The sequence below is a fragment of the Musca vetustissima genome, unplaced genomic scaffold, assembly GCF_032173495.1.
Source record: "Musca vetustissima isolate MV318-11 ecotype Yass unplaced genomic scaffold, APGP_CSIRO_Mvet_v1 utg7742, whole genome shotgun sequence".
Classification (NCBI taxonomy): domain Eukaryota; kingdom Metazoa; phylum Arthropoda; class Insecta; order Diptera; family Muscidae; genus Musca; species Musca vetustissima.
The window spans coordinates 5,776-77,864 of NW_026881582.1; the positions used below are offsets into that span (position 1 = coordinate 5,776).

The following is a 72,089-nucleotide window of genomic DNA, read 5'->3' on the forward strand; positions in this document are numbered from 1 at the left end:
TTTTAATCTCTTTAATGGAAGTAAGAAATATTTCAGAAAATAGTGCTTATGTGTATGAAGAGTGCAAACTATATTACAACAAATTTGCAGTATTCACGATTCCATATGAAATATTTTTTGTATTACCTTTCTGCATACGAAGTAGCGAGCACTTTGCTAGTAAATATATAAAATTAAAAAAAAATATTATTTAAAAGGGAGGGATTGAAACTACTCAAACTTCTTAAATATTAACATTAATTGGGCAATATAAATTTAATGTGAGGAGTCGGAACTTCTTAGTTGCGAATAATTATGTTGCGAATAATAAAATATTTAAAAAAAATAATAAAATTATCGTTAGAATTTACGAAATTACTAAAAAATAATAGAAACAATCTAAAAACGTATACAGTTAAAAATCGATTAATATTTTGATTCCTATGTGTGCAAAAGTGCGAATCATTATAATTATACTCGGCCCGGCCCCGGGGTTTTTTTTATCACATATTTAGATTTAGCAAAAGGTGATTTTTGTAAAATTGTAATTATACCCGGCCCGGCCCCCGGGTTTCTTGTATCGCATATTCAGCTTTAGCAAAAGTTGATTTTTGTAGAATTTTAATTTTACCCGGCCCGGCACCAGGGTTTCTTGTATCGCTTATTCAAATTTAGCAAAAGGTGCCTATTGTAAACCGGACCGGCATCAGAGTTTCTTCTTAATATTCAGATCTAGCAAAATGTGTTTTTGTAAAATTTTATTAATACCCGGTCCGGTCCCGGGTTCAGCAAATGTTGATTTATATAAACATTTAATTAAAATGGCACAAGGGTTTCTTCTATCGCATATTTAGATTTAGCAAAATGTGCTTTACGTAAAATTTTAATTATACCCGGCCCGGCCCCCAGAATACAGAACGAGTTAATAAAACTAATTGGAGACTACATCCATAATAAACACAGTAATCAGTTTAGGTTTGAATTCAACATTTTTGGGAGTTCAAGGATATGACGGCGCGTCTTACATGCCAGGCAATTATATTGGACCATTATTAAATCAAAATTGACTTCTGCGGTATACTTTCATTATTCTTAAATTCAAAAGGGTCTGCTACTTTATGTATATTATTTCTAGAAGCAAATAAAACATTCAAATGATTACATTCATATTGTGAAACACGATAGATTGAGCAGCACGATTGCGTACAGATATAGAAGAAATTGTGAAATCGTTGGAAGAAATAGGGGAAAATGGTAAGATTTAATTGGATGGATTTATTTCTAAGAAGTAGAAGTTTCAGGTCAAATGTAATGAGTTCGAACTATGAATATATTATAGAATTACATAATTTGTACCATGTTTGAACGCTTCAATTAAGCGGAGTTCGGTTAACTGAAAATATTTTCAGATATCAGAAGTTCTCATAAGCGAGACACTTTTCAATTTTAGAAATTTCAATAATCCAAATTTTTCGAGTTTTACGAATATAAGCTGTGTTCCCAAACCTGCAATATAGTACTATATTGTACTAGTTTTGCAATTTTTGCTAGAAAAGCGTTTCCTTACGTCGAAAAGTAGGAAAAATTTAAGAGAGTTAAAACCAAAATGACGTTCTCTTCTCCTATTTTCTGCAAGACCAATTTGGCCTAGCACGAAATAGTAAATGTAGTAAATTATGAATTTGACATTTGATTGCCAGAGATATACAGTCCGAAATAAAGCATATGAAAGTTAGCGCTTCAACAAAAAGGACACACGGACTGACGCACACACATTTGCTTGAAAAAAAAATAAGAAATTTAAAAATGGACAGATTTTTTATTATCTTTTGAAGGATAGCGAAGATGAATTGCTGGCTTGGGTTGGGTACTAACCAATGTGTGTACATTGGTCCAAAATATTTTGGGCTTAAGTCAAGTTTAGGGGCTCTACTTGGATCGCTTTGACATTTTTACAGTAAGTAGTCCTCGGTGAACTGATTACAGTGATATATATTTTATAGGGACAAATGCATACTTCCCGCGATATGGGCCTTGAAAGTTCGGAGAGTATGTTGTTTTAGTCAGCCGTATCATTTTAAAGGTTATGGTTTGTGCTATATAACTAGATGAAGAATATATTACATAACCATGTATGCGCCTGTCCATATGTGAAAGTCTTATTCTTAAGTTCTCTTAAAATGTACCCGATATAACCTTTTAATGATACCCATATTGCCTTGGTGGCAATAGAAAAAGGGTTGTTTTAAAGAAAATATGTTCCAAAATTTCAAGGCCAATATCTCGGGAAGTATGCATTTTCCCACATGAAATTTATATATCTGTGATCCGCACAAGGAAGGCTACTTACGGTAATCATTTCAAAATGATCCGAGTGGAGCCCCTAAACTTGACTTGTTCCATATCTTGTTGTTCAAGTTTGCTAAAACATTCCAATCAAAATATCTACCAATTTCAATAGCATTAACATTATGGGAGTGTCCAGCCATGTAAGCCTTTCCGGACTCGGAGTCGTCGGAAACTCCACTTCCAAATATTTGATAATGTTTTCCTCTAAATTATACAAATAAAAAAATAAACAATGAATAGTGATATTATCAAAATCACGCAATGGACGCCGTTTAAGGGAACCCCCCCCATTCTCGATTTTTTATTTTTAAGATTTTAAATGGGCTGGTAAATGAATACCAATGCTTGTTAAGGTTTGTAACTTTGCACATATATATTTGAAGATTTAAAAAGGAAGAAAAATAATTTACAAAAAATTTTTGTTGTTGTTTTGTTGTTGTTTTTTGTGATCAAAGAAAAGTCCTTATTTTTGATGGCGGGCATGATAACTCCTCACTGGAACATCGGAATCCGAAAATTCCAACGGTGTTAGAAAGAGTACATGTCTGGCTCTCGTATGAACTAGGATTATTGACTTCGCTCTAAAATTAACAAAATGGCGGATCTTTGAAAAAAAATTTTTGGAAAATCGCCGATTTTTTACCAAAAACCAAGTTAAAAAATAAGGAAGATCTTCACCGATTGGCTTTATCCTAGTTCATACGATAGGTGTACACTCACAGAGAAACGTGTAAAAATTTGAAATCGATTGGGTTATTAGTTTTTGAGTTATCGTGCCCGCCATTCGCAAAAAAATGTTTAGAGAAAAACGCGTTTAAAGTTTGAGAAGCTCTTCAGCCGTCACTTGATGCTGACACAATAAATCGGCTATATCTTCAAGAGTTCTTGAGATTTTTACTTGAAATTTTGCAGGGACATTCTTAAATTAGTGTAGATTGGAATTAAGTCAACAAAAATTTTGACCCCGAGAATGGGGGGGGGGGGTCCCCTTAATTTCTTTTTTTGTCCTTAACAAATGAAAATTTTGATTTTGACGTTTCTTTATGTTTTAACTATTTTTCGCTCCTTTACTTTTTGTGCAAATCTTGTATGTGAGAGTAATTTTTGATAGTTCGCTCTTTTACTAGCTTTACTATCAAAAAGTACGGGAACGAACCTATAGATAGAAATTAAAACTGGTTGACATGTTTATTTCTTATGTGATTTTTATTAGGAACTATCTTTTGATGCGTATTACAAAAAGTGCGGCTTGTAACGAAGTCCATCGTCTGACTGTTGCAATGCTAAGATCTATTTTAAATATTATCTCGTCAGTAATATATTATAATATTTATGATACATCTTAGATGGATTGATTTCAAAAACGGAAAATATCGAACAATGTCTTTGAAAATGTTTCATATACTATCCGATTTTAAGCCTATTTAACACCTGACTTGGCTGTAATATGCAATATGGGGTTGTGAATGAGTTGACACACACGTTCCATAATAATAAATAATTGCAGAAAAATATTTGTTATGGTGGGTTGTGCCTCCTGTAATTAAATGATTTCAAAGTGATTTCAAAGGAAATCGCAATATTTGACTGCAGAAGTTTTTTCAGTTATCCGATATTTTCAGTTATGCGGAGTTTCACATATCCGGAGTAAATTGTGGGCCACTAACCTAAAATGAAATGGCGCAGGAAATCTATTTCAGTTATCCGATATTTTTCAGTTAAGCGGATTTGACTGTATTTACAACAAGCAGATTTCTGGAAAATAAAAAAATTGTTAAAATATTACGAAAATTACAAAATTGTGATGTTTAGATATCATACAATTTTATGAAAAATATCTGGAAGTGAATCTGTGGATAACGAAAGATGTCCGACCATCTAATCTATTTAATGCGATTGTAGTATGTGACGAAAATCGATTTCCAAACATAAATATATTGTTACAAATTTTAACCCTTTGTGGCCTACTGTTCATATTCTATTTAGGATAGTTACGTTAAATCTGTGCACAGAAAATAGTTCTATTGTCACGTGGATTTGGCTGCGGATTTATGGTTAAGAGGAGAATAAAAGACCTCGTCTCCAGATTCAATCCAGTGAATCAAAATCGGGAAATCAAATTGACCATGTTGTGATAGCCAAGGTTCGCACCTGTCTTAATATAGCAGCAAAGGTGCGATCTAATGTAACACGGTAACTCGACGTCGAAAAGCTGCAAAAACAATAGATAGCAGAGGCCTACTCCGCTCAACTTGACGAAAGCACTTATTGTCCCGATAATAGTATAGAATCACAGTGGCAAAGAATTGCCCACTCCGTACAAACTGCAGCAAAAGCAACACTTTGGTACCAAAACCCACCATCAAGAAACCCATGGTACGATCAGGAGTGTCGTAATGGTACTGATGTGAAAAACGCAGCGTATAGGGAAACCCTGCAGACAGCAGCAACACGTAATGCGCTGGAAAATTATCGGGAGAAAAGGAGAGAGGAGAAACGTATTTTCAGAAAAAAGAAGAAAGAGCAAACCGAGATGTACAGGAGTCAGAATGAAGTCCGAAAATTTTACCAACGAATAAAACACCATATCGAAGGCTTTGGTGCAGACACATCCTCCTGTAGAGATGAAGAAAGTAACCTGGTGACAGATACAGACAGCGTGCTGAGGATCTGGAAGGAGCATTTTCTGGTATCAAATAGTAGCGGTGAAGAGGATACCCCAGAACCAATAATAGATGACGGTATAAAGTGTTTACCACCTAGACAAGATGAAGTCAGAATAGCAATCAATCGGCTGAAGAATAATAAAGCAGCAGGTTCCGATGGGTTACAAGCCGAACCATTCAAGACTGGTGGTCAGATGCTGGTCAGGAGCATGCACCTGTTCAATTTGGCTAGAAGAATGCATGCCCAATGATTGGAACCACAGCATCCTGTGTCCCGTGCACAAAAAAGGAGACAAGACGATATGTGCCAACTATCCCATCGCATATAAAGTGCTATCCAGTGTGCTGTGTGAACGACTAAAGCCAATGGTCAATTAGCGAAATTAGCTTGAAAATGTTCATTAAAATCTTGAAATGTTCAGAATAAGGCTGCATATTATTTCTTCCGTAAAAATAAGTCTTCTACATGTCTGATACTACTTATCCCTTATAAAGTAGTATTTTGTGCAAGTTGGTCAAACAAAACAACAACAACCAAAAATGTACCAATGCTTCAACTGTTTCAAGTTCAAACACGCTTGTCCGATGTAAAGTTGTTGACGTCAAGAATAGTTGACCTTCCGGCAATTAAATAAAAAATGTTGTTTCACCAAAAGTGTCGACCATTTTAAAATTCCAAATTAGTAATGGAGTGTTGCATTGTCGCCGCTGGTGGCCAAAACTGGATGCATGCAACATGCCACACTTGTTTAGAATAGTAGAGCCAAATGTAGACACATATTCAACGCTAACTAACTAACTCTTTAACATCTCAAGGTACATGATTGATACATATGTGTTTCAATTAAGATTTTCTCATAATAGTAATGAAAGTCCAAAGGAACACTTTAGAGATTTCTTTCGTCTATGTAAATCCCCATCTTTATACTTTTATGTCCTTGAATGTGACGAATATATATGTCAAAATATACGATGTCTAAGACACAACGAATAATGGGAAGACATCTGCGAGAATGAATTAAATTAATTTCCAGCTTATTACTTGACCCAGAGAATTGCGTTCATTTTTATTTAACCCTTTATGGCTCAATGTTGTCCACAGGCAACAAAATGTTCTAGAGCTTATATTTAATACGCGGCAAGTAAATATATATTTTTTGGATTACATATGTTATGAGCTGATTCAATACATAGATGAGTGCAAAAATATATACAGTACCAAATTGTGTGTGCAGTCCAAAATATTTAAATCGCTTCGTATTCGAAAGGTACGAATTGTACCCTCTAAATTGTTGTTGAGTCTTGTAAAAAAGAACCTAAAGAATAATTAAAGAATAATTTTCGTCGATATTGGATTTGCTTTTGTTGATATTGGACTTTTACTTTTCGGAAAGAAAAGCGGCTACATGCTTGCGTATCTCCCGAATGCAAGGATTTAGCGACGTCAAATTTTGCTTATATCCTATTTAGGGTAGTTACATTAAATTTGTGCACAGAAACTAGTTCTATTGGCACGGGTAAAAATTCGGCCATAGAGGGTTAATTTCAATATTTCATCTCCTCTAATTTCTAAAATTGGCAAAATATAAATTTTGTTCTTTACTTCCATTATTCTATGTTGCTACATTTCCTAAAGAGACATGCCCTCACATTCCTCATCTCCATCGGAGACGAACTTGCTTTAAATCATCCTTATTACTTTATATATGCCGTGGCAATATTTTGGCCAAAAACTCACGCATATGCATTGATGTGTGAGCTGATGCGTTATTATGGTGCAAAATCCATGGTTGTTTTTCCACAATTTTGTGCGTTTCTGCAAAGTTTGTTTCGCCCAAATGGCGCATAACTTCAATATAGTATTTCTTATTAACCATACGACCTTGTGGCAAAAATTCATGATGGCCCATTACATTGCAGGCGAAGAAAATCGGGCACAAAAACTTCACATTTGACCAAAATTGACGTGAATTTTTCGCTGGCATTTTCATTGGGAGATTGGGATTCGATAGAACAGGTTACTTTAAAAATGTAATTAGTTGGTACCTGCCCAACCTTGTAATAATTAGACCATAACAGAAAAAATACGAAAATCGAACTCATTAAATGTGAAAATTACGGTTAATTTTCATCAGATCACGTAGTCGTCATAGAACGATATACCAAGAGTGAGGTTATAAATAATAATCATATTTTGGTTCAAAAATATTATACAATTTGAAGAATGTATTTAAACAATTTAAAATTTCGCTTGGTTTGAAACTTCTTCACTTAAATTGATTTTTTTTTTTGGAAAACGATGAAAATAACTTTGATCAGAATCTAGGTTAGATGTGAGAACACAAAAACATTACGACAAACATGAATGCAATCGCGAATTTCGTATTTAGAAATGACAAATATTTCGGTTGCATTTTTTCACCCAATTTGTAGTGGACATACTTATGGATGTTTGATGTGCATATGTATGTACATGCTTAGTCGCTTAGTACAGATCGATAGATAAATGTACTTTTTTGGGAAAGATAGCATGCCGTCGATCATCCCAACCGACTGACTAGCCGGCCGGCATATTAGCTTGTATGGATGGATGACAGTGCTATCGCTCAAATTGAACGAAATGACATTCCAAAGGTGTAAGACAAATCGAAATCGTTCTGTATAAAAACGAAACATTTGTTGGGGACAACAAGCACTCATCTGCCACAGTTCGACGTTGGAAAGGCAAAGCATCGCAGCAGTTTTAGAATACGTGAATTGAGTTGTCACTGAGGATTCAAGGAACTGGAGTCTGAGTTTATCGAAAGGCTCTTCGAATTTGAGAAGTAAATATGAAGCAATTTTCAATCCTGTGCCTCTTGATTTTGGCATCGGCCAATATCGGTCTGGCGACCCATGTGAACATATCGATTTCCCAGCAAAATGCAAAGAGTTCAGTTCGTTCCGCAGCTTCAACAATTGTTGCGGATAACTCGAAGCTGATGTCAGATTCCAGAGATGTGTTTGAAAGCGATGGACGAAGTGCCCGAATTCAAAACGAAAACAAGGGTGAACAGAAAACATACTTTGCCAACCATCGAACCGAGGCCTCTGAAATTAGCTCTCCCAACCACCGTAATTACATACAGTCGGGACATTTTGTTGCCGAGCCAGAATTTCAATTAAAGTCCATGTACCAATCCAGTCCTATTGAATACCAGCGCAATGCTCAATTCCGAAGGATGGATGAACAGCAAAAACAGAACGTTGAGTTCGAGCGTTACATTCAGAACTTTCACAGTGGACCGACGGTAGAAACGGTGAGTTTTGGACCAAGTGTTCGACAATCCGATTTAATCGAGTAAACAATATCAATTATTTGTATAGGTATATGAATCTGCAGATGCAATGCCTTCATCGCATGCCATCGCTTCACGTGTGAATAACGAGGGAGCTGCAATACAGCGCAGTGGAAAACTTGTCCAATTCGAACGTCAAGTAGCACTACCGGCCCCAGTAACGGAAACAGAAAATCAACAGCAATCGCAACAAAGTACACAGCATCCCTCGTCGCCCGCCACCTCATCCGGCTCAGTCACATCTAGTGCTCCAAATTCTGCTGCTCCCAGTGTATCCGTAAGCACTGCAGGTGGATCTAGCCTAAATATTAATATTAACCAACGACCAGCCTCTGTCGGAAGTGACGGCCTAAATTTTGATCAAACGAATAGTTACAACAAACCGAATTACAATGACCCCAATACCTTCAAATACCACAGCGATAGCTCTTCAGATAGTCATTTTCATAACCAATACCCTCCTACAGTACAGGAACCACAAGGTGGCTATGGAGGTTATTACCAACCATCAGGTCACCATGTGAGTGGCGGTCAAGAGTCAACGCAATTCTATGGCGGCAACAATGGCTATGACCATCCACAGATCGGAGGTCAGGGTTATCTGCCACCGGAAGCAATCAACAATCAGCGACCCGTTGTCACCAAAACCATTCAAATTGCCCAGCCGGCCATCAAAACGAAGAAATATGAAGTACGTCACCCGGCCATCCAGAAGGAGTTCTACGACATTGAAGAACGCGTGGTGATCAAACCGGCCGGCACAGTAGTAGTCGAATTGGAAAGGCCTGTTGCAAAGATCCCAAAAGGCGAATCGATTTTACCCCTTGGACATCCTCATCCTGCAGTGGCCAATGCATACATGAATAATGGAAACACACCTTCCTTTAGCAACATCCTTTACAGCGCTGCTGGTTCTTCAAACCAAGGCAATCAGGGCAGCAACCAGTACTCCCACGGTTACAATTCAAAGCAACCAGTTGAACGATCTAACATCGCTGGTTCCACCATTGCTTCATCAATCACATCGACTCCATCGTTTGACCAGGGAAGCAAAGCTATGGCTGTCGAAGCCAATCTGAACAAGCAGTACAATGGCGAGAACCATTACTCGGCAACACCTGCTCCCGTGAAAGTCGACCCTAAAATACGCAACAGAGAAGTAATTGTTGTCACCGATGGACAAGGAAACCAACGCCAGGTGTCATCCGACCAATTCCCCTATTCCCAAGCGAGATCAGGATATAATTTACGTTCCTATTCCAACCAAAATGTAGCCCCACAACGGACGAACATTCAGTCGAGTTCGTCCAATCGCGAACCTTATAACTTCGATGCTGAATATGTTAATGTCGGTGCTAATGGAAATATCGCCCGAGATGCCAAGCCTGCCCGCTTGGAAGAAGCCCCCATTCGAATGGAGCCGGTAATAAAGCACGGACACAGCATAGCATTGCCCGCTAGTCAACATAAAATATATCTGACGCAAAAGTATGCCGTGCCGCAATCCCAATATGTCGAGGAAAATGCTCATGTGCAAGAAGTGTCACCGCACCACATACTTAACCGCAAAGGACCGGTTGTTGTCTATGCCACTAGCAAACACATACCTGAGGTATCATTTAGACAAAGTGGATCGGCGGATTATCATTCTCACGCATTGACTGCCAATTACCGTCCTTCAAGTGGTGTGGCTGAGAAAACCATCGGCAGTAGCCGTTTGGAAATTAGTGCTCCGTATGCTCAAATGCGATACAATCCCGATGACCGTAGTCCTACTCAAAATTTAGACAACGACCGTGAGAATCGTAAATTTGGAAGGCTAATTGTGGAAGATAAAAGCGCCAAAGAAGCGAGCTCAAGCTTCGACAACAAGGGTAGCATGAATACGACCCGTATGGATGAACCACAAACCCACATTGAGATTAATATTCCGGAAAGCTCGCAGATGTCTAACAAGCCCATTACCGTTAGCTCCACCATTAGACCCATGATGTCTGACGACGGACAAGCGACGCACAATGCAAAATTAGAAATTTCCGTTACAAACAATGGTGAACCTAAAAAAGAGGGAACACAACAGGCCACCACGGACAGTTCTAAAGAAATGCGCGATAGGGAATTCGTGACGAGCTCTCAGGACACTGTTGATTGTGAAAAAAGAACAAAAATGGATGACAAATTCATGCGCCTCGTTGAGGCTCCCAGCGATTCGCACGAGTCATCTGATGCTGCTTCATCCTCCTCAACACATCAAACAGCTAACGTAGACGTAACCAATAAAGGATCATCGGGTCATGTAATTTCGTCTGGCAACTCTGGTCATGCTGTAACACCAGGATCTCGAGTAATTGCTGCAACGCCTGCGCCTAGAGATACTGCCGCAGGCAGTGAAAGTTTCCACAAACGGCGAATCGTTGTTAACCACCCATTCCAAACAGTTCGTGAGGTAGTTGAACATGAACCCTACACCAATTACCACGAAGTCCAAGTCAGCGAGCCCGCTTCACCGGCTCTGTACCATTCGGCTGCATACTTCCGCAGCCACGGTGCTTTGCGTCAAGCTCCGACCGAGGAACGTCACATGGGAACATCGACATTCTATCATAAATAAGCTATTATTCGTTTTATGGCATATGAAAAAAATTGCGTCTAATGGGCCAGCCTTGACTTTATACGATTAACGTGTATATACGAATTAACGCATATCTCACGCATGTCCTGCAACTATTCATGGTGGTGGTTGGGTACGTTTAGGTTAAAATATATTTTTGAATTTTGTCGCAATAAAGGCAACAAATGAAAAGCTGTGCATTTATTGGCATGAAGTATTAAGGTACAAGTATGACGGAACAGGTTATATACGTCGATTCTTGGTATTGGTCTACGAAATTGTCATATGCCTCTCTGAGCATTGATTTCGTGAGTTTTTCACATATATAGATATATAAAATGAAATCAAAGTCGGTTCGATTTGAAGGACAATTGACATGTGCCAATCGGTATGCTGCAGTACTTCGCCAGTCCAAATGATTATATCGGAAACAATATTTATGGAGACTATATCTAAATCTGCTATCGACCAATTTTTTGTTAGATTGTGAAATCTGACGAACATGTATATGGGAGCTATATCTAAAACTAAACCGATCAATAAAATAGGGTTTATCTTTGAGCCAAATAAAAAGAGTGGACTGATATTCACCATTTTGGAACTTTATTCATATAAAGTTGGCCCATATAAAGTGTGAGTAAATTGAAAACTTAAAACACATTTTCTGAAAAATCGACGTGAAAATCCTTAACCTGAGGAGATAAAAATATGTCAGCAGACATTGTATATAAAGGTGCGTTTAGCACAATAATTACAACAAAGTTTGGTCCTATTATTTGTGAATGAATATATCTGAAACCCTGGACATGTGCATTAGAAGTAATTACTTTGTTATGGATGAAACAAATATTTCATGGTATTCCCTCCTGGATTTAGTTATAGATCCGTTCCTGAACCTAAAAGAATCTACTAATTTTACAAGTTTTGCAACTTTTTCCTGAACCCACATAACTGGTAAAATATGGAATCAAATTTAAGATAGCACAAAACAAAATGGCTTTCTCTTTGTAAACTTTTTACTCGAGAAATTTGGCCGAGTAAAAATGGTAAACAGCAGGCCTATTCTGTAACTTTTTAACAACATTGATTATTTACAACAATTTCGTTTGTTTGTTTTGTTGTTTTTACAATAACAAAAGAAAATTAAACAATATCGAATTTTGTTAAAAGTTACAGAATAGGCCTACAAGAATGCCTACTTCTGATTGGCTGTTATGTTGACTTTGAAGTATTGCCATCTAATTTTGGCATATTTACTGGATTTCCGTTTCCGAACTTTTCAAATTATTTTGTACTCTGAGAGCGATTTTGAAATGTTCCCTTTTACTAGCTTTACTATTAAAAAAGTACTGGAACAGACCATATGTGTTGAAAAAATGTTAAATAAACACAACAACTTATTGTGAATATTTATTTTATATTTGGCAGAAGAAGCCACCACATACATAGTTGCGTTATACACCTCAAGCTGCCCTACTTTGTATTATTGTACCATGCATACACCTTGGGTCGTACCATGCACTATGGGCCAGGCCAGGATTCCATTTTTTGGCCATAATTATGAAATAAATAAAAAACACATTAAGGGTTTTCGAAGACGTTGATTACGATTCTGCAAGAAAAACGTAAAAATGTAATGGGGTGGATCGAAAACGGCAGTTAATTTATATAAAACTTGAATTATTGCAATTATTTTTGAGAAAGTTTTGTAGAGCTATGACCACTAATTATAAATGTGTAACAAGATTTTGAAAATAAAAAAGAATCAAATATAAGAAAAAAATTAAATATTTCACTTCTTGGCAGTAATTAAAATAAATATAGCATGAAATCGTATTTTTATGTATTATGGTCTTAAAACTATGCCATACCTTACATAAATTTGAATTATAGCCAATTTGTTTAAAAAACGTGCTCGAAATCCCCAAACTACCAAATAATGGTGGGTCTGTTTATGTGTTATATGGGGACTACCCCAAATAGTTTAATTTGTTTATTAAATTTGTTAAGGCAATTTTTATACTATCGACAATAAATCTTAAGTTTATGAATATATATATATATGGGCAATATTGCCAATTTTTTAATATTCCATTTTCAAAAAATCAGCTTTTTTGTTTTTGTGGCACATCAATGATTTTTAGTACACATATAGAGAAAAATGTTCTGACTCCGAAACCGTTCGCGATCAAATTTTTGGTTGATGCGCGAAGAGTTATCGAGGTTTTAATTTTGGGCATAAGAAAAAAATCTTAAAATTACGTCGTTTATTATATTGACCAAAAACGTTGATATATATCTTCCTCCGTAAATTAAGAATATGAATATATTATAATAATCGCGTTAAAGTTGCACATCTTCGCGAAATATGAGAAAAAGAAACCAGTAAGGAAAGTAGTAAAGTCGGACGGGGCCGACTATATGATACCCTTCACCACTATGGGTATATTAAACAGGACTATTAACATGAAATTGGATGAAATATAATATGTTATATTTATCTAAATGTGAATCTACCTAGATCTGTCCATAAAGAATGTAAATCGACTTCAAACAAATATAAATAGGTCATCCGTTGGGCTATGCCTGTACTTCTAGAAAACGCAACTACGTAATTCTATGCTCAATTTTGTATGTTGTGCAAAATTTGATGTCAATCTGACTAACATGAGGAGTTTGATGCCCAATTTACTTGAAATCGGGCGAAAATATATATGGAAGCTCTATCCAAATATTAAGCGATTTCAAACACACTTGTCACAGGTGCGTAAATTACTTAAAATCAATCTATAAGGCAGACATCACTCTAGGCTCAATTCAGTACGTTATGCCAAATTTCGTGCAAATCGAAGGTTATATAGGGACTATTTACATGAAATCGGACGAAACTATATATGGGAGCTATATCTAAATCTGGACCGATTTTCACTAAACTTGGCAGGCATCATTCTAGGCTCAATTCAGTACGTTATGCCAAATTTCGTGCAAATCGAATGATATATAGGGACTTTGGGGCACCATTTACATGAAATCGGTCAAAACTATATATGGGAGCTATATCTAAATCTGGACCGATTTTCTTGAAACTTGGCAGACATCACTCTAGGCTTAATTCAGTACGTTATGCCAAATTTTGTGCAAATCGAAGGATATATAGGGACTTTGGGGCACCATTTACATGAAATCGGACGAAACTATATATGGGAGCTATATCTAAATCTGGACCGATTTTCACGAAATTTGGCAGGCATCATTCTAGACCTAAATGATTAGGCTGTACCAAATTTCGTGCAAATAGAAGGATATATAGGGACCGTTTACATTAAATCGGTTAAATATATATATGGGAGCTATATCTAAATCTGAACCGATTTTTCCCAATTTCAATAGGGTTCGTCCTTGGGCCGAATAAGTGACCTATGCCAAATTTCATTCAAATCGGATCATAAATGCGACCTGTACTTTGTTCACAAAAATACATGAACAGACAGACAGACGGACGGACGGACATGCATAAATCGACTTAAAAAGTGATTCTATGCATATTCTCAAAAGGAACCATGTGTCTATCTCGTTTCCTTTTGCTGTTACAAACATATGCACAAATACATAATACCCTGTACCACAGTGTGGTGAAGGGTATAAAAAAATATAGGAGATTACATCAATAGTTTCATTATATTAATGACATATACACACCTAAAAATTAATTTAAAAATATCTACATAATCTATACACCATGATGAATCAAATGATATCAAAATCACACAAGTCCGTGTAGCGGTTTGTAAATCACAGCGACAACAAAACAAGATATTGTGGAAAAATATTTGTTTTTGGTTCGAAAAAATAATCGCCCATGTGCTGCATTTCGAGTTTGCTCGAATGTGAAACATTTTCCCAAATTCCGAATTCCCAAAAAAAAAAAAATATTGGGAATATAATTCGAGCACATATAGCCTTGTGGATTGAAAACGAAATGAGGTCGTACGTGTTTTTCTAAGCACGTACAAGTTAAAAAAGAACGCTGAAGTAATATTTAACGTGTTTTTACAATATTTATTTAAAAAATAAAGTATTTACATCAGTTTTTACAGTAAAATTAAAGAAAATAAAAAAGGGCTCCTTTTATCAAAAACATTTTTGAGATCAATTTGGCAACTCAACCACCATATGATCAAAATAAAAATAGAATCTATAAAAAATCTACTTTTAAGATTTCCAATAATCCTTTTAATAAAGTTTCTTGCAGATGTGTGCCCTTTATTATATCGATGTTGACAAGATCCATGCTCCACTTGTTTATAGGGCGTCATCAAAAATGTTTCTAAAGCATAACCACTGTCTCCTAGAAGCCAACTATTTTGCATACCATTTCCTCTTTTGTTAATGCTGCCTAGCTGCACTCATATGCCAAATAAAAGCATCATGGCTGGATCCAGGTCTTCAGCTGTCCACAGCTTGCACACACTTTGTCTTCCAGGACTTCCATTACTCTCCACAATATTTTACACATTATTGTGCGATCAACACTCATATTTGAATTATTTGCCACTACCCTCTGAAACCCACCAACAGCCAGAAATCTTTGCTGCTAAATGCAGGCTTTCGGGAATGGTACCCTTGTGTATGAAGGGACCAACTTCTCTCAAAATATCCATAAATGCTTATTTTAACACGTTCCAGTATCATTAGACTTTTTCTGGTAGAAACCAGGGCAATTAATAAGCCAGCAGGCATATTTTTTCTTAATTTTGTTGTTAAACAAATTGCAAATTCCAATGAAACATATGTTTTTTTATTGAACACATTTCGTAACATATTGAACACAGCTATGCTTTCGAGCCGCACTAATTTGTCCTAATTTTTCCGTTCAGTGTATGAAAACAAAAAGGAATGAATGACAATTTTGAAAATATTTTTGTTTTCAAATGTTTATATTTTTTATCATTGTGTGTGTGAGAGTTTTGACACACACCGACAGCCCATGGGACACCTGGTATAAGTATACACCTTGTGGATTATATCAAGACCCTTCCGATAAATCTTGGGGTTCTATAAATAGGAATAAATCTTAAAATAAAATAATATTAGGAAATATGCATTTTAAATTGCGTCTAAATCGCGTACTTCTCAAAATCATTTGATGCGCATGCGGTTTCCAGGAAGTACTGAAGTTTATCTTCCAATCCATATATATTTTGCGAAAATTCATTTGAAGGCTAAGATGTGCCACACGTTGCATTGAAGTACCCAAAAAATCGTAAAACGCGAATAATTTCCGAAAACTCCATATGCCATTAACGCGCATCCGATTTCGGTGTGTACTCTAAAAAAATACATCGATCTATACCGATTTCAATGTGGTCCATTAAGAACCATGGATGTGCCAGCTAACACTATTTTTGAGATAAATTGGTTACATCTCTCTTTCGGCTGAAGTTTTTAAAGTTCTCTTTTCGAAAAAGATCAAAATCCGTATAAGGTCATTTATTGAAGCGGAAATGTTCCACAGAAAACGCAAATAAATCCGCGATATTTTCAAAAACATTTTTTGCCAAATTTAGTGTTTTTGGAAGACCAGTTCCCGCAGTTCTAGTAGATGGATTTTCACGAAGAAGATTTTATATCATCCGAAACGTAAAAAACCTTATTGATCGCGGGTACTCATATCATTCAGTTGACAGATCTAAAAATTTGGCCCGAAAAATAGGTTTTTTAGAAATTTGATCGCACAAAATTCGCACCTTCGGATGAGTATTACTCTGAAGCTGTGCATACTACATACACAAAATACATATCAAATAACGCAGATCATATAATCGATTTTTATAAATTCCTGTTTGCGTATTAAAGCTAGAAGTAATATTAAAAAAACACTCAAAATCGAGCTTCAAAATGTCAGCATCATTTAAAGGTAGATGCATTTAAAATTTTGAAAAATGATACATAAGGGGCGCAGTCCCCATTTTGTTGGCTTCTAGTTTTACTTTGACACGAAGACCGTGAAATGAGTGGCTTAATCACAAATCGATAGAGAACATATAAAAACTGTTTTTACACATTTTTTACATTAAAGTAGACACAGCTTCCACCAAAATAAAGTTTGGAGGCCAATATCATGAACAGTTTGCAACAACAGATCTATTAACCCAAAACTATTCACTTTTTTCATATACTTAAGTAATTCCCGAGTTATAAAGGGGTGAACCTCCGCTTCGGCTATGTTAAAAAATTGACAATATTGCCCATATATATATATATATAGATTATTTGAACACATGTTAAATTCTTATATTAAACATCTTGAAGGGCACAGCCTTAAACTAAATTAATACGACTTAACAATATTTCTAAAACAAATTAAGATGTGTAACAACATACTTATATTTGGAAACAATCGCATCAAGTGGATTAGAAGGCCGGGGATATTTTGCTCTTTTGAAATCTTTTTTATGACATTGTATGATTGCTCTAAAATCTTTATATAAAAATTTCAAAAATCTTGATGGCAATACATTTCATAATGTTTTAACAACTTTTTTATTTTCCAGAAATTAGTTTGCCATATTTACAATTAGTTCGTCAAAGTATGGGGCAAATAATGTACTTCTATAAAAAATTCGGAGTTCGTATTCATTACATTTGACCTGTACTTTTACGTACCAACCCTTCTTGGAACTGAAACTTCTGCCCCAAATTTGTCGGCAATAATTTTTGGTTCCACGTATATTTTTTGGAACTCCTCGTCACTATTTTGTCGTATAGCATTTAGCTACTAAAAGATATACTTTGAAAATGTAGGATGCACTCAAGTAAGAGCCTGAATAGAGGTATAATTCCATATGCTAATATTAACTACAAAATACATAATTGGTCCTGTACTGTAGGAATCTCCTATTTTTACTATGATAACAAATTTTCCTTTATGATATCCATGGCATAATTTTACAAGGTAGTCTCATGCAGTCATATGTTTATAATTTTTCATAAATTTGCCTTTGAAAGTATTCAACTTCCAGAGTTTAAATAAAAATATCTTCCATCGAAATGTACGCATATTATGTGTTCAGTGGCAAAAATTGTTAAATAATTTATATTTATAATGAATTATTTAGAAGAATTAGAAAATTCAAAATTTGAAGCAAGGAATTTTTGCGTGTCTAAACAACAATGACATTTTTAAAGAAATTGAGGAGAACATTTGTCATGAAATTTTACTCGTGTGACTACTGACTAATTATGCAGAATTGCAGGAACAGACCAAATATGTGTATAAGTGTTGATATACGATTTACACTACAGCTGTATGTATTAAGAATGGTTTGATCCATGATACAATTATAAAAGGTAACAGCAGAACCCAGCTTGAGTTTAACGTAATACTAGTGTCAATATGAATATGACAAATTACGTTTTTTAAAAATACAGAACTGGAAAATTGTTCTATATTAAATGTCCTCCGTATTCAATTTACTCCATCTGCCTGCTGGGAAAGTTTGAGGTAGCAAATTTTTCTTCATGGAATAACTCACAAGTCCCAGCATTTTTATATGTGTTACACATATAAATGGCAATGGCTCAATTATACGAACGATGTGGAAGCGATAGAAATATAAATTAGATAGATTTTCATTCATGCTTTTCAATTTAATTTTGAGGATTCGAAAATATTACATTTTCAAAATAAATATAATTTGTTTGTTTACATTTTTCTGTCAAATTACGTTGACACTAGTATAACTTACAACAGCAAATTTCCATGTGCTGTTATACGGCATTTAAACTCCTACTACTACTTTATGACGATTTATTTGACATATATGCAAAGGAAATGGCAATTGAAACCCACTGGGTTAACGAAATCCGGTTAAATGTAAACGTACTGTTACATTATAACTTTTTACCGGGTTAACCTGCTTTATGGGATTTATTTGGCATATATTCAAAGGAATTGAAAACTTAAACCCACTGGGTTAACCAAATCCGGTTAAATGTAAACTACCGTTTACCTTCTATTATTATACCATGGGTTTGATCCATGGTACAATAAAACAAGGTAGGGCAGCTTGAAGTGAATAACAAAAAAACAACTATGCACGTGTGGCCTCTTCTGCCAAAAAATAAAATAAATATACGCAACAAGTGTTTGTGTTTATTTCACATTTTTTCAACACAAAACTAAAAACGCGAAAAATGAATGAAAGATTATGATTTCTTCCCACAATCCAGTAGGGAATACCATAAAATGTTGGTTCATCCATAACAAAGTAATTACTTCCAGACGAACGTGTTAAAAACTTTATTTTTATTTAATTAAACTTGAATATATTTCAATTTATTTTGAATTTATTTGACATTGTATTCAAAACAATACACACACATACACAAAATATGTATTTTGATTTGATGGAACAAGCCACCTTGAGAAAAAATTGTAATCAGTTGGTAGCGTTGCCCTACCTTGTAATAATTATACCATGGTTTGATCTAACATCCATTAATTATATATTAGAAACAAATCCAAATTAAATATAATAAATAATAATAATAAAATTCTAAATCAGGGTACAACATCCTAGTTGTTTAAACTAATATTAAAACGATATAAAGTGTGTTTACGTATACAAACACATTTCTATCAACTGATTGACATCTTTTTTCAAGGTGACCTATTCTATCAAATCAAACTACATATTTCGTGTATGTGTAACAACGTTACCTAAAATCCGACGGGGCGTACAAAAATATTCAACTTCCCCACTTTTGCAAAATTCATTCCAAATTTCCAGAATATTTTGTTTTTGTTTGCAACGAAAGAAAAAAAATAAAAATACGTTCTGTCAAAGTTGAAATTGTTCAACTTGAAATTTTGTACGTTCGACGTATTTTGGTAACAGTCATATAAATACATGTCTTCTACTTTTGTGGTGAAAAACGTCGAACGAACTAGTTGAATTTTAGGTAAGGCTGTAAGTATTTCGAATACCATGTCGAATAAATCAAGGTGTATTTAATAAGGTGTAAGTGACAATCATATGGTTTCAAACTTTTTTCTTTATTGTTTCAATATTACATTTCGATTTCAAAAATGGTCTTTAGACTTTTTTAATAATAAAAATACACGAAAGCTACATTCGTAGAGGGGACGATTGCTCCACATATTTTATGTTATGTGTGGAAATCTGTCCAGAAACCCCAGCTACTCATAAAATCGAGGAGATTATGTTAGCCTATATTGGAATCGGCCCCTTGGTGCTTGTCACAATTCTCGGCGGAGGTTAAATACGCCTATGGAAAGATTTTATACGGTCAACACAATTTCCATGATTTAGTCTTTGGCCGGGGATTTATGTCCTTCAATTTTCTTTAAGAAGGCAAGATTTGAAGCAACTCCATAGAAAAAATAGATTGTAATCCACAATATAAACAACATCACAAGGAGCCATGGGCTAATTGTGGGAAACTTGAAATTAATCGCGACCAGGTCTTAAACTTTATTTTTCACTGACCTAAAACGCCAATAACCCAAGAATACACAAATTCATTAATTATTCCTCAAAGAATAGTTCTTGACAAAAATATATTAATAATTGTTTTTGTTTATTTTTGCCAAAAACTTATTGTCAGCATGACAATTTAATTTCTATAACAACAATGTTGTTTTTGTAAAATATTTGTTGTTGTATCTGATGCATACACCTTATTAAATACACCTTGGAATAAATTAAAATAAAGTTGAAATTTAATTGTTTTTTTATATGACAGAAGAAACCACTACCCAGTTGTTACTTTATGCCCAAAAGTGGCACACAAAATAGATTATTGACTTCATTTATTGATTGAAAAAGCTATCTAATTCTGTAATAGCAAAAAATTGTCAAACAAAACAAAAAAAGGAATTGTCATTTTCTTCAGAACTTTTGTAATTTTCAGAATTGTGAAAGCAAAAATTTTCTTTTAAGCATATATAAGTCATATATATCCACGATATACAAGATGAAGTGCCGTTGAATTAAAAGTCTCGGAATCTTAAAAAAAACTTATGACAAATCTTGGGTAAGTTTTGTTATTGCAACACAATATATATATATATATATATATACGTAATATTTCAACATTATTATCTTACAGATTTTCAATAGATGTCACTCCAGAAGCATCCTACAGATTGAGAAAATAATTAAAAGTTTTGAATAGGTAAACATTCTTCAAAAAGACCCATATCTTTATTTATATTTTGTAATTTTCAGTTTCAGATGCTTCAATATTTCGTGATGAGAACGGATGTCAAAAGCGGTGAAGAAACAAAAAAATGCAAATGTCAATATGGCGGCGTAAATTTTCTGATAAAATTAGGCAAAACATAAACTATGGATATAAATTATGAAATAAATAAGAAATACATTTCCCGTATAACATTTATATTTTCAATTTTCCAAACTGTTATAATAGCCAATTTGCTATATATTTGTAACTAGGAATAATACTTAACGATGGTATCTAGCCAAATGACTGGTTACTGCAGGCAGGGGACAATTGACTTCCCCAATGACATACCCATGTTAAATTCACCAGTCTAGGGCATGATGTGGTAACTAGTGGTAGTTACAGGTAATTAGTAAAATAACTAGTTTATAACCAGTTACTCGAACTACTGGGTACCTACAGAGTTGTTTTTTTATTCTTCTATAAATTTATGGATTTTTTGAAACTTTGCACTAAAGTTCCTTAAAAAGAACGAAATAGTATCACCGTTATACCAAGTACGAGATGAACAAACTGACTGATAAGAGCAGCTCAGTACACACTTCGACTAAACAACGAAAAGTATAAATATTTATATTTCAAACAGTAACTTTATTCCACTTATAATCCTACCATTGTGTGTGTGTCTTTTCTATTTCTTTACATGGAAAATTATACAACGATAACAAAAAAAAAACAACAATATGAACTAATTAACTAAACGATAAATATTCGGATATCTCTATCTACGCATAATCCAGCCAGCATTTTTGAATATCTTGAAAACCATTTCTCGGGGAATTTTCTCTGCTTCACGATTGACCACCGGCATCTCTTTGTCTGTAAACCAAGACTCTTTGGCCAGTGCGGCAGCAATGTGTGGGTTATTGTAGAAACGGTCGCTCTTCTTCAGTTCCGGAGGCAATTGAGCTTCGCGATATGCATTGTCCACTACAGACGGGTGAGCATACTGTTGTGTACCGGTTGATAGAGTGTGATATTGGGCCAATCTAGCCGGTTGAGCATAAAAGAACTGAGCACTGCATAGTGTTGCCGAAAATAAAAGTGTCAACACAATTAAAGGCGACATTTTTCGGAGAATCTACAACAAAAATACATAAATTAGTAAAATGAGTTAACTTGTAAATAGTAAAACTGGAAAAATAAATCCTTTATCAATTTACGGCATTTTATTTTATGACATTCATTTCATTTTCCAAGATGATAGGCATTTTGAGCTCTAATATTCAAAATATATCCTGAAATAACCCTGTGTTTACAAACGACAGAACAGTCGAAGGCACTTGAGTTCATGCATTAATTGTCAAAAAATAAAAACTGTCTTTAAAACGTCGCACAGTGGGTGAAAAGCAAATCTAGCGGTGAAAAATTAATATCTTAAAAACGAATATATGTAAACAGTTGGAAATTGCTCATGTGCATAGGTATTATCCTATTGAATATAACTGATATAGGTCCACGTTTTAATATAGCCCCCTATAACTCCACATCGGATTTAAAGTAATAATATGTTTTTTACCATTTTTATACCCTTCACCACACTGTGGTATGGTTGTTACAGGCGAAAGGAAACGAGTTAGACACATGGTTCCTTTTGAGAATATGCATAGAATCACTTTCTGAGTCGATTTACGCATGTTCGTCTGTCCGTCCAGATATTTTTTTGAACAAAGTACAGGTCGCATTTATGATCCGATTTGGATCAAATTTGGCATAGGTCACTTATTTGGCCCAAGGACGAACCCTATTGAAATTTGGGAAAATCAGTTCAGATTTAGATATAGCTCCCATATATATTTTCGTCCGATTTAATGTAAATGGTGCACCAAAGTCTCTATATATATTTTTCGATTTGCACGAAATTTGGCACAGCGTAATAAATTAGGCCTAGAATAATGTGTGTTAAGTTTTCTGAATATCGGTTCAGATTTAGATATAGCTTTCATATATATTTTCGTCCGATTTAATGTAAATGGTGCACCAAAGTCTCTATATATATTTTTCGATTTGCACGAAATTTGGCACAGCGTAATAAATTAGGTATAGAATGATGTGTGTAAAGTTTCCTGAATATCGGTTCAGATTTAGATATAGCTCCCATATATATTTTCGTTCGATTTAATGTAAATGATGCAAAAAGTCCCTATATATTTTTCGAATTGCACGAAATTTGGCACAGCGTAATGAATTAGGTCTAGAATGAATGTTAAGTTTCGTGAAAATCGTGAAAATAGATATAGCTCCCATATATATTTTCGTCCGATTTAAGGTAAATGGTGTACCAAGTCTCTTAATATCTTTCGGTTTGCACGAAATTTGGCACAGCGTAAAAAACAACAGGCAAGGCTGACATACAAGTTGGAACTTATACAAAATTGTATTAATGGGAAAAACATGGCATTATTATACATGGTAGTCTCATGGAATGGAAAAAACATGGCATAATTATACGTGGTAGCCTCATGCAGTCACATGTTTCCAATTTTTTCATAAATTTGCCTTTGACAGTATTAAGCTTTCAAAATTTAAAGGAAATTATCTTCCTTTGAAATGTACGTGTAGTATGTGTTCAGTGGCAACAATTGATAAATAATTTATATTTATATACATTTGGAAGTTTCCTGCCTCTAAAAGTTATAAATAAAGGATGTAACACCCATGGTTAAATCTTGAGAGCAATGTTCAGCTTTAGAAAATATATCTTGTTAAATTTATTGAAATATGCCAATCGGCATACATAAACACAAGGTGTATTTAATAAGGTATATGCATCAGATACAACAACAAATAGTTTACAAAAACAACATTGTTGTTAGAGAAATTAAATTGTGATGTTGACAATTAGTTTTTGTCAAAAATAAATAAAAACAAATATTTATTTGTTTTCGTATTTTGTCAACAAATAATCTATGAGGAATTGAAATCTTTTGTTTTTTGGAACATTTACAACATCCTGCCCGTGGCTTCTATATATTTATTTAATTATGGCTTCCAAATCAGCCATTTTCAGTGGAACAGTTATGTGTCATAAATCGCCGCTCAAAGACCACAAAATAATGAAGATTGTGTTACGTAGCCAGTATACCAATATTGTCATAAGCGTATGTCAAATTCTCGCGACGAAGTACGGCTATCCACAAATGCTTTTCAATATAAATTAACATATAGAGATCCACTACAGAATCTTTTCTTAATTGCAAAGATTTTGTGCCTAACTATGAGTTAGGCTGGACATCCGTCGAAGATTTTACAAATACCAATGGGCAGATTCCAATATACAATTTCCTCGGTTTTGATGGTGGTTGAGGATTTATACCCTAAACGTATGGACTTATTTAAACACGAGCTACTCAAATTGTGATATTTTCATGCAAATTGTGTTATTTTCGTGAGAAAGCACTAGTGACATTATAGAGGCCCATATTTCAGAATGTGCGATACCAAACACCAATGGACAGATACCCTTGCAAATTTTAAAGGTCCATATTTCAGAGGCCTATAATCAGGAACCCAATGTAAAATACATGTTTTCGTCATTTGAGACTTGTAACATTTTCTGTTCCTATAAATGTATTTTTTGTTGTTGAGCATAATTTAAATTTACAGGAAATGAAACGTCGAAGAAAAATTTTTGACAATTTATTTCATAAACAATAAAGAAAAAAGTTTAAAACTATATGATTGTAATAGCCTAGACAGACGACAGCCTTAATTTGCATTAACAGCCTTAATTCAAAAATGTATCATTTTTATGTGTTGTTAATGCACAAAATCAAACTGAATTTAATTTAAATTTTAAGGAAATGAAACGTTTCGAAAATAAAAATTAAAAATAAAGGCAAAATTCAAAATTTCTTCAAATTTGGCGCTGTTTTATATTCATTATAGCTGTTAGTTTTCCTTCCTGCCATGTATCAATTTTAAAAAATTTGTAAAGAAACAATTTTATTTTCAAAAATCAGAAACTCTCGTCTGTCAGGGGTAAATTTTAATTCAAATTAAGAACTTTTTAATGCAAATTAACGCCTTGCACAAAACATTTATGAAATTTATTTTTCATGTTATTTAAAAATGATAGATGAGTTCCAAATTAAAAAGGGCTGCCATCTGTAATTATCCCATGGGAAAAATAATATATAATAATTGAGAGGGCATTTTTTACAATTTTTAGTGCATCAAGAAAGCTTACCATTATTTTTATAAGTATCACCTCTCAATTCCCTAATAAAAATAATATATGAACTGTTTTCAGCCATTTTTACTATATCAATGTACCATTATAATGGTTAACAACAATAAAAGTATATATTGCTTTCTATTTTTGAGACTTAAAATATATTTACATATATATATATTTATTTTTGGACTTTCCCCCCGCTAGATTTGAATTTCGCAGACTGTGCATCGGCGCCCAGACAAAAAGAAAAATAATCCTGAAATAATGAATAAAAATATTTTGTTTTTGCAAAATATTCAGGTTTAATCCCAGTTTATTGTTTGTTGGAAAAGTATGACATTGTCAGCCAAGGGGTAAGGCAGGGAAGACTATAGTTTCGAATCTCGCCGCTGATCCTCATCAAATTATAGCTTCTTTACAAAAATCCTTTTGTACCCAACCACCTCATTGAGAAATTCGTTGGTCTATATATATATATATATATTATGTATTCATTTGGTATGATAAAATTCCATATTTCACTCAAGTATCCTCCAGTTTTTTTGGGTTCATTTCTTAATCGCATTTTTATTATAGTCCACGTATTTTCAATTGGATTTATCTGTCTGTATTGACATCATAGGTCTTTATTAAAACCAATTTATCTATATACAAGTCAATTGAACCCGTACAGAGAGACCACAGGTGTGTACATAGACCAGTTGGTCTGTAAATAGATACCACAGATATCATGGGGTACGATCCATTAGTGGTTATGGTAGTATATTTATAATAATAATTATAAATTTTAAGGTTTATAGTAAAATACAGGCCATAAGTTACATGACAATATTTTGCTTCAATTATTTTTTTTCCATGTAAAAATTACACCTTTATCACTAAAACCGCCGTGCAAAATAATTCTGTTAAAAACCGAAAATGAAAGTAGGCAAAGATGTACTTAAATATAACATCAAATTGATGTGCTAATTATAAAAATCCGATTTTCCGATAAAAGAATGCTTTCACATTACCATCTTAAGCTTGTTTCTATAGTTTTTGCGGCACTGTATATTCTTGATCAGCGAAAAATTCTATGTCGATATCGCCATGTGCGTCTGTCTGTTTTAATCGCTCGGGATACAAGTCCCTGAGCTGAATCTCTTTTACTGCATATTCGTACGCTCGTTGTTTTTTGCATTGCTTGCTATTGACGTCTCTGTTGCATTGATTCGCTTGTTTTTTATATCTCTACCATAATGTGGAGTACAGGGGAATGGGGGCACATTTCAACAGCGGTTATAAAATCTCGGTTTAAAATTTGTCCGACACGGATTTTTTACTGTTTCAGCCACATTTCCCAACCCAAATGTATGTAATTTGTAACATGGTTATAGAGGAAATATTAGCCAAATTTGTCATAAAAATGGCTGAAATTTAATCGGATGTATTAGCCACACTTTCCAAAATCATTTGCTGTGGTGTAGATCCATATGAAGTTGGAAGGACTCGAACCTAATGCAATACGTTGCGTACTAAAGTGCCCACCTTGTCACTTTTATAGGGTTTGTTGAACGTTTGTATTACCCAAATACGTAAGGACCTTATTTACATGCGTGTCAATTGAAAACGGCGAAAATGGATGAAAGCATTTCATTAATTAATACATTTTGGGACCAATTTAAAATAAGTTCATTGAAAATTTTATTTGATACAATGACCCTAATATTGCACTATTTGGTTTAAATTGTCAAATCCTGTGAAAATCCGGTAAAAAGTTCTAATGTAAATGCCGTTTAATTCATTTTTAAAAACATAATTTGTCATATTCATATTGACACGAGTAATAAGTTTGAATCAAATCAGCTGTTGTTTGCAATTATATGGTCTGTCTCCGCACTCAAAGAATCTACTAGATTTTACTATTTCCTTCGAAAGGAAAATTCGTTACCGTAATAAAAAGTAGTAGATTCCTGCAGTTCAGCAAAATACCAATAATTGATTTTTATGATTTGGTAGAAGCAATTGTTCTAAGTTTACCGTCATCTATCACCTTTCCAAATGAGTAATCACCGAAAGGAGAAACACATTTGTATGTGTCAACTAAACATTGAAATCAATCCAATAAATTAACAAATATGTATCGGTACCCCATCTCAACGTTAGTCATTTATGTTATCATTCATAAAAGTTGACAAAAGTTTTTGTTGTGTTGATTTAAAAAAGATTTGGAATTTTTACATGTTTATAAATGCATAATTTAAACAATTATGATATTTGCTGTTACTTAATGTTACAATTTAAGGACTATAGCTGATATATCCTCATATTTCTCACAGGCAACTATTTCTTAATTTGATTATTTGATAAAGGACAATTGTCGTTCTCATTTCACACTTATTCTTAAATATTTTGAAAATATTTTATTTTTAAAAATTATGTCATTCATTATGTTTCTTGTCCCTAAAATTCTCAATTATAATAAAAACACTATTTCACACTTTGATTATTGTATAAAGGACAGTGGTTGTTTTCATTTCACACTTAGTCGTAAATAATTTGAAATTCTTTTAGCGCGTAGTTATGCGAATAGTTTTAGGTTTAATGTTCAAGGTCGAGCACAAGATATCATTTTATTGTCTTTGGTTTAGCTTTTTTCTCGCTTTTGTTTTGATCAACAGTCATACACAGTGTTCATATACAATACATAATACGTATGTATGTAATTGTTTTGTCACTTGTCGTATACAGATTTTTAATTAAATATCGCATTGCACAAAAAAGGTGTCATAGCTGATTTGGATTAGTTTCAGATGGAATGCCGTAAGTGTGGGCAACTTCGATCGGTTTGTCGGACACACCCACAACAACGGCTACCCAGACTTACTTTATTTTGGTTCGTTTATGAAAGGCTTTGTTTATTATTTTTTGGCTAATCTTTTGTTGTTTTGTTTCTGTTGTTGGTGCTTTGACTCGATCTAAGCTCAGTCGATTTAAACGATGCAATTGGTGCTAAAACGAAAACTGAAATTAGAACTGCTCCGTTTCGATCTTTTATGTTGAAATCATTGAATGCCACAAATTTGTACTGAACAATTTACGTACAATGTTAGTAACACACACACTGACTCACCTGTACATATCGGAGTATGTACGTGCATGCATACATTCGTTCGTCTGTACGAATAATAGGCTTTCGTCTATTATATTCGTTTGTGGAGCAAACAAAAAAATATGCTGAGCAAAAACCTTAAAGCAACGGACAGCATAGACAACAATGACTTCAAAAAAAAAAAAAATATTCTCTCAAATCTTCTGGTTTTTCTGGATAAAATGCTCAGAGATTAAAAACATACATAGAACAAGTGTTATATAAGGGGATTATGGTAGCACAGTACCTTTGGTGGTAATTATGGTATTTTAATTTCCCATCGTATTTTTAGAATAATCACGAGATTTGAATTAAAATTAAAAATAAAAATTTGATTCTTTATATCCCAAAAGTTCAAAGTAGACTTTTGTTGTAGCGATGCATAATAATTAATTGAAAGTGGTTTAAGGGGACTTTCCCAATCTCGATTTTAAATTTTCAAGATTTTCATAGGGATGGTATACCAGCAAACCTGGTATACCATGAATACCAATGCATCTTAAGATTTGTAACTTTACACATATATAATTAAAGTTTTAAAAGAGAAGAAAAGTAATTTGCAAAATTTGGTTATTGTTGTTGTTTTTGGTGATTAAAGAAAAGTCCTTATAACTCCGTGATAACTCCTCACTGGAACATTGGAATCATTATTGACTTCGCTCAAAAATTATCAAAATGGCGAAGCTTTGAAAATTTTTTTTGGAAATTCCCATATTTTTTACCACAAACTAAGTTAAAAAATAAGAAAGTTCTTCACCGATTGGCTTTATCCTAGTGCATACGATAGTTTAGATTATTAGTTTTTGAGTTATCGTGCCCGCCATTCGTAAAAAACTGTTTCGAGAAAAACGCGTTTAAAGTTTGAGAAGCAAGAGTTCTTGAGATTTTCACTTGAAATTTTGTAGGGACATTCTTAATTTAGTGTAGATTCGAATTAAATAAAAAAAAAATTGACAACGAGATTGGGGGCCCCCTCATCTCCATTTGATGTTCTGATACAAAACTTACAAAACATATTACGTTTTATATTCTATCATGTTTAAGGGAACAAATCCACAAACAAAATAACCAATATTTTTGAAACAAATCCAAGATAAATTCTTAAATATCTCAATATAAAAAATGGACTTAAACCACTTTAAAAATAAACGACTCAAATAAAGGTCATACGAAGTACAATAAAAATATGACACAACGTTGTTAGGCAATGCTTACATAGTATTATATTTTGGTGGAGTTCTGTTGGACTAGTCCAAAATTAATTACTGCTAAACTGTGCTAAAACTATTGCGCCGATTACTGTTGTTTCGTTGTTTAGCGTTTTTTGATTATTTCCATATATACATAAATACGTATATATTGTATGTATTTACAGTGGTTATCACAATTCAAATATTTAAAAATTATTTAAAAAAATAATAATAATAAATAATAAAATAACAACTGACAGTCATGTAAGAGCATTCAAAAATCAATACCAATATGAATAAAAAATATGGGATATAGGGTAAGTGCTCCTAATACCTGTATGTACCATCTGTTGCATATAAAAATAACTAAAAAATCCTATAACCAAATATGAAAAATTCCTTGTGTAAAATTTCATCGAGCTAAGTACATTTATTCAGTCAAAATTTTGCATTTTGTCAATGAGGGTTTTCCACACTAGCGATAATTCATGTTTCTTAAGAAAAAATTAGTGGACATGCCGATTTTAAAAGACTTGTAACTATAAGGTTGGTGCATATGAAATGTCGGATTCTCTTTACATGCGGACGTTTGTCTCCTTGTTATCGTTATACTTTTGTCTTTGGCATAACCTCATTCATAGTCGTATTGTCCATTGCCAAAGACTCATTTCAGCAAAATAGGTTTTCTCGAAGTTCTTCCCTTTGAAGGTCTTTTCTTTTGAGTTTATTTTTTGTTTTTTATTTTAGCGTTTGGAGAGAATACGGTTAACGATTGGAAAGTGCAGCTTTGGTTCGAAAATTTTCAGACTTACGATTTTTCGCTGCAAAATGAGCCGCGACGAAGGCCCAAAACGTCTGTGAAGAATGATGACCTGAAGGCTCTGGAAGCGGATCCAGCCGTATCCACGAGGGGACATGCAATCAGGATGAAAGTACTGCCAGTACATTGACGAGATACACGATAATTTAAAAATTTTACGCCCATATTTTTAAAACAGACATCTACGCTTTAAAATCTCGTTGAGAGAAGTGTATCGAAGCGAATGGAGCAGTTTTATACAATCACTTGAAATCCGACATTTCACACGCACCAACCTAATATATTAAAATTATATATTTTTCAAAAGCATCTTTTTCGTAATTGTAAAGAACATGCAGGAGAACACTTCAGAATATAAAACAAATAAAAAATATTTGTAAAAAATAATACTTTATGAGGATTAATTTTACAAATGGACAATGGAATTGACACTTGAAACCCACTGGGTTAACTAAATCCCGTACAATGCAAAGGTACTAAAGGTCTATTAGGAACAAACATTTTTAAGGGTTTTCTATAGTCGGCATATGGGTGAATAATAAGCACCTTTTCGATCATTTTGGCAGAAAATTGGAAAACGATTTAAATACGTGCTCTAAATACCAATTAAATTATAAAAAGTCAGTTTTGAGTGGTTTTCATAATAGGTTTTAATTTTAAATTCTTTTAGCCTCTGAAATGCGTAATTTAGTCATGCCGAGAATTGGATAACAGGTTCCCAAAGTCGCCACCATGTTTTATAATTGTAATATTTTAATAAATAAAATTATTTTATGATTGCAAAATAGTCAGGCTGAATCCCAGTTTGTTGTTTTTATAAAAAAAAACAGTAATTTATTAGAGGGGAATGTATGGCATTGTCCGCCGAGGGGTAAGGCAGGGAAGATTATAGTTTCGGATCTCGCCACTGATCCTCATCAGTTCCCTTAGTTTTTTGTTGGGATATTCTCCCCGGAAGCTATTTATTGCTTCTTTACGACACATAGCAGTGGGAAATGTATTGTAGCTGTATGCAAATGCCTTGTTGACCACGAAGTCAGGCACCAACGAAACGAACTTCTCATCGAGATCGTATCGCTGGTAACGTAAGAACTTCGAATTGTCACAAGAAACATTTGGATATGAAAGGTTTTTTGTAATGAAGCAATAAATAGCTTCTGGGAAGAAATTCCCGAAATACTCGCCTGGGTCTCATTTCGAGGTGTTGCACACGGAATGACACATTTAATAAACACTCTACCTTATGTTGGGGGTGGAAATAAATTTACTAGCAATGTAAAAAAATTAAAAATAACTTTTAATGTGTCTCATACTCGAACAATTACACCATAACAGTCTTCATCATTTGCTGCGATATCCACTGTGCATATTGAGATATTCTATTCCCCATGTGTGTATGTGTTTTTTCTTTTTGGATGTAAATATTTATGTTTTTGTTTTGATTCAAATTGAAATAACTAAACATGTTTTCTTTGTTGTTCTCCTCCCTCCATCGTATCTTTTGTTTTTATTCTTGATTTCTTGATCGCTATTGATTTTATTCTTATTAGTCTATTCTCAATGTTAGACGACAAAACAACAATAAAATAGTTTAACAGGTATTGTAGATCAATACACTAAGCCATACCGACATGTGTGTGAGAATGTTTGCAATTACAATGGTATCAGAGAGCGAGAAATGGCGGTCCGCGTCCGCGTATTGCGTTTAATTTGCAACATTCGATATGCTGATTTTGAACGTCGGGAGATCGTCATAATTGATGCCTATACTACAATTGCAGGAAGCAGTGTTCTTTTAATTCAAGTTAGTTCCTAAATTTTGATCTGTATTGTAGAGTATATGATATATGTGAATCTTTTTTCTCCTGGAATATCCATGACTTGCTTATTTTAAGTTGTAGACAAATTCCATTTTGTTTATGACACACATGCTTATTAGGTATCTGCGTTTACAAAATGTTCTAAATCGTGACTGCTCAACGCGATCGCATACATGTATGTATACATGTGCGTATTTATGTGTAAATAATTATCTGTTTTATTAATCGTGGTAATATTATCTTAAATAGTTTGCTTTACAAAGGTAAGATACTCCACGGAAGTGTTCTGCTTAGCCTCGACAGCGAATGAAATGCCATAACGAATATGCGTTTAAAAATCTTACCCTACAATGAATATTATATTATATTACCTGAGTTTGTGCGACTCATAATAATGACGGTACATTAAGCATTATAAATTATTAAAGATAAATTATAATATAAGTGGAGTTAACAGATTTTGTTATATATACATATGTACATTGGATGGATGCTTGTTGCCAGTCGACCATCAAAATCTGCTGTAACAGGCTTTATGAGCAAGTTAAAAATGTTTTTGTTTTTTGTACTAATTAATTTATAACACAGTGCTACAAATATACAGTAATCAGAACATAGTAATGTAATGTCATCAGAACATAGCCTCCAAAATAATATTCATCTGATTAATGCATGTCGCCAGCCCATTTTCCAAAAATACTACTGTGTAAAAGATCGAGCGTTAACATCATGGAACAGGGAAAATAACTTTTTTTTCAATAAACTATAAATACAAATATATCCTCACAACGATACATTTTCTATATGTTCTCAACATAAACAATTGTATCCAATTTTTATTGTAGCACTGTGTAGTACATTTGTTCTCGGCCACACTGCCAATATAACTTAAAATGTTCTATAAAAGGTTATGTGTTATGTGAGGCAACAATAAACAAAATTGTATCATACAAAAAATATTTTTTCTAAATTATTTTTTTTTTCAATTTAATACTAACATAGGTTGATAGGGTATTGTAGCTAAATGATTGACAACACATTTTTTATTTTGAAATTGAAAAATTCACAAATTCGAAAGTGAATTTGTTATTAATTAAATAGCACACCTTTTATTGCCGTAAGGTTTAGCCGGAGGAGTAGACCTTCAGCCACAATATACATACATACTGTTTAGGTGTAATGACCCCACAAATTACCAAAATGTATTAGTGTTAGAGAGGCATGATTACGAATTGATTGAACATTCGAATAATATAAATATTACAGTTTATTTCCGCATCTATACCGAATTAATGGAATTGTTATAATGATCGACAATTAAATTCGTATGGAATGGAAAGGTGTAATGGATGTATGTATAGGCGCCCAGTTCCGGAACTTTAAATAATATTATTGCTCAAATACCACCTATATTAAAATTAGATATATTCTTTTTATATTATACGTCAATCACATATTCAGTTTGTAATCTCATAATTAATCCTATAATTCATGGCCTATTTAGTCTTCTTTACTGTCAAGTTTTTTATTCGCGAAAACTCGAGCAGAATAAAAATACAAAATACTTTCGTTGAAGTAAAAATATTTTTTATACGTATAAACATAAATTTTGGCAGCTATCGAAGACTTCAGCTGGTCTTATTTTCATCTATCGATCGATCGATCTTTATTTGAGGTCGGTCAAGTTAGAAGTTGGGCAATGGGGTTTCAGTCAAATGACCTGAAGTTAGATATTGTTGGAGAAGGCACATATTCCTTCCGCTGGAAATATTCGAAACTTCAGGTTGTAATGCTTAGATATAGACCGCATATCACGGTACACTTGAATTTTCGACATTTTGAGCAATATGGATATGTTTCCCACCAGTCCTGATTGTTATTTGATATTTTGATTATACTTAGGTAGAAAATCTCACTGCCGATAATAAACAATACCTGTGTATGTTTACTCGATATTTGGTAACAATTGTTACCAAATGTTACTGGATGTTGTCTGTTTACTCCAAAGTCCCGTAAAAGAGAGTCCAGAATGAGAGACTCAGTTTGAGAGTTCTAGCTGAGAACTTACTGAATGTTACTGGGTCAATTTCATTTAGTACGATTTATCCAGATCAGTTCGATGTATTTCAAACAGCCGTTAATTTTAAGTTTTGACTAAAGTAGAATAAAATGTTTTATTTTATGAATTCTTTTCTTTCATAATTCCAAAAAGTATAAAAAACAAGCTTTTTAACTGGAACTGGAAGTTGCCAGTTTACTTTTCTCAGTATTATTGCAAAAGAGAATAAAACGGCTTACACTCAGAAATAGAACTGCCTGAGTCAATGTTACTGGAAAAGTAAGTAGACACGTGGTCTGTTCCAGTACTTTTTAAATAGTAAAGCTAGTAAAAGGGAAACATTTCAAAATCAAATGACAACACTTCAAAATCAACATAACAGCGAATCAGAAGTAGGCATTCCTGTTTAACATTTTTACTCGGCCTCTCTTAAATTTAATTCAATGTTTTACCAGTTTTGTGGGTTCAGGAACGGTTTTCGAGTAAAAAGTTGCAAAATTAGTACATTCTTTTAGGTTCTGGAACGGAAATATGATTAATAATAGTCCATGATAAAATAGAGTTCATATGTGACGATATCCCAAAATTTCAGCAATGCTGGATTTTTAGAAATATTTCCATCACTAGTCCGCCTATATTTCCTCAATTGATGATTAATCGATGCCAATTATTGAACTATTATCTGTTGTACATGTCATAGTGGGCATACGCATATGCACATATTCGTATTGTACAGTCTATGCATACACACACACATGTCATATTGAGAATATTCAATGCAAAACGATTATTTATCTATCAAACGATACAATTATTTGAATATTTTAAAAATGAAGCCGTTTTATTGCTCATTCATTGCCGCTTATTTCTGTTCGGATACAATGAACTATTTGTCGACCTTGCACAATTCAATTGCACAGTGGCATTTCGAATACCAATGACATTGCTTCCATGTTACAAAAGACGTTTAAACTAAGTGTGTAGTTCTAGATCCAGTAATGTGTTATGTGCCTAGGTTACGACGAATTACAACTTCTTGGGTTAGCGATTATAGTTGTTTATAAACTAATCTCGATATATCAATGAAGTAGTTAGAGTTAAGTTTAGTTTCCGCTCAGTTACCAAAATCAAAGTCAAGCAATAAATGTGCTTATTTGCCGTTAACGTATTTACGCTGCGCGGGTGTATTGGAGAATCAAGCAACAATCGCACATTTGATATATGAAAAACGATCACCATTGTCGATTGCACATCTGCTGCATATTAAACACCACCTCTGATGTACATACACATTTATGTGCGTGTGAATGCAACTCGCCGTTACCGTGATAACTTATTTGGATTCCGTTGATCGATCGCATCTGACGTAAACTCGTTTAATGATGACGAAAAACATCTGGAGACACGAAAAAACAACACGTAATGAACAGAAGATACTCAGAATGTACTAAAAATCACAAAAGAGATAATCTTTTAGTCCCTACATAGCTTCACGTAAGAACTGTATCATACGTTAGATTTACGAAATCCACTCGATTTTAAATGGCAATTCCATAGCGACCCCATCTAATACTGATTACAGTAATATATGTATAAATGTACATCAGGGTTATGACTTTTTGACTTTTTTTCTCTATAAACGACTAAAATAAAACAGCATTTACATTAGAACTTTTTACCGGGTTAATCTATTCTATGTAAACGTACTATATGGTTTATTCAATTTAATTATGAAGACATATGGTATGTTCCCGTACTGCAAGAATCTACTAGTTTTTACTCCGATAACACTTTTTCCTTTATGACATCGAAGAAAATAGTAACATCGGGTAGATTCTTGCAGTACGGGAACAGACCAATAGAAACCGCAAAGACTCGACAAAATGCATTTTGACAAAATAGTTTATGAAAAAAATATGTGGGGGGTATCAGGCATAACCAGTGTTGCCAAAACTTTGCTGATAAAAATGCTAGATTTTGTTTAAAAAAGTGCTAAAAATTTTATAAGGGAAATAGTAGAATTGACTGTATTTTGAAATTTTTGATTCACATTAGGTAAAAATGTCCATACCAAAAATTATTAATGTGGGTCTACGTTTCGGTGTAGGTCCTAGAGAACGAATTTTGGGTACGTCGGACACGTTTTTCCATCAAATGGACTATAATTTGAAACTTTTGAATTAATGGTGAATCAAATTTCCCCATATAATTTCCATATAATACCAGTTATTGGGGGTTTGGAGCATGGCATATATGCAGAAAACTGTCAAGGAGGAGGTTAGCACATAGTCCTCATATTAAAGTACTGTTCTATCTTCTTTACTTTGAAGATTTTAGTCGCGTTCTCTGGGTCCACTTTTAAGGTTTAGAACCCTTCCCCGCCAAATTGTCTGTATTTTAAAAATATGTTTGCCGAACTTTTTCGATTTAGGTCCATCTTTTGACATAACCCCATTATAAAGTGGAACGCGACCCATTTTCGGTTCTCTCTATAATTTGGCATTCCGGATTCAGGGTAAAAAAACTCATTTCCAGAAAGTTTCCGATTTAGGTTCATGATTTCTACATCACACCCATACAAAGGTCCAATTAATCTGGCTTTTCATATAACAAAATAAACAACCTACTATCAAGTGATGCTATAGTAACCATATGATGTACCCGACAATTTTTTGAGAAAATTTTAATACACTTCACATGGTGAGGGTATAAAAAGTTTTGACCGGCCGAACTTGAAGATTTTTTAATTGTCTGACACTTTTTAACATTGGAAAATCCAACTCATAGCGTGAAACATAAGGGAAATTTAATGCGTCAATTTAATCGAAATAATATCCAAAATTTTAACCAATTCCAGAAAAAAATAAAAGTGCTAAAAAAGTGGTAGGTGCTAGATCACTATCTTTTTGGTGCTAAACGAGTTTGAAAAGTGCTAAATCTGGCACAAAAGTGCTAAATCTAGCACAAAAGTGCTAAATCTAGCACTAAAAGTGCTAAATTGGCAACACTGGGCATAACAGAGGCATGTTAAGAATAAAAACGCCAGTACGCGAAAAAATGTGTATAAAATCAAAGGTAAGCACTCAAATAAAATCAGAGGTCTGCACTCAAATAAAATCAGAGGTCTGCACTCAAAATGTTTTCATTTTATAAGTTTACGACATAGCACTAAAAACGTTAAATATTGTTAGCTCTGTGGTTTTGATATCATAACAACAAAGTCTACTAAGGTCACCCAAAGTCTACTAAGGTCACGCAAAATCTCCTTTGAAATTATGTCTCATTTTTTTTTTTTCAATCATACACATTCCCAAAACGAGAAGAGCATTGAGAAAAATTTCACGAAAAGTCACATAACTTATGGACAAAATGAGGCATTAGCCCTAGAAATCGAAGAACAGTTTTCGTTTTTATTCAAAATTCAGTGTGGGCATCTTATTTGAATCGATTGTTTTTCTTTGTATGGAACACTGAAACTTTTTCCTAATTCAATTTCATTGTCTCTAAAGCTTTTGGTTATTATATTATTATTTATTATTATATACAGTATGTCGAGAATCAGTTACACATTGACTAAATAACAATTTGTATTAATAATAAACATAAATATTTCTTTATGAACGTAATCCTATTTACATGTTTATATTTGTATTAACCCTTTCAGTGTCAAATAAAATTTTTTTCGGAATAAAAATCTAAAATTTTGTACTTAAAATCATATAAAGGCATAGAGTTTAGAAAAAAAGGCAATTTTCATTTTAACCCTCGGACAGTTTCGTCTGTTTTTCAGCAAAACAAAAACATCAATGTTAACGGTACATAGGATAACCGAAAAATCGCAAAGAAAGAGAGAATTTTTAAATGTCGAATATATTCGACAAAAACACTGAAAGGGTTAAGAGACAAAATGCAAAAGAAATAGCAAATTCAGTTTTAACAAGTAAAATATAACAAAAACAAAAAAATATTCAATTTCATCTTTTCGCATGAAGTAAATAATCATGGCATAATTATACAAGGCAGACATATGATTAAATTTTTACTTTTGGCAACAATCAGTTTTTAAAATTTAAATGAAAATATCCTTCTTCGAAATCTATATACATTATGCCATGGTTGTGTAAAGAGTTATTTGACACTGGTATAACTGAGCCATATTTCTTTTTGTCATACAGGAAAATGTTCTATCGCAGTAAAAACTTGTATATTCTTGCAGTACGGAACAGGCCATTAAATAAAACATTCATTATCAGAAATCCTATAGAAAACGTTTTTAGATATATATACATACATATATATATATATACAATTTTTACACACGCAGACTTAGGGCTGAAGTGTCTGTCTGGCTGGTAAATGCCTGTCAAGCTGGTTGTTGACCACGATAACTCTCGAAAAGAGTTGCCGATTTAATCCACACTTTGCACATCAGAATATTTCTTCCAATCCTAAATGTCATACTATTCCTTCTAGTACCGTTTTGACTACGGTTTGGGAATTCTCGATTTTTTTTCATTCCCGGGATATCGGGAATAGTAATGATATTATATTAATTAAATAATTAAAATTATAAAAAAATGACGTTCTATGTCATTGTACAATAACACTTAAAAAGAAATAATGAAGAAATCATTTTTAAATAAAAGTATTTTAGTATTTTTTTGGCAAAACATTGTATTAAGAATTATTTGTACACATTAACAAACATATGAAGAATTTTTGATTTGTGCATTCAATAGGTTGCTTGATATACTGTTTCTTTTGTTGATGTCAAAATGTGCAGCAATTGAAAATATTTTCCCATATTTTATGGACTTTTACTTACTTTATATACAACTTATTTCTTTAAAAAAACTACTGTGACAAGATTTTGTTCTTCTGAAACCCTAAATATCTTCTGTATACACCTTTGCATCTTTTTTGGCACATCCGTTAGTTTAGATATAAATTTTAAGTCACGTCGATCACTTATTTCTTTTTGTAATATCTGTGGAATTGAATGGTCGATGGAAGTTTGTTGATCTTACAATGTTTTCAAGACAGCATCAACAATAATTTAAATGTATGGCATGATTCCAGCAAAATAACCCTTCAATAGGACATTCAGAATAAATTTTCTCATGACGTTCGCCCTATCTGAAACAGTTGCTACAACGTGAGTTTCAAAACATCTATTCTGTCTATTATATAAATCGGTTTTAAAATGAGCATCTTCCACTTATACACACACATTAAAATCTCCCTTGTTGTTGTATTATTCTATATATTCTGTTTATGACTTAAGCATTGAAATTTTTACTTCGGTATTAATATTTATTTAGAAATACAATTTCCCGTTTTCCCGGGAAATACTATCGGGAATATCGATGTCAAAAAATCGGAAAATACCGGAAATACCCGGGACGGGAATTCCCGACCCCAAACCCTAGTTTGACCCAAACTTTGCATAACCAAATTTTTTTACTAAAACTATGTCGTGTTCAAAGGTCCCATAAAGGTCAATATTTTGACTAAATGTCTAAAAAAATTTTTAAATGCTTTTGTGCATGATTTTTTTATAGAATCACTCAATCATTAAAATTTAATCTAATCTTACATAAAAAAAATGTGGCTAACACATTCATACACACCTCCCAATATTCGCTGTCTGCTGGCCAAAACCTTCCAAGTTCCAAGCTTATTGTATGGTTGTGAGCTGTTTGCCACTTGTGATTCGCTCTGTCGTCACAAATTGAATGTCGCATATAATAGCATAACACGATACGTATATGGCCTAAGTGACAGACAAAATGTCGCACAGTATTCTAAATCCTTTATGGAGTAAATTTCGACTCACTTCTTTAAATCAAATCTCTACAATTTCTTCATAGAACTATTGTCAAACAAAACCCAACGTATTTGTTCGAAAAAATTACATTTGCAAGATCACATAGGGGAAGGAAAATTATACACTTTCGTCGGAAGAGCTTGGTTTCTGAGAAACAATATTACATTTGCACGATACGCGATTGGAATGCTCTACCATCTGATTTGCAATTCAAGTAATTTAAAAAACGGCTTGTACAACATTTTTCATAATTGAAAACGTTAAGTTTGATCATACAATGAATTTATTATATATATATATATATATACATTATTTTTCGGTTAATTGACCCTAAGGTTAATTGGTTTCCACGCTTAAGGGGACCCCCCATTCTCGGGGTCAAAATTTTTTTTGATTTAATTCGAATCTACACTAATTCAAGAATGTCCCTACAAAATTTTAAGTGAAAAACGGCTAAAGGGCTTCTCAAACTTTAAATGCGTTTTTCTCTTTTGCGAATGGGGGGCACGATAACTCAAAGACTAATAACCCAATCGATTCCAAATTTTTACACGTTTCTCTGTGAGTGTATAACTATCGTATGAACTAGGATAAAGCCAATCGGTGAAGATCTTCCTTATTTTTAACTAAGTTTTTGGTCAAAAATCGGCGATTTTCCAAAAATATTTTTTCAAAGGTCCGTCATTTTGTTAATTTTTGAGCGAAGTCAATAATCCTAGTTCATACGAGAGCCAGACATGTACTCTTTCTAACACCGTTGGAATTTTCGGATTCCGATGTTCCAGTGAGGAGTTATCATGCCCGCCATCAAAAATAAGGACCTTTCTTTAATTACAAAAAACAATAACAAAAATTTTTTGCAAATTATTTTTCTTCTCTTTTAAATCTTCAAATATATGTGCAAAGTTACAAACCTAAACAAGCATTGGTATTGATTTACCATTGGTTCAAAATTCATGTCATCAAAAATAAATTTCCTTTTACTTTTCACCGGTTAATTGCATAATAATAATTGAAAAATAATCTGCCATTTTTTTACATACATATTTTACATAATTTGTGAAGAAGACTAGGTGGGACCTCTACTAATTCAAAACATATGTTTATTGCTAAGGAAAAACTGCGAGAAAGCGTAATTTGTATTTGACATTGATTTTTTTTTAAATCATTAGTAGTTCCAATTATACGTGATTACTGTAATTGAATAAACTATTCAATTAAGCGGGTTCGGATAATTGGTTCCTCGGTTAATTGAACAAAAATTTGTGCAAATTTTGATGTGCAATTAACCGAAAAATACTGTATATTCTTTTCCGTAATGTATCCATTCTTTTACCACTTTTATAATTATCTAAGATACTTATTATTAAAAACCTATGGACATGTGATTATATTTATAATCCTGTACTGCCAATTATAAGACTTTTGTCTTGTTGTACAGGAAAAACATCAATTAAATATATAAATAAAATAAATAAAACTCATCAAAGTAGGAAAAAAGTCGTAGCCTTAATGTACATACATTGTACATATGCAGTCAATTTCAATAAGTAAGCCAAGTGCAATTCACATAAGTATGTATATATGTAACTGACAACGTATTAGTGTATGTAGGTTGGCTGGTTTTCTTGTTCGAATCATGTTCGAACGTCCCGAACACGTTCGTATATAACTGTGAAATTCGCTCGTGGTTGACGATGAGTCAATTGTTTGCACATGTGTAACACATACACTCACTAACACTTGCTCACACATTACTTGAAGTGACTTCCAAGGATAAGTTTAGTATTTCAAGTGCAACGTCTCAGTCACTTTTATCGCCACCACAAATATTAGACGTAGACACAAACGTCATCATAGTCGCATAAGATACGCAACTGAAATGTATGTGGGGGCGCTGTCCAAATGGCTACAATTTGTATGACAGCCACCCTACATATCGTACAAATAAAGATAATTACTGTATATAGTATTATATGCTCATTTACTGAGGTGTGAACAATTTGAAAAATGCATTACTGAATTAAGCATGAAAAAATTGAAATTGAATTGAAAAAAATGCGACTTTATTATTTACATTTAAGAGGTCGGCTAATCAGCTCATAATTGCATGTATGATTGTACCAGGCATATAGCGTAAATTTCAGCCAACTAAGAACAACACCATCAAATGTGTATGTTCTCATAAATGCACTTCTAAGTGGAAACAGAAAACTTTTCGATGCCTATGCTGTTCTGTTTTGTGTGTGTGCTGCTGTTTTTTATTATTTCGGCTTTGTTTTTGCGTATGCATGTGAGACATTTGCACTGCCATACTAGTATTCTAGATATCGCTCATTTTTAGTTGTCTATTGGCTTTGGTAAAAGCAAAATGTGTTCATAGTTTTCGCAGTGGGAATTTCTTCTTGGCGCTTCACGTTTCGTGTGGCTAAGTAACAACAAGCCGCAATAAACATACATACGTCACTGACTCACAATAAGAAAATTGTTGTAATTGTTATTAAAATAAAAGAGTGCACTATCGATTTTACTTTCGATTCGAACAGACAGACTCTACCCCACCTACATGCATATGATGCAATTTAAGTGTGCGAGTGTGTATGTGTGGAAAACACTAAAAAATAGAACAATAACAATGTAATGCGTTTATTTACCCCTGAAAACTGTGCAATTCGAATTGCCCCAAAAGTGAATGTGAATTTATTTGTATCGAGATACCAATACGAACGGATCTGAGGTTTATGTTCCAGACACAGCGAAAGTGCGACAACAGTTGAAGTGAATGTTTTGTTTGTATTCGTGTAACGGTTAACTTTTCCAAATGTAAGGTTATGCGAAGGCTAACAGCTGTTCGAAATCAAGTTCAACAACAATGGCCTGCGAAAATGAATACGAGGAAAATGTCGACAATCTCCGAAAGCTATTCAAAGCGAATAACATTGTGTCCTTCAACATACAACACATCAAGTGCAGTGCCGGCAGTAGTTCCGGTGACAATTACATGTCAGTTGTGAAACGCATTCAAATCCGAGGTCATCGTAACAGCAATAATTACAAAGGTATTCGTAACTACCTTTTGATATACTAACCTAGAGAAATATTGTTGTTGTCAACATAATATTTACATAGCAATGAAAAATATTTCGGATATAATTACTCTTCATGAAATCGTTCTATTGGTTAAACAGACAAATCTGTTCGTGTTGAAAACCCAAAGCGATATAATCGGACTATTTGGTATCCTACACAAAATCAATCTATTGATTTTTACATTCAGTAGTTAACCCAGATAACCTCAGAGATATTTTATTTAAAATCAAACATTTAATTTGAAAACCTAAATATCTTATTGAGAATTAACTATAAACAATATTAAATATTTTATTTAGAATTAGTTAATAAAAAAATATGGTTTTAGCATGAAGCTACCAGTGTTTAGATTAGATGACCAGAATTTGAAAATGAAAATAGATGACATCAATAATAAAATACATTATTTACTTGGATTTAACATTTGTTACAGAAAAATATATGTATGTACGCTTGCAATAAATAATAATACAAATATATGTATACTGATATATTCACGAACCTGCAAGAATCTTGAACTAATCGAAATAGTTTTTCGAAAAACTTTACCACTCTTTTATAATTTATATTAAAACATACATAAGGCTTAATTTAATTATTAAATTATGTAAGTAGTTAGAAAGTAACGAAATTTAAAAATTTATTGCAATGTTTGGTCTGTTCCAGTCCTTTTTTATGTAAATCTAGTAAAAGGGAAACATTTAAAAATTGCTCTCAGAGTAGAAAATTCGATTAATATAAGATTCTTGTAGGCTCCGAAACCAACCAATAGTGTCACGAAACTGAAAATCTAAATGTCTCCTATGGAACAACCACGTAGTCATAATGTTGACTATAAGAAAATTTCTAAACATTATTAGAGTTCAATAAGCACAAGACATCTTCTATACGACTTCACTAAAATAAATATTGACCATGACAGATTATTGAAATAAATGACATATAGAAGACATATATTTTATAGAAGACAGCCTGTTAAAATAGATGATTGGCCTCTTAGTTTAGAAGAATATATAAGAATAACATATAGGAGAGAGGGGGCACCTTTGAACAGCGCTCATAAAATCTTGGTTTAAATTTTTTTCTGACCCGCTACCACATTTTGTATATGGCAATCTTCATTCGTGAAACAAATTTTTTGCATTCCAATAAACATAACTAATGTAATTTCTTTCATATATATTTATTACAAAAAAGTTATTATACATTTCCGTAAAATGCCACGGGTGGGGCACCTTTGAACATGCCCATAAAATTCGAGTAAAAAGCGGAGTTTTTAACTTTTGTAAAGATGCTTTCACCTTACGATAATATGGAATACCAAATTATAATCACTTCGGTGGGACAATGCAACTAAAAGCTTCAAAATATCGCGGAATAAATGAGGAATATTTGTAAACATGTGCTTATATTGAATATATTCTGTGAATATGTTTTTCAGTCTCCAAGAACCCATAATGCCAAAGTACAGCAATTTTGTTAAGAAAATGCGGCTTAAACAGTAAATATCAGTTCGTCTTCGGACGGCTCACAAGAAAGACGCATTAAAAGAGTTAATCACGCCTACGGGCTTAAAAAATTACAAAATGGCGCTGTGTTACGTTAACTTGCCACGAGTTTTATCGAACTAAACGAAAAATATAAGATCTCGCTCATACAGTGTATGGTCCTATACATTATATTCTAATAGAAAGTGGACTAGCTGGAGGAGGATCCTCCTCCAGTTTTTAAAGAGGTAAAGTTCAATATGCCGTAAATGGACAGGAACCGTTATATGGGAGCTAGATCAAAATATGGGCCGTCATTTTTAATTTTCGGTAGGAAGATTTGACACCCAATAAGAATCCCATGGCATAATTATACCAGGTAGTATCATGCAGTCATATGTTTCCAATTTGTTCATAAATTTGCCTTTGACAGTATTCAGCTTTCAAAATTTAAATGAAAATATCTTCTTTCGAAATGTACGCATATCATGTGTTCAGTGGCAAAAATTGCCAAATCATTTATATTTGAAGTTCCCCGCCTCTAAAACTTATAAATATAAGATGTAACAACCATTGTTAAATCTTGAGAGCAATGATCAGCTTTAAAAAATATATTTGGTTTAATTTATTGAAAATATTCCAATCGACATACATACATACAATTTTATGGAATTTATTTTTCATATTATTTAAAATTGATAGTCATGATTTAGATTAGGCGAGTTTACTTGCGGCAAGTCTTTGTTTGTAGGAGAGAGGGGCAAGGGGAATAGAAATGAAAAAAAATTGCTTGTACTGACAATTTTCTGGCAATTCATTTTGTGTATTTCGTATTTGTTGACATTTTATATATATTTAAATGTGAAAAAGCAACAAATAGAAAAATATTTTGGAAACCGAATTGCCTTGTATAGACGCATGAAGCAAGTTCAAAATAGAACGACAAGAATTGCCGCAAGTAAACTCGCCCAATCTAAATCAAGACATAGATGAGTTCCAAATTAAAAAGGGTTGCCATCATAAACTAGACTTCTTAAAGTAATTTTGGTATTTATTATTTTGCTATACAAAGCGAAACAAAATTTGTTAAGCTTATAGCCTAGACAGACGACAGCCTTAATTTGTATTAACAGCCTTAATTCAAATTAACTTGTACATTATCCTCATTTTATGTGTTGTTAATGCACAAAATCAAACTGAATTTATACTGAATTAGGCAATTTCAATATGGCAATGCTGTCGAAAATTAATTGTTTCTTGTCAAATTTATTTATATTTATGAAAATAAAAAAAGAAATGAAGGCAAATTTCAACCATTTTTTTAAATTGGGAGCTGTTTTGCTAAGATTATCGTTGCTATTTCTCCTTTATGTCATGTATCTATTTCCTAAAGATGTAATCCCGAAAAATATCGAAACAAATGTAAAAAATGTTCATCCTACACACAGACAAACAATTGTTTTGAAGCAAAAAACTGTTTCGTAAATGCAGAAACTCTCGTCTGTCAGGGGTAAATATTAATTCAAATTAAATCTTGCATTTTCTGTTTTCTAAATATATAATAATAGCTCCCGACTTTTATATTGGTATCAATTGTATTGATACATACAGTGCTTAAACGGCATCTACATTACAACTTTTCTTCAGGGTTAACAGCGTTTTTGACGATGTTGTGGATTTAATCCACTGGATTTACTAAACCCAGTACAATGTAAATGTTCTATTAATGTTTATTTTCAATTTCAGATCCTGACTTCATGTCTGTAATTATAAAGCGACAAATACCTAGCTTATCGCGACGTCAGCTTTATCGCTGTGATGAAGCATTCTGTAATGAAATTATGGCTTACAATCATGTGATACCACTTCTGGATCGATATATGTCTGAAAGTGTATTTCCGAAATGTTTCTATGCTGGACACGACGATGTCGGCGAAATAATAGTTTTAGAGGATCTGAAGGAAATCGGTTATCGTATGCAAAATCGACTGACCGGATTGGATTTGAATTTTTGCGAATTAGTCATGAAGGTAAGGTGAGTAGTTGCACTGATGCTCGAAGTTATTGTCTGTTCTTCTTTTTTAATTTTAGCAATTGGCAAAGTTTCACGCGGCTTCGATAGCAGCGCAACGATTAGACAATGCAATGTTTCGTGATAAGTGCAAACAGGTATGCGAGATCGTGTATTGTAAGGAAGCTGAAGAATTCTACAAGAATATATTGGAGACATCCATACAGGAGTCGCTGAATAGTTTGCGATCATCGAATGTGGATGGTTGTCTGACAGAGCCTATCCGATTAATTGAAAAGCTTCAGTACAAGCTCTTCACCAAAATTCAGAGCTACATTACAAATCCTTCGGAACACATGAGCGTAATGTGTCATGGCGATCTGTGGATGAATAACATAATGTTTACAACGACAAACTCTTCAAGAGGTTTAAACGATAGTAGTATAGCTGGCGATGTAAACAGTCGACATAACGCTGAAAATCCAATACCTTGTAAAGTTAAATTTTTCGACCTGCAAGCCATGCGATACGCATCGCCGGTATTCGACATATTACATTTCATTTATACCAGCACAAAGCGAGACTTGAGAGATATGCACACGAAACATTTACTCGAAACATATTCGTTGGCATTGTCGTCGAACCTCGGAGAACAATTCACAGAACCCAGCCCCGACCTCGATTCACTTCGTGATATCTATTCACTGCCAAATATTACCAACGAATACTACAAGCATGTGCTGTATGGATTGGCAATTTGCATGTGGATACTGCCAGCAGTTACCTTTGACCCTGACAATATACCAAATCTAGATGCGATCAGTGAAATGAATAGCAGCGCCAAGGAAATCAAGTGTACACAGAAATTAACGCCAGAATATCATTCCCGGTTGAGGGACTTGGCTTTAGAATTTTATCAGAATGGATACTTAAATTAATCTCATATTGACGACTAGGATATTGTCGGTTTAATAAATAACATAAAAATATGACAACACTGATGGGTTGGTTAATCCAAGGCCTATATAAGATCGGCTAGTAAGCGAAATAAGCGGATTTGGAACAGCTTACCTTATGACTTGAGGATTTTCTCGCACTCCAATAATGTTATCCGCCTGAAATTCATGCGTTTTCTTAACTAAGTTAGGTCAAATTTTGAAGAATCTATTACTGGCACGACCTTCTTAGTTTTTTAGTTTGTATATTATTTTCGTTTACTTTTTATGGTGGGGATCAGTGAGTATTTGGTTCATTATAAATATGTAAATAATAAATGTATAAACATTGAATTTATTGTTAATATTGAATTATTCTTAGTCATATATTGAACTTGTAATATAATATTGGCCGTGAAGGCTTCCTTATTACTGAATGAATATATAAATAAATAAATTCATAGAGAAAACTTAAGTTTAATGTCAATTATTTTTGCCAAAGCGAAATCTAATTGTTTTGCCTATAAGGGGACCCCCCCCCCCCATTCTCGGGGAATGTTCCTACAAAATTTCAAGTGAAAATCTCAAGAACTCTTGAAGATATAGCCGATTTATTGTGTCAGCATCAAGTGACGGCTGAAGGGCTTCTCAAACTTAAACGTGTTTTTCTCTAAACATTTTTTTGTGAATAGTGTATAGCTATCGTATGAACTAGGATAAAGCCAATCGGTGAAGATCTTCCTTATTTTTTAACTGGTTTTTGGTAAAAAATCGGCGATTTTCCAAAAATATTTTTTCAAAGGTCCTCCATTTTGTTAATTTTAGAGCGAAGTCAATAATCCTAGTTCATACGAGAGGCAGACATGTACTCTTTCTAACACCATTGGATTTTTCGGATTCCGATGTTCCAGTGAGGAGTTATCATGCCCGCCATCAAAAATAAGGACTTTTCTTTAATTTCAAAAAACAGTAACAAAAATTTTTTGTAAATGATTTTTCTTCTCTTTTAAATCTTCAATTATATATGTGCAAAGTTACAAACCTTAACAAGCATTGGTATTGATTTGCCAGCCCATTGAAAATCTTGAAAAATTAAAATCGAGAAAGGGTGGGGGGGGGGGGGGGGTTCCCTTAAATGAAAAACACAGCCAAAACACAAAACAATCTATAATTTGTAGGATAATTTACTTGAAAATATTCTTTAAACTCTTGAAATAATTGTACGATTTCACAAAGACGATATAAATTAAAATTTAATTGAATGTTGAAAAATGTTAATAATTTCGTTTTGACGTCTAACATAATTTTGTATGTATGTATAGGTTTCAAAATATGATTTGACAGCAAACTTTATACTCACCTGTGCTTACTGGCCGACCTTATAAAGGCCTTGGGTTAAACAATTATGTTTTTTTTTTTTTTTTTTTTTTTGTATTACGCCTTCGAACTTGATTTGATATAGGATTGGGACAACTATCACGGCGTGCAAATGTTTATTTTTAGTTATTTAATTTCTACAAAAAGTTGCCAAGAAAAGGGGTACACTAAGAAAAAAATTGTATTTGAGTAGCTATCAACCAAGGTTTATTTATAAGTTTAACCGGTAAGGGTCAGATTTAGATAAAGCTGCCATATATATTTCGTCCGTTTTCTTCTAAATGATGCATCAAATTCCCACGATTTTTCCGATTGAGACGAAATTATGAGCCCATAATTATGAGTATATAGTTTTGTTGAAACATTTTGACAAACAACGAAGGCTTATAAATAAACCTTGGTCACAGTATTCATTTCCTTCCTCCAAAACGAACATAATATAATTTTATATTCATTGCCATTGTTTTACAATCTTTAGTGGTGGAAGCGGATTGTATCCCTTTAAAGACCAGTAAGAAAAGTACAAAGGTCAGACGGGCCGTCTATATGATACCCTTTGCTTATACAATACATGTCCCTACAAATTCTTATTTCAATAAAACCAAATACATGACATTCTAAGCTATATTTTATACGTTTTACAATGCTTCATCGCAGTCAGTGGAACATTGGGTTTTATGCACAATGGGACTTTGGCGCACTATAGCAAAATCTAACGAAACTATATATGGGAGCTATTTCTAAATCTGAACCGATTTCACTATTGAAATCGTCCTTAGCGAAACCCCATTCGGATCATCAATACGGCCTGTACTTTGTTCACATTTGTACTTGGACTGACAGACGGACATGTACAAATCCATTCAGAAAGTTATTCTAAATATGAAAAGAAGATAGGACAAGGTAGTCTCATGCAGTCATATGTTTCCATTTTTTTCATAAATTTGCCTTTACAGCATTCAGCTTTCAAATTTAAATGAAAATACCTTCCTTCGAAATGTACGCATATCATGTGTTCAAATGCAAAGTTTGCTAAATAATTTATATTTATAAATATTTTGAATTTCCCTGCCTCTAAAACTTTTAAATATGGATTGTAATACGGCATTTACATTAGAACTTTTTACTGGGTTAATCCACTTTATGAGGATTTATTTGGCATATATTTAAAGGAATTGAAAATTTAAACCCACTCGGTTAACCAAATCCGGTTCAATGTAAACGACCTTTAATAACTTAGGTTAAATCTTGATAACAATGTGCAGCTTTAGAAAATATATTTTCTTTAATTTATGGAAAATATGCCATCGACATACATAAAATTTTATGGAATTTATCAAGGTGTATTTAATAAAGTTTAAGTGACAACCATATGGTTTTAAACTTTTTTCTTTATTGTTTTTGAAATAAATTGTCAAAACAAATTTCTTCGACGTTTCATTTCCTTCAAATTTCAATTATGCTCAATAACAAAATCTTTGCTATTAAGAATAGATTCCGTAGTGGATCTTTATATGTTATTTTAAATTGAAAAGCATTTGTGGATAGCCGTACTTCGGCCCGAGAATTTGACATACGCTTATGACAATATTGGTATACTGGCTACGTAACGCAATCTTCATTATTTTGTGGTCTTTGAGCGGCGATTTAAGGCACACAACTTTTTCCACTGAGAAGGGCTGATTTGGTAGCCATAATTAAATATATATATATATATATATATATATCTATATATATAGGAAGCCACATTTAAATATATATATATATATATATATAGGAACCACGGGCAGGATGTGGGAAATTTCCCAAAAACAAAAGATTTCAATTCCTCATAGATTATTTGTTGACAAAAATGAAAACAAATAAATATTTGTTTTTATTTTTGACTAAAACTAATTGTCAGCAAGACAATTCAATTTCTATAACAACAATGTTGTTTTTGTAAAATATTTGTTGTAAAATATTAAAGGGTTGCCATCATACAATTCTCAAACAAGAGTTTAAACAAGGTTTATTCATAACAACGTTATACAGGATGTGGTAAATTTTCCAAAACAATCGCAATTTCACTTTTTCTTGAATTAAAACCTTGAATATATATATATATATATATATATGTATACATATATAAAATTTCAATTCCTCATAGAATATCTGTTACAAAAAATGAAAAAAAAATATTTGTTTTTGTATCATTTAATTTCCTTAAGTCGAATGTATAGTTATATGGAGAAGTGGGCCTATATAAATTTTATTCCATCCGATTGTTCCCGTACCCATGAGCAACATATTTGCAAATTTTCAAGTGTCAATTTCACCCACAGTGCAGCGTACCGAATTCTGTTTTTAATCTAAATAAAAATAAAACCTCATAAACTTCAAGAGCAATTTTAAGAAAAGTACCGAAAGGATCTTTATTTTTTCAATAAAAAAAAAAACACAATAACAAATAAATTGCTAAGATATAAATTATACCAATACCACTATTTGACGTGGTTATTTGTTATTTAGCTTCACCTTATATGCGACATTATGGAATAAAATTGTTGCAGACGTAATTAATATAGGGCGATTACTTGTTGCCTCCCCATCCCAGAAAACCTTTAACAAAACCGGAAATACCCTTTTTCCCAGGTGATTGTAACTTATCTTCCAATGATGGAAACTCGACATAATTCAATGCTAAATCGAAAAATAGTGGCTTGCAGGGTATAGCTTCCATTTCGGGAACCATCTTGAAAACATTGGGGTTCTTAGTGTGCAACGATTGATCTTCCTTGTATTGAGAAAGGCGCTCGAACAAAGGCTTCGAAGACTTTTGCGATTTTGAAGTGAAGATAGGGTCGTCAGTGTTGTCGTCCTCAAGAACACTGTAAGCATGAGCCGAAAACTTGCAGCTATCAATTGTAGATATGAGTTTCTTTAGCTCATCGTTTAGATTAAATGTATCAGTTGTTGTAGTCTTCAAGGCTTCGCCAGCGTATTTCGAAGAACGTTCATAGAGTGCCACGGCTTCTTTCCATTTCTTCATATCGACCAGGGTGAGCGCTATATAATAACAGCGGAATGCCTTAAATGTAAGTGCAAGGTTTTCGATTTCCGACTGATAGGTTTGATCATCCTCCATTCCGGGAATTTGTTGCATTTCTGTTACATTTTGAAGAATAATTTCGTACAAACGTGTCAAATCTTGGGGTCTCACCCGTTTACCATCGCCACCTCCTATTTGTGACTTCTGATTCGGATCGTCGAAGTTCGACTTGGCTTGTTCCACCAAACACAAATTCCGTTGCAAAGTGCGACTATGGCGAATGTACGAAAGGTACGCCAAGAGATATTGAATTCCCGAGACTGTCTGACCCGTTGTCAACGATCTCAATTTTGGATCCTGTTTTATTTCCTCCTTAACAGCCTGTATGGCATCTTTGCAATCCATCAATGTACGTTCGATTAATTCAATCTTCGAATCAATTTTAGAAGCCTTCTCCAGGCTCTTGTCGAGCTCTTGTGCGCTGAGCAGGAATAGTCGGACCTTTTCAGGACGGACTGTAACCTTTCGGCCACGCCATTCGATAGTTTGCAAACCTTCGCTACTCTCCGTCTTGGTTTTATTCACCAAATCGTCCAAGTTCTCAAGTAATCCTTGTGCTCGGAATTCCAGCAAATCGTCCATATTGGCACCTGCAGCACGACCACCGCTAATATTGTAGGCACAGTAGCGCAAGTTAGGGGTAAATTCATTAACCTTAGCCCTGTACAACTCCTGTTCATCTTCCGGCAAGGCTTTAGCCAAGTTCTCATAGACCACCTGGGCACGTTTCAAGTGTTCGCCGGCAGTCTTCCACAGCTGTAATTCGAAATGTAGGCTGCCGTGCATCCAGGCAACGTAAGCCTCGCATTCCAGTTTTGTCCGAGCATCAAACGCGTCCGACTAAAATACAACAAATATTAGCACTGTAACAATAATAATTTCATGGCCCCATACATACATTGCACAAGTCTTGCAGTTGCAGAGCATATACGCAAGCCTTCCTCAATTTGCTAATCAAGTGGAAACGTTTTCGTGGTTCCGTATTCGATTCCTGCTTTAATTGCATGGCATATGCCCAGGCACGCTCTGCGCTTATCAATGGTATATGGATAAAGCGTTCGTCAGCACGCTTCCCCGTTAGTTGAGCTAAAGTAACATCACGACGCTTAAAATGTCTCTTGTCACCTTGGGGGAATTTGAGGGCTTTTCGTAGACGTCGAATGCGTCTAGTGCAATAACCACGATAACGTTGGTAGTCGCCATGACGGAGACCATGTTGCTGCTGGGCCTCCTTGATCATGTGCAAGACTGAAAAGAAGTAAAACAATCTAATAAAGTAACTTCTCAAACGCTTGTAAACAACATAACATGAATGGATATAAAAGTGAAAGCTTTTTGTTTTAAGGTTATATGCAGTGAATTCCAATTAGTTGTATCCCCCAACTGTGCCATGTTCTTGTACAGTGTGTTTTAAAGATTACTTTCTACTGTGAAAACTTTTGCTGGTTCGGCAGGCAGAGGCCCTGTTGTCTGCTCCTCTTCGACATTCTCAGTTGGATTCTTCTCTTCAACCATTGTTTTTTTCCTAAAAATCCTTTGACGACGGGAATATTATGAACGTCGAACCCAATTGATATGAATGCACTTTGCGAACTGTCAAAACGTCACCACAACCACGATTACTGCAAAACTTGGCAGCATCATTTGTCAAACACAAGTATTAGGGGTACGCATATACGCTTCCCGCATTGACAGAATATGTAATAAATGTGAGTCCCAAGGTAGGCCATAGCAACCTATAAATTACAATTTTTTCATACTATGGCTTGTTATGCCAAAGTCATATACAAAATATAACAAAATATATTCGAAAATCGATTTCTTTAAATTGAATTTTAGAACATTTGTAACATGGTATAATTATTACAAGGTAGGGCACAGCTACCAACTGATTACAATTTTTCTCAAGGTGGCTTGTTCCATCAAATCAAAATACATATTTTGTGTATGTGTGTGTACACAAATATATGTGTAAACAAAACATTGCCTATTCAGAATTTGCAGTACACGCAAATTATGCTTTGCTCTTTTTACAAATCTGTTATTTTAATTTGTGCAAGTGAAATTTAATAAGAAAAATTTGCTAGTGGAAAAGCAAACAAAAAATTTGCCAAATAAAAATCTGCCTTTGGGAAAGCGGTCTAAAGAATGTAAACCCGTGCAATAATATGCTAAATTTTCTTTGTATCTTCATTGTCAACAATTGTATACAAATTTTTACTGCAATAGTTCTTGCAATTCTGGAAAATAACCAATATGAAACAACATGGTACAACTATAAAAGGTAACAGCAAATCCCAGCTGATTTGATTCCAACGTAATACTAGTGTCAGTATGAATTTGACAAATTATGTTTTTAAAAATCACCCAACAGGAAAATTGGGAACGCATACAATTTGAAATTGTTCTTTATTAAATGTGCTCCCGTATTCAATTTACTCAATCTGCCTGCTGGGAAAGTTTGAGGAAGCAAATCTTTCTTCAAAGAATAGCTCGCTATTCCCAGCATTTTCATATGTGTTACACATATATATGGCAATGGCTCAATTATAGGAAAAATGTGGAAGCGATAGAAATATAAATTTGATAGATTTTCATTTATGTTTTTCAATATTTGTTTTAAGGATTCGAAAATATTTCATTTTCAAAATAAAAATAATTTGATGATAATTTGTTTGTTTGTTTACATTTTTCTGTCAAATGGGTTGACACTAGTAGAACTTACAACAACAAATTTCCATGTGGTTGTTGTATCGTTTTTTGTACAACAACACTTGCTGTTACCTTCTATTAGTCTGCTTTTCCACAGGCAAATTTTTATTTGGCAAATACTGAGTTTGCAGGCGAGAGAGGTGCGAGGAAGAAAAACAAAAATTTTCCTGTTCAGAATTTGCCGTACACGCAAAATTCTGCTTTGCTCTGTTCGTTGAAAACAATTTTGTTGACATTTCCTTTTGAACCTATTCGCTTTACTGACACACAGCCGGCTTTTGTTTACAAACCTGTTGCTTTAATTTGTGCAAGTGAAATTTAACTTTTATTTTCTTTCTTTTGTATTTTGATTCGCAAATTTGGCAAAGAAAAATTTGCTAATGGAAAAGCAAGCGAAAATTTCAAAAGAGAAAACAAAAAATTTGCCAAATAAAAATCTGCCTGTGGAAAAGCAGACTTATTATACCATGATGAAACAAATGGATTTTTGAATAAATTTGTTTGTATTTTTTAAAACATTACACATATGGTATGTTCCCGTACAGCAAGAATCTACTATTTTTTTATTACGATAACGAAATTTCCTTTATGTTATCTAAGAAAATAGTAAAATATAGTAGATTCTTGCTGTACAGGAACTGACCAATACAGTCACACATCTTGCAAGCCACAATATTGTTACGTTCTTGGATTTTACTTAATCCCGTGTAGACGTTGTTTTATTTCCCAGTACAGTTCGTACTAAATAAAACGCGGGTTCTTTCTGATTACGAGTACTACAATGATTTTATTGACACAACTTTACTTTGCACTTTACTTTACAGCTTTACGTTACTTGACGGTTTCAATTCGCGATCTGATTCACAACTGACTAACTGCCTTGCCATTTCCCCTATTTATATGAGCCTTGCCTGTCGCTACAGAAATTTTTAGACGATCTGGTAACACCTAGATTACGAACAATCTACCAATGCAACAAACATATACAAACTTACACTGAGCGAGGGAGTAACAAAGAAAGAGGAATTAAGCGATCATCAATGATGACGTTTAACAAGAATTCTACGTCAATAACAAAATAGACAATGAAAGAGGAAATGGAAGGAGGTAGAAAAATCTATACAGTAGTTGTTGTTGTGAAGTTATTCGAGTAAACTGCGTAGTAGAAATTTACGTTACAATTCGAATTCTTAAATTAACGGAATTCATCTTAATTAACTTAAGGGGACCCCCCATTCTCGGGGTCAAAATTTTTGTTGATATAATTCGAATCTACACTGATTAAAGAATGTCTCTACAAAATTTCAAGTGAAAATCTCAAGAACTCTTGAAGATATTGCTGATTTATTGGGTCAGCATCAAGTGACGGCTGAAGGGCTTCTCAAACTTTAAACGCGTTTTTCTCTAAACACGGTTTCGGCAAATGACGCTTTTGGTGACGCATATGTTGCACATTTAATCACGTATGCCATTCACAAAGGTTTCGATTTTCATACGGTCCAACAATGGGTGATTCTCTCCTGGATACGTCATTAGCACCAAACGTTCCACCTCAGCTGCAAAGTCTTGTAACGTCTCGTTTGCCCTCTGTACTCTTCCCCTTAATTCCATAAGGTAGATGTTTTGTTTACGTTCGCCACCGTACTTACGTTCCAGAGCAGCAAAATTTCTAGAAGCGACAGAAATACTCTGCATAACATCAGCAGCACTGCCCTTCAATGCCAGAAGTAGTGCAACCGCTTTGTCGCTGTCGTTCCACGAATTTCTAGAAGCCACTGTCTCGAACTGTAACTTGAAAACATTGAATGACGTAGAGCCGTCGAATACAGGAGGTTTGATTTTTAGTGTGTTATCAGGAACTCGCACCGGACCACCTTTGATTTCCAGTTCCGACATTTTCTTCTCCAGATTCGTAAACCTGTGGTTGTGGGCCAGAAATTTCTCATCCACAGACAGAATCTTCTCGTCAACCGACTGCACTTTCTTATCCAACTCTTTTATTTGGATCTTTACGGTTTCCACTCTCCTGTTCTCGAGTTTCTCGTTCATTCTACAATTCTCCGCCTTGAGTTCATCTAACTTTCTGGAATTCTCTTCGAACATTCGTCTCGATTTTTCTTCTAACTTTCTGGAATTCTCTTCGAACATTCGACTCGTGTTTTCTTCTAATTTTCTGGAAATCTCTTCGTTCCTTTTGGAATTTTCCTCAAACATTTTAGCCAGCATTTCTCTCAAATCGTCACCCCTGGCAGCTACTGACGAGACTTCCTGGCAGCTACTGACGAGACTTTTTTTCAAGGGCCAACTGAGGCGTGGATTTATTAAAGAATATTTTTCAAGGGCCAACTGAGGCGTGGATTTATTAAAGAATATTTTTCAAGGGCCAACTGAGGCGTGGATTTATTAAAGAATATTTTTCAAGGGCCAACTGAGGCGTGGATTTATTAAAGAATATTTTTCAAGGGCCAACTGAGGCGTGGATTTATTAAAGAATATTTTTCAAGGGCCAACTGAGGCGTGGATTTATTAAAGAATATTTTTCAAGGGCCAACTTAGGCGTGGATTTATTAAAGAATATTTTTCAAGGGCCAACTGAGGCGTGGATTTATTGAAGAATATTTTTCAAGGGCCAACTGAGGCGTCGATTTATTAAAGAATATTTTTCAAGGGCCAACTGAGGCGTGGATTTATTATCATCCAACAGACGTTTTTGTAGTTCAGCCTTGTTGCCAGTAGAGGACAATTCCAATTTAATGAGCTCCTTCTTCAAGTCTTCCACTCGTAGATCCTTAAACTTCATCGTAGTATTATCATAATCTCACTTCCGACACAAATTGTTACGTTCTTGGATTTTACTTACTCCCGTGTAGACGTTGTTTTATTTCCCAGTACAGTTCGTACTAAATAAAACGCGGGTTCTTTCTGATTACGAGTACTACAATGATTTTATTGACACAACTTTACTTTGCACTTTACAGCTTTACGTTACTTGACGGTTTCAATTCGCGATCTGATTCACAACTGACTAACTGCCTTGCCATTTCCCCTATTTATATGAGCCTTGCCTGTCGCTACAGACGTTTCTAGACGATCCGGTAACACCTAGATTTCGAACAATCTACCAATGCAACAAACACATACAAAATTAACTTGGGTGAACAATAACAACAACACATATGTTGGCGAGGGAGTAACAAAGAAAGAGGAATTAAGCGATCATCAATGGTGACGTTTAACAAGAATTGTACGTCAATAACAAAATAGACAATGAAAGAGGAAATGGAAGGAGGTAGAAAAATCTATACAGTAGTTGTGTTGTGAAGTTATTCGAGTAAACTGCGTAGTACAAATTTACGTTACAATTCAAATTCTTAAATTAACGGAATTCATCAAAATTAACATAAATCTAAAGTTATATTCGTAACAATATGAAAAAAAATTGTAATTTATAAGTTGCTATGGACTACCTTGAATAAGTCCCAATTTAGATTAGGCGAGTTTACTTGCCGCAAGTCTTTGTTTGTTGGAGAGAGGGGCAAGGGGAATAGAAATGGAAAAAAATTGCTCGTACCGACAATTTTCTGGCAATTCGTTTTGTGTATTTTGTTTGTAGTGTCATTTCACAAAAAATAATTCAATTCAGAATATATACATATGTATGTTTGCAACCGAATTGCTTGTATAGACGCATGAAGCAAGTTCAAAAGAGAACGACAAGAATTGCCGCAAATAAACTCGCCTAATATAAATCAGGACTAATTGTATCATGAAGTAGTTTATTTTTTATCAACAAAAGGAAAATACACCTCTACCTTGTGGGCTATAATGTCAGAATAAATAAAAACAAATGCAACAAGTCGTTCTGATCATTTGACATATTTGTAACATTTTTCCAAAAAAAAAAACGCGAAAAATTAATGGAATTTTATGTTTTCTTTACAAAATCGAGTACGAAATATGATTATCATATTGATTCATTCAAAAATCATACATTTTTTCCTACCAAAGTTGTAAAATTCATCTTTAAACAAATGGATTTTAAACGACGTGTACATTAGAACATTTTACAAGGGTTAACCTTCTTTATAAGGATTTATTTGACAAATATGTAATGGAATTGATAATTATAAACTACTGGGTTAACCTAATCCGGTACAATGTAAATGTACTATTAGAATATATATTTTATATTTTTCAAAACATTACACACATTTTGTATACGACTTGGGCATAACCATGGTCCAAATATCAGGTCATCCAGAAGGCGAATTCCTACAAAAATGTTAACCATTTATTTATTTTTCACACTATTTAATATAATTTTCTTATTGTTTTACATAATTTTGATAGCCAACTACGTTTTTTGTTATAACTTAGTTATATTTTGACAAAAAATTTAGATAGCAACTTGCCTTACTTATATAGACCTTGGCATTACAAGCCACAATATGAAAAATTTTTAATTTATAGGTTGTTATGAATAATTGTACCATGCTAACAATCACAAATAAATAATCTCTTTTTTTCAATGACATTTTGTTTGAATGCAAGAATAACCACTCTAATTGGAATAAAACAACTCTGAATAATATGCAAAGCGTAACGCGTAAGAAGTTCGTTAAATTGTTTGCACTTTGTTTTGTTCTTATATTCGTAAATAAATACATGGTTGTAGCAGTCACCGAAAAATGTACACTATTAAACAACTGTGACTGCCGTCAATGCAGTGAATTATTTTTGACATTTTCTTTTCGAATTCCTATTCGGGGCCACGCAGTTCGGCCGTTCGTTGTCTGATTTTACAAATTCAAACTAAGTTAAGAGGTAATTTGCCTTTAAATTGTTATTGAAAAATGTCAGGAAGGCAAAAACAACAACAACACGGTGCCTGTCCTGTTATTACTGGTACATTTCCATGCCAGAAAATGCAATGGGCTAAAGTTGAGGTTATACACTTTCACTCTTGTTAGCCAGTTTGTAGTGGTGGGGTAGTGTTTGAGTCCGAAATTCCCACCTACAAGTATTTGCTTTGTTGTCACATTGGGGGCTTATTCAATTGAATGGAGAACGTGTGTTACTTAGATTCGATTCGATATTTTGTTTCAGGTAAATGGCCAACAGAAAAGATCACGAGGAGACGGACAAGCAGACCCGTATTGCCATTGTCAGTGATGACAAATGTAAGCCAAAGCGTTGTCGCCAGGAGTGCAAAAAATCATGTCCTGTAGTGCGTATGGGAAAGTTATGTATCGAAGTGGCGCCCGCATCCAAAATCGCTTCTTTGTCCGAAGAATTGTGTATAGGTTGTGGTATTTGTGTCAAGGTAAGTGTCGAGCGCTATATTTAGCGATAGTGGCATTCGATTTCAATCAACAATTTTCTACAACAAAATCTACAATTATCTTCTACTTTCAGAAATGTCCTTTTGAGGCAATTACTATTATAAATATTCCCAGCAATTTGGAGAAGCACACAACTCATCGTTACGGGAAAAACTCCTTTAAATTGCATCGCTTGCCAATTCCACGACCCGGCGAAGTTTTGGGTCTAGTTGGTCAAAATGGTATTGGCAAGTCGACTGCATTGAAAATATTGGCTGGAAAGCAAAAGCCGAACTTGGGCCGCTACATCGATCCTCCAGACTGGACAGAGATTTTGGCTTATTTCCGTGGATCTGAACTGCAAAACTATTTTACAAAAATTCTCGAGGACAATTTGAAGGCATTGGTCAAACCGCAATATGTCGACCAGATTCCTAAAGCTGTTCGCGGCACGGTCAATGATTTGCTCAACAAGAAAGATGAGCGTAAAAACCAGACGGAAATCTGTGAAATGTTGGATTTATCGCACATACGTGAACGCAACATTGCCGACCTTTCCGGTGGAGAGTTGCAGCGTTTCGCTATTGCCATGGTATGCATTCAAGACGGTGATATTTTCATGTTTGACGAACCCTCTTCCTACTTGGATGTAAAGCAGCGTCTCAATGCTGCTTTGACGATACGACATCTGTTACATCCAACAAAGTAAGTGCTTTGCCTATAGTTGGTGGCTGTTCTATTATTAACAAACTGATCTTTCAGGTTCATAATTGTCGTCGAACATGACTTGTCCGTATTGGACTATTTATCCGATTTTATTTGCTGTCTATACGGTGTTCCTGGTTGTTATGGTGTAGTTACTATGCCTTTCTCTGTACGCGAAGGCATAAATATTTTCCTTGACGGCTTTGTTCCAACTGAAAATATGCGTTTCCGTACAGAATCGCTTACATTCAAGGTGAGAACCATACAAAACAGAATATCAATTGTTTCCAACTGTTGTATTTACAATCTATACATGTGTAGGTTTCCGAGTCGGCAACTGAAGAAGAAGTTAAGAGAATGAACCACTATGTTTATCCGGCAATGCAGAAGACGTTGGGCAATTTCTCTCTTACCGTCCAAGAAGGTCACTTTAGTGATTCTGAAATTTTGGTGCTTCTTGGTGAGAATGGTACCGGCAAGACAACATTCATTCGTATGTTGGCTGGCAACTTACAGCCTGATACCAGTGTGGATCTTCCTGTGCTGAATATTTCTTACAAACCACAAAAAATTTCACCCAAGTTCCAAAATCATGTCCGCCATCTTCTTCATGAAAAGATTCGCGACGCCTATGTTCATCCTCAATTTGTTGCCGATGTTATGAAACCAATGAAAATTGAAGAAATTATGGACCAAGAAGTGCAAAATTTGTCTGGTGGTGAATTGCAAAGGGTAGCCTTAGTTTTATGTTTGGGCAAACCTGCCGATGTGTACTTGATTGACGAGCCTTCTGCTTACTTGGATTCAGAACAACGTTTGGTCGCTGCTAAGGTTATTAAACGGTGAGTAGCCGACAATATACAATGCAATGATACCATGGATCAATGTTCATGTTTCTTTTTTACGACAGTTATATTTTGCACGCCAAACGTACTGGCTTCGTGGTAGAGCACGATTTTATAATGGCAACATATTTAGCGGATCGTGTCATTGTGTTGGAGGGTCAACCTTCGGTAAAGACCACAGCTTACTCGCCTCAATCGTTGTTGAACGGTATGAACCGTTTCTTGGAACTGTTGGGTATTACTTTCCGCCGTGACCCTAACAATTTCAGACCACGCATTAACAAAAACAATTCCGTAAAGGTACGTCTTTTGATTTTTATTTAATATCGAATTATTATATTATATCTAAAATTTGTAGGATACTGAGCAAAAACGTTCCGGTCAATTCTTCTTTTTGGAAGATGATGGCAAATAAAGAAGAAAAGCCCATTTTGATTACATCCAACTATGAGAATATCCCTGAAATAAACGACAGAATGCCGCATATTATACTTTATATACCGGCTCGATTCCATTATGTTCCCATCTGTAAAACAACAACGATTTTTGTTAAAACATATTTTGTAATGGTTTTCATAATTTTTTGTATTTTCGAAAGCAAACAAAAATATAGCAACACATAAAGTACACCAAATCTGTCAATCACCCCTATTCCGTATGTCGTCGTCGACACAAAACGACGACGAAGAGTGTCGTCTTTTGCAAATTGGTATTCCCCAAGATCTATTAATAAGGTCACCAAGATAGCAATCAAAATCGGAAAACAGCTGTTTTTTCTCAAGTCTAATGTCAACAATTTCGACTTTGTTTACGTTTTCATAATGGAAATCAATTCACAATAATGCATTTTGACAGCAAACTTGAGAGGTATCGATAATCAGCTGGTCTCCCTTGGTGACCTTATTTATAGGCCATGGTATTCCCCATGGCCTATAAATAAGGTCACCAAGGTCTTTGTGCAAAATAAAATTTCGTCCCTTTCGGATGGAGTGCACCAAATTTTATCCCATTCCGATCATAAATGAACGGAGCAAGGTGCATAAATCGACTCAAAAAGTAATTCTATGTACATATATACTACCATTCTATGTATGACAAATGGAAAATTCGGCTACGCGATCGAACATTTTAAACATGCAATTCTTAATAGCCGTCAATGTTACCATCATCGATCCATAAATTACGCTGTTATGAGCGATCATATGAATTCCGCAACTTCAGAGGTCCATATCTCGGGAAGTACGGACTTCTCCCATGAATGTCATATATATTCGTCATCAGGGAGAGATCTACCTGTGATCTTTGTTGATATAATTCGAATCTACACCGATTAAAGAATGTCTCTACAAAATTTCAAGTGAAAATCTCAATAACTCTTGAAGATATAGCCGATTTATTGTGTCAGCATCAAGTGACAGCTAAAGGGCTGCTCAAACTTTAAACGCGTTTTTCTCTAAAAATTTTTTTGCGAATGGCGGGCACGTTAACTCAAAAACTAATAATCCAATCGGTTCCGGTTTTGCAACGTTTCTCTGGGAGTGTATAGCTCTCGTATGAACTAGGATAAAGCCAATCGGTGAAGATCTTCCTTATTTTTTAACTTGGTTTTTGGTAAAAAATCGGAGATTTTCCAAAAATATTTTTTCAAAGGTCCGTCATTTTGTTAATTTTTGAGCGAAGTCAATAATCCTAGTTCATACGAGAGCCAGACATGTACTCTTTCTAACACCGTTGGAATTTTCGGATTCCGATGTTCCAGTGAGGAGTTATCATGCCCGCCATCAAAAATAAGGACTTTTATTTAATTACAAAAAACAACAACAAAACAATAACCAAAATTTTTTGTAAATTATTTTTCTTCTCTTTTAAATCTTCAATTATATATGTGCAAATTACAAACCTTAACAAGCATTTGTATTCATTTACCAGCCCATTGAAAATCTTGAAGAATTAAAATCGTGAATGGGGGGGTCCCTTAAGCCAAAATATCAAACAAAATAAATAGCTGACTATAATTTTAGAGATGTGTTTTTTGTTTTGTTGATATTATCGATAAATAGTCGTCGCATGAGTGTTATGCCATGTTCTGTCGGGCATTCGAACAACGAAGTTCGCTCTCAAAATTACGTACATGAATTAACCCGTTCATACAACACTATTCTTAATTCATGTCATCAGAGTTTTTTTGTTTCAAACTAGTTGTTTCTTGTTTTACACCAAAATTGTAACATATTTGTGTGAATCACATATGGATCTGAATAGAAAAAAAAATTCTCTTTCTCCTGACTATAATATCAACCCCTATCTCTTTACTTTTAATTCATGTTTTCCATTTTTTCTGAAAATATTGTTGTTTTCAATACATTTTTATATTTTCTCAACTCAAAAGAAATGCACATTGCATTATGTAGACAACAAAATTTACATCCTTCTGCATATATAAAAACTAGAATTGTGGTTACTTTTCATTCATCATTTTCAATTTTACTGAAAAAGTTTGAAAAATTTAAACAGTTTTTCATGCTGTCAAAATTAATTTATTTTCGATAAATTCTCTCAATTGTTAGAGATGGGACAAAATTCTTGGTGATTCAGAGAGTGATTCGCATTGAACAACGTACAAAAGTCGGTGTTCGCTCAGACAATTTTGTATGGGGAACTAAGTAATTACTTCATAATTTAGGGTCGAACAACGAATAAGAGAGCGAACAACGCTCGTCTGTACATGGCATTATTGAGACTTCATTTCTTTATCGATAACATAGTGTAATGTAATGTGAATTGATGACATGAAAACTTCGAACTATAATCGTCTTGTTCTAAAAACAATCAGCTGTTTAGTAATGCAACATGTTAAAAGGAAAAGAAAATTATGATAAAAACAAAGTGAAGATAACGTCAAGGCTTGCTCCCGGCCTTATCAAATCGCGCACAGAGCAAAAAAAGTCTGTTTAAATAAATAAATAAGAAACTTAAAACTAAACAACAATAAACAAATTCCGAATTAAAAGAGATGTTTCTAACAATAGCTTACTGCAAGTGTAAAGTGACTTAAATTATTCGTGGATTAAGTGTAAAAAAATATCACAGTGGTTTGGAGTTGTTTGTAGGTACAATAAATAATAAAACGAAATGAGCAAAGCACACAAAAACATTAAAATAGAGTATCACAGTGGTTTCAAATGCTTGTAAATACAAGAAAAAACTTAATGAGCAATGTTCATACTAATTAATAAGATAAAATAATACGGATATTCATATTTTGTTATCCTCTATGAGTGCCTTGAGTGGTATTTTTATAAAAGTCAGGAGGGTTACTCTGTATTGCGTTGCGAAAGCAAGTGCGATGCGATAGCTAAATGCGTTAAGAATTCAATTTGGTATTCTGTATCGCTCACGCAAACGCATTCGCAAACTAAAACGAAAATTGGGCAACACTGTCACCACAAAGTAAACAATAACGAAGAATGACAAAAGGAAACGTCAAAAATTGTAAATAAAAACATATTGTTACGAATAGAACTTTAGATTTAAGTTAGTTTAGATGAACTCCGTTAATTTAAGAAATTGAATTGTAAGGTAAATTTCTGTAACAACTACTGTATAGATTTTTCTACATGGCCCCACAATCTCCATAGCAATAGTACAACAGAAAAGTCACAACCTAACAACAATTGGGTACATCAATGGTGATAAGCGAGTTCTGACGTTAGATACTGGCGCATCAAAGTCCATCATAAGATCAGATCTGGTAAAGGGAAAAGTAACGCAACTTAATGGAGTCAGACTGCGCACAGCAACGGGTGAGCCCGCGGCAGTACACGGCAAGATTACCCTGAGACTAACTATTGCCAATAACTCGGAAATTACGAGTTTATAGTTGCCGATATCGTAGACGAAGTGATAATAGGCGCAGATTTTATGATTGCCTTTGGTATCAATCTGGATATGAAAGAGCGTGTGATGACCTGGTCTAACGTCGAAATTCCGTTAAACGTGGGCTACGATGAAAGTACACCCATTAGACGTCTGACGAAGCAATAATATGGGTACCAATGAATGGAGATTGTGGAGCCGAGAAGTTGTGGGTGGTGGAACCAGCAGAAAACATAAACAGTAACATCCTAATAGCGAATGCCCTGGTGAAAAGCAACAAGGACGGATTGATTCCTGTTAGAGTTTTGAACCTGTCAAACAAGCAAGAGCAAATTTGCCAATTTTCCGATGTTGGACAATGCACACCAGCTGAAGCTGTAATTAATTTGGAAACTAGCACCGAAAAGTCAGCAGCAATGGTTACATAAAAGAGTGGACACACCAATTATCACCTTCCGAGAGGAACAAGGCTAAGCAGCTATTATGGAAACATGCCTCTACCTTTGCGTTAATAAAAGAGCACCAAGGAAGAACATCAGTGGTGAAGCATGAAATCCATTCAACAGACGCGAGACCCATTAAACAGCTTCCAAGAAGTGTTCCCCTGGCAAAAAGAGACGAGGTACAGAAGCTGATAAGTAAAATGGAAAAGAGTGGTGTAATAGAACCATCGTCAAGTCCATGGTGCTCCCCAGTGGTTTTGGTCAAGAAGAAAGACGGATGCACCCGATTTTGTGTGGACTACCGAAAGTTGAATGATGTCACCAAGAAAGACAGCTATCCGCTCCCAAGAATCGACGACACATTGGACACATTAGCCGGGACGTCATGGTTCTCCACCCTCGACCTGCAGAGTGGGTACTGGCAAGTAGAGATCGCCGAGAAAGATAAGAAGAAAACAGCGTTTGGCGTTAATGGGGGTCTCTGGCAGTTCAATGTCATGCCATTCGGACTCTGCAACGCCCCGGCTACATTTGAAAGGCTGATGGAGCGTGTGTTAAAAGGGCTGCAGTGGAAGTCGTGCCTCCTATACCTGGATGACATCATAGTCATGGGACGCAACTTCGACGAACACATCAAGAACTTAAAGGATGTTCTACAGCAGCTTTCGTCTTCAGGCCTCAAGTTAAACCCAAAGAAGTGCAGTCTCTTCCAACGAGAGATGAAATTCCTGAGGCACCACGTGACGCCGGAGGGCATATCGACGGATAATGAGAAAATTCAAGCCGTCAGAGATTGGCCGCAGCCCCGAAATCTCCATGAGCTGCGAAGCTTTCTGGGTCTCTGCACCTACTACCGTCGATTTGTCCCAAAATTTGCCAACATCGCCGCCTGTCTACACCGCTTGACGCAAAAAAGCCAGAGGTTTCAGTGGGGCAACGACCAAGAGGAGGCATTCAGAAAGCTCAAAGACATGCTATGCAGAGCCCCCATTTTGGCCCAGTGGGACAGTCTACTTATAATAGATGGTTGCTTATATCGCAAATGGGAAAGTGAGGACGGTAAATCTCACCGGAACTTGATCGTCGTCCGAGACTCCAAAATAGGAGATGTCTTGTCGGAGTTTCACGATGGGCCAAGTGGAGGCATAGCAAAATCCGCTGAAAAGGTAAAGCAGAGATTCTACTGGGTCGGCTGTCAAAAATCCATTGCCGACTGGATTGCCAATTGTGAAAAGTGCATAAGAGCTAAAGGTCCAACACGGAAGAGTCGAGGCTACATGCAGCAGTATAATTCAGGAGCCCATTTTGAAAGAATCGCAATGGATGTAGCTGGACCGTTCCCAATAAGCGACTCTGGGAACCGGTATGTCTTAGTGGTCATGGATTACTTCAGCAAATGGCCAGAGGTTTATGCTATCCCAAATCAAGAAGCCAGGACAATTGTGGATGTTTTCAGCAAAAATTGGATTTGTCGCTATGGTGTTCCATCTGAGGTTCATTCCGATCAAGGTAAGAATTTTGAATCAGCGATCTTCAAGGAAATAAGTGACTCCTACGGAATCAAGAAAACCAGAACGACGCCCCTACATCCACAATCAGATGGCATGGTGGAAAGATTCAATCGCACCCTGGAAGAACATCTACGGAAAGTGGTGGACAGTGGCCAACGAGACTGGGATGAGCATATTCCAAAGTTTTTACTGGCTTATAGATCGGCCATTCATGATTCCACATCCCGGACCCAGCCAAAGTTCTGTTCGGAAATGAATTAAATCTACCTGGCGATTTGATATTCGGTGCTACCCCAAACGACGATGTGAACCAAGATGAAGACAGTCAAAACTCTTTTAGTAAAGTCCACGATGCAGTTCGCCATCGAATAAAAATGGTTAGCAACCGCATGAAGGCAAGGTACAATCGAGCGGCAAATACCGATGGGTTTCAAGAAGGGCAACTGGTACTACTGTTCAATCCACAACGAAAAAAGGACTATGCCCCAAATTGCAAACGCACTGGGAAGGACTCTACAAGATTGTCACGAAAATAAATGACGTCGTTTATCGCATCCAGAGGAGCGATAGTCCCAGGTCGAAGATGAAAGTTGTACATTTGGAGCGGCTGGCCCCCTACGGAACGGGAACTGTGCCTATTCGGGACGAACAGGCTTAAGTGGGGGGCAATGTTACGAATATAACTTTAGATTTAAGTTAATTTAGATGAATTCCGTTAATTTAAGAATTTGAATTGTAACGTAAATTTCTACTACGCAGTTTATTCGAATAACTTCACAAGAACAACTACTGTATAGATTTTTCTAAATCCTTCCATTTCCTCTTTCATTTTCTATTTTGTTATTGACGTACAATTCTTGTTAAACGTCATCATTGATGATCGCTTAATTCCTCTTTCTTTGTTACTCCCTCGCCTGTATATGTGTTGTTGTTATTGTTCACTCAATGTAAGTTTGTATGTGTTTGTTGCATTGGTAGATTGTTCGTAATCTAGGTATTGCCAGATCGTCTAGAAACTTCTGTAGCGACAGGCAAGGCTCATATAAATAGGGGAAATGGCAAGGCAGTTAGTCAGTTGTGAATCAGATCGCGAATTGAAACCATCAAGTAACGTAAAGCTGTAAAGTAACGTGCAAAGTAAAGTTGTGTCAATAAAATCATTGTAATACTCGTAATCAGAAAGAACACGCGTTTTATTTAGTACGAACTGTACTGGGAAATAAAACAACGTCTACACGGGATTATGTAAAATCCAAGAACGTAACAATATTTTTGTGTGGTACGAGTGTTTTTTAAAAAACAAAAATGATGAACGAATTAAAAAAAAAGAATTTTAAGACAAATATACTCTCCCTAAGTGACCACGGGTATGAAAATAGAAGTACGAATTATGTGACAAACGTTTCAAATATTTAATTTTTATAGATTTATATACACAATTTTCGTCTCAATAAAGATGCGTTTATGTATTTATTAAACCCTCGTCGCTCCAAATGCATCCACAGCAATTCCAACTCCAATAAAAGTGGCCGTTGCTTTGAAATTGCTTGGACAAGGTGGTTATCAATTTTATATAAAAATATAATACATTTGAATTGAGGTCATTAGCCGGTTTTGTCCACAAATTGTTTGCGCGTTATTTAGCATTTGAACTCTGCAACTGTCCCTTTGCCAAATCGATGTTATTTTTTGTATTATCCCTAAAATAATTAATTTAGTTATAAATAAAACCTTTAATTGAGCTTACTTACATGTTTCGCATCCTTTGCGTTTGCTATTTTGTTAACGCAAGATATTTGCGTTTAACGAACGAGTTTGACATGCGTTGATGTCACATTTGCGTAAAGTTGATGCGAAAGGAGATACGAAAACGAATTAGAGAGTACCAATTATGCGATGCGATACAATTTTTCTTACGCATCGCAATACAGAGTAACCCCCCAGGAATATGAATTATGCCTGTCGTTGTCTATGATTTCGATGATAACGCCGATTGAAGTGAGATATGTAGAATCCGACCAAGTCAAGTGTTTTTCAGTTTCATAAATAATTTTCATTAGGTCGTTATCATGTGTACCCAAGTTATCTACAAACTTCTTGAAGTGTAGAAGCGCCTGTCTGCAGAAAGGTTGAACTCCAGCTTTATTATAGATGTAGGTTTTGGAAAATGTCTTTGTAGGGGATTCATAGTTTCGTCTGATACATTTCCTCAGGATTTTCTTCTCAAAAACTTCCAATTCGTTGACCACTACTGTAGAAATAGCAAACCAGAATGGAAAGCCATAGAGTAGTAAAGATCTTATACATAGTCACTTTATAGAGGAGTAACTTTGTATTCTAAGGGAGATATTTATTGTTGAAAAGAAGCGCGAATCGCCCAGCAATACGTTTTGCTTTCTGTAGGGATGATCGAACGTGGGTGTTGAATTTCATCAGGACGTTGAAGTTGATGCCCAAATACTTGATGGTGGATTGAAATGGGATCTCTGTGCCGTGTAGAGACAGGTGTAACAGCTTACTCATAGGGACAACCGATTTGTGACGCTTTCCTGAGGCATTCCGTATACAAATAGCTGTGCTTTTGGATGCATTTATTTTAATTCCCCATGTTCTGTAATATTCATCAATGTGAGCTAGGTGTGATGTAGATTTTTGTAGTGCGTTATCTGATGACATGTCGTGAGCAAAAATCAAGCAATCGTCAGCATATAAAATTGCTTGGGAGTCTTCAAATGTATGCGGAAAGTCATATAGAAACAAATTGAATAATAATGGTGCAAGTACGCTGCCTTGTGGGACGCCGCTGCCTATTTGACCAACAGATGTCATAGAATGCTGAATTTGGACTTTAAATAGTCTGTTGTGTAAAAAAATCTGTATCAGCTTTACAAGATATGGATCAAGTCCCAAGTCGATCAATTTATATAAGATTCCTTCGTGGGACGCCGAGTCAAATGCTTTTTCAATATCCAGCGAGATTGCTATGGTACATTTTTGATGGCGGAGGTTGCTGATGATATCAGTACGAAACTTTAAAAGTGCATGCTGCGTTGAGTGAAATTTTTTGAAACCAAATTGAAAATCAGATATTGGCTCAATGATTAAATTCTTTTCTATTTTCTCTTTTAGAACTAACTCGTATATTTTGCCAATGTTGGACAAGAGGGATATTGGACGGAAATCAGTAACAAGTTCACTATTTGGCTTCTTCTTAATTGGAATTACCTTCGCCACTTTCCAATCCACAGGGAAATAGCCGTTATTGATGCATTGATTAAACAGAAAAGTGAGTAGTTTTATAGTTGAATCTGGAAAATTCTTAATAATATAATTAGATATGCCATCAATTCCACTTGACTTTTTATTGTTGATTGTGCGAATTAAACTTTTAATACTTTCAGAATCTGTGAAATGATGTGTGTCATAATTGCTCAATGCGTTAAAGTCAGCGTCAAATGAATAAATACAAGGGGGTATGGATTCCATGAAATTTGATATCTTTGAGCCAAGCTCACCAACAGGACGTTCAGGAACTGTATGCCTGAAGGTTGACGCATAATAATTCTGAAAATGATCCGCTATAATAGATGTGTTTGTGATGGAGTTATTGTCATTGAGAATACGATGGCAGAATGGTTGTTTATTTTTTCCCACTATTTAAAAAACTTCTTTGATATTTTGATATTTTGTAATTTGCTATTAAATAGTTTTGCTTGATCTATATTTACAGATTCTTTAATTATTACTTTCAAAAGTTGGATTTGCTTTGATATAATTCTGTACTCACTGCTAGTCCTGTTTCCAGCGCGATGAAAAATGAGCTTCAGATCCTTTTGCCATCGGTGTTTTACTTTACACAGCTTTTTTGTCCTTTTGGAAAGCGGAAATTTTTCATCGATAACGGTATGATGTTGAGAATGAATTGACATGAAAGCAATATTGAAGTCTTTTATTAAGCCATCTATTTCCTCATTTCTTAGGTTTCTACACGCAGTAGGGATGATATCGCGTGATGCTGTATCCATGTCGTTTCGGAAAGCAGCCCAGTCTGTATTCTTGTACGATATATACTTTCTCGGGATTCTCAGTGAAATATTTGAATCCGTTTCAAGCGACAATTTTAAAGAAAAGTGGTCGGAAAATTACGGTAATGTTTCCAGATTAATATTGCTTCGATTTATATTTATTAATTGTGGACTTAATAGATAATGATCCAGAAAAGAGGCACCACTTGGGAAAGTAGGTGAAAAAGCACATAAACGAGCAACATCCAATGAATTGTCATCCAGCCAGTGTGCGAGAATTTTCCCGTTTGAGTTGTCGTTATGATCGCCCCAGGTTATATTTTTTCAGTTTAAATCACCACCAATGATGAAAGAATCGTAATTTAGACATAATTGAAGAAGTTTATCCAGATCACTACGCATTCTCTGAGATTGGTAATTGCAAG

The 72,089-nt window shown here is 34.4% G+C and overlaps 5 protein-coding genes across 5 annotated transcripts; 3 read left to right on the plus strand and 2 right to left on the minus strand.

Annotated features, from left to right (window-relative positions):
• Positions 1-7,825: 7,825 nt before the first annotated feature.
• On the plus strand, positions 7,826-10,943 carry LOC133327498 (uncharacterized). The gene is made up of 3 exons (XM_061536015.1): positions 7,826-8,293; positions 8,361-8,856; positions 8,923-10,943. Exons 1-3 carry the CDS (start codon positions 7,826-7,828, stop codon positions 10,941-10,943), a joined length of 2,985 nt encoding a protein of 994 aa, XP_061391999.1.
• Positions 10,944-21,933: 10,990 nt separating this feature from the next.
• LOC133327506 (uncharacterized) lies at positions 21,934-22,281 on the minus strand. Its single transcript, XM_061536023.1, has one exon. The coding sequence runs from the start codon at positions 22,279-22,281 to the stop codon at positions 21,934-21,936; it is 348 nt and encodes a 115-aa protein (XP_061392007.1).
• Positions 22,282-42,997: 20,716 nt separating this feature from the next.
• Positions 42,998-47,770, plus strand: LOC133327499 (uncharacterized). Its single transcript, XM_061536016.1, has 3 exons — positions 42,998-43,294; positions 46,559-46,842; positions 46,904-47,770. The coding sequence occupies exons 1-3, from the start codon at positions 43,108-43,110 to the stop codon at positions 47,759-47,761; spliced, it is 1,329 nt and encodes a 442-aa protein (XP_061392000.1). The 5' UTR covers positions 42,998-43,107; the 3' UTR covers positions 47,762-47,770.
• A 3,937-nt stretch (positions 47,771-51,707) lies between these two features.
• Positions 51,708-53,741, minus strand: LOC133327497 (signal recognition particle subunit SRP68). The gene is made up of 3 exons (XM_061536013.1): positions 53,648-53,741; positions 53,125-53,474; positions 51,708-53,066 (listed from the first exon to the last, which is right to left on the minus strand). Exons 1-3 carry the CDS (start codon positions 53,739-53,741, stop codon positions 51,708-51,710), a joined length of 1,803 nt encoding a protein of 600 aa, XP_061391997.1.
• Positions 53,742-59,681: 5,940 nt separating this feature from the next.
• On the plus strand, positions 59,682-62,254 carry LOC133327510 (protein Pixie). Its single transcript, XM_061536028.1, has 7 exons — positions 59,682-59,762; positions 60,045-60,261; positions 60,354-60,964; positions 61,022-61,217; positions 61,286-61,806; positions 61,875-62,109; positions 62,168-62,254. Exons 2-7 carry the CDS (start codon positions 60,049-60,051, stop codon positions 62,222-62,224), a joined length of 1,833 nt encoding a protein of 610 aa, XP_061392012.1. The 5' UTR covers positions 59,682-59,762; positions 60,045-60,048; the 3' UTR covers positions 62,225-62,254.
• The last annotated feature ends 9,835 nt before the right edge of the window (positions 62,255-72,089 follow it).

What these genes read in the sequence shown, in the direction of transcription:
- LOC133327506 (XM_061536023.1), bottom strand. Translation starts at nt 22,281, where the DNA reads ATGTCGCCTTTAATTGTGTTGACACTTTTATTTTCGGCAACACTATGC.
- LOC133327499 (XM_061536016.1), top strand. Translation starts at nt 43,108, where the DNA reads ATGGCCTGCGAAAATGAATACGAGGAAAATGTCGACAATCTCCGAAAG. An exon ending in TAACAGCAATAATTACAAAG is followed by an intron (nt 43,295 to 46,558) that starts GTATTCGTAACT and finishes TTTCAATTTCAG; the next exon opens with ATCCTGACTTCATGTCTGTA. An exon ending in TTTGCGAATTAGTCATGAAG is followed by an intron (nt 46,843 to 46,903) that starts GTAAGGTGAGTA and finishes TTTTAATTTTAG; the next exon opens with CAATTGGCAAAGTTTCACGC.
- LOC133327498 (XM_061536015.1), top strand. Translation starts at nt 7,826, where the DNA reads ATGAAGCAATTTTCAATCCTGTGCCTCTTGATTTTGGCATCGGCCAAT. An exon ending in GTGGACCGACGGTAGAAACG is followed by an intron (nt 8,294 to 8,360) that starts GTGAGTTTTGGA and finishes TTATTTGTATAG; the next exon opens with GTATATGAATCTGCAGATGC. An exon ending in ACCATCAGGTCACCATGTGA is followed by an intron (nt 8,857 to 8,922) that starts GTGGCGGTCAAG and finishes CACAGATCGGAG; the next exon opens with GTCAGGGTTATCTGCCACCG.
- LOC133327497 (XM_061536013.1), bottom strand. Translation starts at nt 53,741, where the DNA reads ATGGTTGAAGAGAAGAATCCAACTGAGAATGTCGAAGAGGAGCAGACA. An exon ending in AAAAGTTTTCACAGTAGAAA is followed by an intron (nt 53,475 to 53,647) that starts GTAATCTTTAAA and finishes ACTTCTTTTCAG; the next exon opens with TCTTGCACATGATCAAGGAG. An exon ending in AACTGCAAGACTTGTGCAAT is followed by an intron (nt 53,067 to 53,124) that starts GTATGTATGGGG and finishes GTTGTATTTTAG; the next exon opens with TCGGACGCGTTTGATGCTCG.
- LOC133327510 (XM_061536028.1), top strand. Translation starts at nt 60,049, where the DNA reads ATGGCCAACAGAAAAGATCACGAGGAGACGGACAAGCAGACCCGTATT. An exon ending in GTTGTGGTATTTGTGTCAAG is followed by an intron (nt 60,262 to 60,353) that starts GTAAGTGTCGAG and finishes TTCTACTTTCAG; the next exon opens with AAATGTCCTTTTGAGGCAAT. An exon ending in ACAAAAACAATTCCGTAAAG is followed by an intron (nt 62,110 to 62,167) that starts GTACGTCTTTTG and finishes TAAAATTTGTAG; the next exon opens with GATACTGAGCAAAAACGTTC.